The sequence below is a fragment of the Bos grunniens genome, chromosome 15 (genome assembly GCF_055505025.1).
Source record: "Bos grunniens cultivar Pamir isolate PY7600 chromosome 15, Bosgru_T2T1.0, whole genome shotgun sequence".
In the NCBI taxonomy this organism is placed as follows: Eukaryota; Metazoa; Chordata; class Mammalia; order Artiodactyla; family Bovidae; genus Bos; species Bos grunniens.
The window spans coordinates 14,146,322-14,218,410 of NC_141179.1; positions in this window are offsets into that span (position 1 = coordinate 14,146,322).

Sequence of the window (72,089 nt, forward strand, 5' to 3'; positions counted from 1 at the left end):
AGTTACAGACATAAATGAAGCAACTGGTCCTTACAAAGATGAAACTTATTGCTTTAACCTCATCATTGTAATGTTTTAAGCAACCTAACAAACCAGTTTGAATCAAGGATGCAAATCCTTGCAAAATATAAATGAAATACAATCATTTTGATTGCCAACTCTAAGGATCTCTGATCATCTGGGAAAAAATTTAATCATTAGCAGGGTATATAAAAGACCCATCCTGAATTGATGACTTTTTTATTTCTTGCTTCATCCTCAGCTATTTCCTCATTCATTAACAAACATTTATAGAAGGCGTATGCTAAGCAAGCACTGTAGTAGATTAAGTGGACACAAAAATAAGCAAGTAATAATTATGGCCCTCGAGAAGCATTCAGTTTTCTAGGAGGAAAAAAAAAAAAAAAAGCAATAACAAACAGTAAGAGTGCAAGATAATAAAGTGCTTTCTGTTCAAATTGCTAAGGGGACTTAATAAAAGGCATCTTAATCAGATTGGGGGAAAGGTTGGATTCTCAAGAAAGAAATTAAGCTTTGATCGATGCCTAGGAAGTAGCCACATAGGGAAGGTGTGGAAAATGCCAGGCATGCAGCTATCTGTGTAGATTTTCAGCTTCTTCTAATCCTTCAAGCTCAAGTTGTGCTCCCCATGTGTGCTTCCTGGACATTTTTCAGTTCTCATGATAACACTACAATTGTAATTTATTCTTTATTTACTTTCACCTACCATTCTACACTATAACCTCTCTTTATTTGCTTTCAAGTCCCTGTAGTCTGCAACCAACATAAAGGCAAAGACAGCATTTGTCATTTTAATAGGTGTAATAACACCCAGTATCTTGAATTGTCATGGCATAAAAACAAGAGCTAAGTAAATCATTATTGAATTAAAGTTGAGGGAAGGGACAGTTTGTGTAAAAGCACTAATATGAGAAACAACTTGATAGGAAGCTTGTATATCTAAAGGAATATGTAATGGATAACAGGGTAGAGATGTTTCTAATTCTAATTCTTGACAAGAGCTGTGACCATTTTGCGGCATAGAATAATGGGTTCAATTACAGCTTGGAAGCTAAACTGCTTAGAATGTATCCTATCTATTAAAACTTCCTAACTGTTTTATGTTAGGAAAGATAGTTAATCTTTCTATGCCTCATTTTCTTCATCTGTAAAGTACCTACATCAGGATTTTGTGATGTAAAATTGAATTATTTTATATACACTTAGAATAGTATCCTTTAAATGGTATGCACTCAATAAATATTAGCTAACATTTCTAGACAGATAAATTTTTCTAAGAACTATGCAGACAAGAATTTCAAACAGTAATGAGATATGATCATCTTGGATTCTGTATCAGTCAGAATTCACTGCAGAAACCAACACTTTTCACCCTGGTTGGTTGTTGTCTGCAAAAATTGTCTCCAAGTTGTGTTTCTCAAAGGTATAGACACATCTTATTTATTTATGGAAGATTTTTCATCTTCCATGTATTCTGGCACATATTAATTCCTCAACAGCAGTTAATGAATGAATGCCTTTGGAATAAAGAAGAACATTGTATCCAAACCCTTTTATTCTACTAAATTCTTTCTAAAACTGTTACTCTGAGAATTGTATGATCATTGCTGCATTCTCTTGTGACAAACAGTAAATGCCATATAAAAAGCAACGTAGATAGAAAATATAACTCAGACACACATCCATGCAGAGTTGGAAGAGATTAGTGATATAATTCAGAGTAGTACCATGGTTTGTAAGCCACATTCCTTCTGCCAATTAATTCAAAACAAGACAGTAGAAACCATCCATGGACTCATCCAAAACCACTGTATTGATCAGCTTCCATTCCAGTAAGTCACCATCTACATTCCTGCTGTTTGAGTTCCAGGTGTGTAATTATCAACTTGTTCATTTATTCAGGATACACACCTGCCAACAGTTTTCTCCATAATAATCCAAACAGCTTCTTTCAACCACTCTGGTTGTCCAAAATCAATGATAGGTTGCTACATGTGCTAAGTCCCTCAGGACAATAAACACACAGTAGAGGAGCAATGGATAAATATCTTTTTCCCAGCTGAACATTGCAAGCCTGAATTTGTAACCCTGTGGTCAAAATCTTGGCAACTGCCTTTGGCTTTATAACCCATTGGTACTATGGATTCTTGCTGTAGTATATACTTACAGGTGAGATCATTTCAGAAGGCCATCCCTTGAGTTCTTCAACTACCAAACCTTATTATATTGCCTACAGAAAGACCTTACTAGCACTTTAAAGATATTTATGTTTTAAAAAATGTTTGTTGTTGTTCAATCGCTCAGTCATATCCAACTCTTTGAGACACCATGGACTGCAGCATGCCAGGCTTCCCTGTCCTTCACTGACTCCTGGAGTTTGTTCAAACTCATGTCCATTAACTCTGTGATGCCATCCAACTATCTCATCCTCTGTCCCTCCCTTCTCCTCCTGCCCTCAATCTTCCCCAACATCAGAGTCTTTTCCAGTGAGTTGTATCTTTTCTTCAGGTGGCCAAAATATTGGAGGTTCAGCTTCAGCATCAGTCCATCCAATGAATATTTAGGGTTGATTTCCTTTAAGATTGACTGTTTTGATCTCTTTGCAATTCAAGGGACTCTCAAGAGTCTTCTCCATCACCACAGTTCAAAAGCATCAATTCTTCAGTGCTCAGCCTTCTTTATGGTCCAACTCGCATATCCAGACATGACTATTGGAAAACCATAGCTCTGACTGTATGGCTCTTCATTGGCAAAGCAATGTCTCTGCAAAAAAAGTTTACCTATATTAAAATCTTCCTCAAGAATCTGTCTCTAGTACTCATACATAAAGTTCAGAATAAGAATGTGCAATGAGTAGGAGTCAATTAGAGGAACCTGTTTGGGATAGGAGGAGTTAACACAATCATGGTAGAGATCAATCTTCTCAAGCTCCTACTGAGGAAAATTTCAGTTCCTAGTTCAGAGCAGAGAATTCAAAGAAAATTTTGTGCTGAGCCAAGTGCCATGTGCCCACATCATCCATGGAGGTGTCCTACTCAGATCTCCTTCAAGGAGTAATGTTGACCAACAGCTTTCAACTGCTATACCTGTAGATCTATCACACCATTCACACCAGGCCATGCTTCCTCAGGATTGCTCCCAGGGAAAGCCTGAACACAGTGAGGGCTGGAACAGAACACTGATGTCTAATGCAGGATGAAATTCTGACTCAGGAGCTTCTCTTAAGCTTGAATGGACCTTTCTCAGAACTAAGCTTCAGTCTGAGTGTCTTCTTATCCAACCCTTCCTTCCCTCTATTCTTTTACAGGTGTCAGGTCCATATTTCAGTCTGAAGGTTCTCCTTGCTTACTCTTGATATCTTTTCTCGTATCTTTCACCTGCATTTCTTCCAATCAGTCTCTTGCATATCTCACCTCAATGTAGGTGTTTACTTCTCATAATTCTTGAATTGTCAAGGTGTGATGATATTCAAAGCAGAGAATTAGGCTGACTTCCTGCTCAGAGGGCTTGCAGTGGAATGCATGCATTACCTTTTAGCATTGCTGCTGTTATTTAAAGTCTCTCTTCTGTTGTATTATTTGGAGATTCGAACATATTAAAGTTTGCAGCAACAGAAAGTACTCAGTTCTCACTTCATTTTCTTCAATAGGCAAAATGTGTTTAGGTTTATTTTCAAGGTCTTTTATCATACTTTTTCATTTATTCCAAGAGATTTTATGACCCCCAAAACATGATCTGGTCAGTAAGTATTTGAGTACATTCAGGATGTTGGATCTCTCAAGAGAATCAGGGGGATCCAGGCACTGCTAAAGAGAGCAAGTAGCTCACCTTCCCACAGGTCATCGTTTGGGGCTATGGTCAAGGACACACCACACACTTATGATCAGAATGGATAATAGATTTGGCAACTTCCTTAGTCCTGCTCTCTTCAATATTTTATAGAGCTTTGTACTAAACACTGGGTCTAACAATATAAAAAATCATATTTCAATAGGAAATATCATTCTTTTCTCAGTGTGAGCATTCAGACTATTGATTTACAGACCATTAATTTACAATGAGAGCACTTTTTTCTTTTTTTCTTTTGTCTTTATAGTTATTCCCTTTTTTTCCTCCAGATATGTTTGATTTCTATATATACATTACCTTTTTGATACTAACAGATAAGAACAAAATATTTCTCCTCTACCTGAAAGCATGTTTACAGTGCATATATTTGTAGAAATGCTCAGCTTTCTTTCGTATTCTTATTTTATCATAGACTTTTAGTTCTTGATATTTCTCTTAATTCTTTTACTTCTTAAAAAAAAATTCCCTGAATACTATTTATTCACATCTTATCACAATTTACTGGATATTTGTAAATGTCTAATCCTGTGTAAATCACCTTAAAAACAAATTTAAAAGGGCATAAACCCTGTAGATAAGATTAAGTAATATTTAAGATAAGTCTGAGGGTATAAGACATGAGTCTAAGAAGGTTTCGTGGCATTTCCAGATCATCCAAATTTCTCGCTCTTCTGAAATTCAACCATCTTATCACACATTCAGATCAGGTATAGGATTTTTAGAATCTTGAACTACAAAATATCACATTTACAACTTATCTCCATACTAAATTGTAAATCTTTTTTAGAAGGTATTACTTGCGTACTACTGGCTTAAAGCTCAACATTCAGAAAACGAAGGTCATGGCATCTGGTCCCATCACTTCACGGGAAATAGATGGGGAAACAGTGGAAACAGTGTCAGACTTTATTTTGGGGGGCTCCAAAATCACTGCAGATGGTGATTGCAGACATTAAATTAAAAGACGCTTACTTTTTGGAAGAAAAATTATTACCAACCTAGATAGCATATTGAAAAGCAGAGACATTACTTTGCCAACAAAGGTCCATCTAGTCAAGGCTATGGTTTTTCCAGTGGTCATATATGGATTTGAGAGTTGGACTGTGAAGAAAGCTGAGCGCCAAAGAATTGATGCCTTTGAACCGTGGTGTTGGAGAAGACTCTTGAGAGTCCCTTGGACTGCAAGGAGATCCAACCAGACCATTCTGAAGGAGATCAGCCCTGGGATTTCTTTGGAAAGAATGATGCTGAAGCTGAAACTCCAGTACTTTAGCCACCTCATTCGAAGAGTTGACTCATTGGAAAAGACTCTGATGCTGGGAGGAATTGGGAGAAGGAGGAGAAGGGGATGACAGAGGATGAGATGGCTGGATAGCATCACTGACTCGATGGACGTGAGTTTGAGTGAACTCCGGGAGTTGCTGATGCACAGGGAAGCCTGGCATGCTGCAATTCATGGGGTCTCAAAGAGTCGGATACAACTGAGCGACTGAACTGAACTGAACTGACTGTATAACCTCCACTTTATCTTATGTATATTAAGTCCTCAATGAAGTATTCCCTGTAGTACACCTAGGCAGGAATCAGCCTTAAGTCGCCATCTGAAATCCCACCATCTCTCTAAATATAGCGTGACTAAAGTGGCCTGACTTGGAAGGTAATCATGGACTTTGAGACACCATATTGCTTAGGGATAAATTGAGGATTGGGGGCAGGGAAAGCCTGAAAAAGATATTCCCTACTACCAAAAACAAATAGACTTTAATATGCTTTACTGTACAGCATGGTGTGTGTGTGTATGTGTGTGTGTGTGTGTATTAGTCACTCTGCTGTGTCCAACTCTTTGTGACCCCTTGGACTGTAGCCTACCAGACTCCTCTCTCCATGGGATTTCCCAGGCAAGAAGACTGGAGTGGGTAGCCATACCCTTCTCCAGGGGATCTTCCCAACCCAAGAATTAAACCTGGGTCTCCTGAACTGCAGGCAGATTCTTTACCGTCTGAGCCACCAGGGAAGCCTGTATAGCATAGTACATATATAATTAACATAGTATAAAGTATACTTGAAAGTTGCCAAAACATCAAATATCCTCCTTACAAAAAAGAAATAGTAATTTTGCGAGATGGTAACTTTATTGTGGCTATCATTTCATAATATATGCATATATCAAGTCATCACTTTGTATACCTTAAACTAACATTATGTTACATGACTATTACACCTTACTGGAAATAAAAATAAAATTCAGTTCCTCGGTGACAATGTGTGTGCTCTTTGGCTTAGTCATATCTGACTCTTTGCAACCCCATGAACTATATAGCCTGCCAGATTCCTCTGACAATGGGATTTTCCAAGCAAGGATATTGGAGTGGGATGCCATTTCCTCCTACAACTCAGTCACACTAGTCATATTTTAAATTCTCACTAGCCATTTGTGGCTAGTAGCTACCATGTTACAGACTGCAGATACAGGACATTTCTATTGCTGTAGAAAGTTCATTGGAGAGTGTTGATCTGTATTATTTAAGTGACACTTTAATTACCAAGTACACAAATAGTTTTGGTTTCTATACTAAGGTATATTTGGCCTTATACAGTGTTACTGTAAGTATTGCAATCTAATGGAAAAAAAATAACTGAAGCAAATGAATGTGTAAAAAATATATTCATGACAAATGAAGAACAAATGACACTGAGAGGTCTATAAAAATATTGCATGGTTAGTAAACCATGAAGCACTGGAAGATGATAATAACGTGGATTTCAGAAGGACTTTCTTTGAATATTTCACTTTGCTAAATATATTTGAAAATCAACTTAGTCCAATAAATTAAAATTTCTTGATTTTTTTAGTTTAATATTTATATTTTATTTAATTTGCAATAATTTCAGTTTTCAAAGTTAAATATGAGCCCTGGATATAAGTTTATTGATAGTTTGGTTTATACATAATTTAAAAATATCAAAATAAACATTATCTGTCAACATCGAGGGTACTCAAAAATTTACTTCAGTTCAGTCACACAGTCATCTTCGACTCTACAACCCCATGGACTGCAGCACGCCAGGCTTCCCTGTCCGTCACAAACTCCCAGAGCTTGCTCAGACTCATGTCCATTAAGTTGGTGATGCCATCCATCCATCTCATCTTCTGTTGTCCCTTCTTCTCCTGCCTTCAATCTTTCTCAGCATCAGGGTTTTTTCCAGTAAGTCCATCTTCACATCAGGTGGCAAAAGTACTAGAGTTTCAGCTTCAGCATCAGTCCTCCAAATGAATATTCAGGACTGATTTCCTTTAGGATGGATTGGTTGGATCTCCTTGCAGTCCGAGGGACTCTCAAGAGTCTTCTCCAACACCACAGTTTAAAGAATCAATTCTTCAGTGCTCAGCTTTCTTTATAGTTCAACTCTCACATCCACCCATGACTACTGGAAAAACCATAGCTTTGATTAGATGGACCTTTTTCACAAAGCAACGTCCCTGCTTTTTAATATGCTGTCTAGGTTGGTCATAGCTTTTTCTCTAATGAGCAAATATCTTTTAATTTCATGGCTGCAGTCACCATCTGAAGTGATTTTGGAGCCCCCCCAAAATACAGACTCTCACTGTTTCCATTGTTTCCCTATCTATTTGCCATGAAGTGATGGAACCAGATGCCGTGATCTTAGTTTTCTGAATGTTGAGTTTTTTAAGCTAACATTTTCACTCTCCTCTTTGACTTTCATCAAGGAGTTCTTTAGTTCTTCTTCACTTTCTGCCATAAGGGTGGTGTCATCTGCACATCTGAGGTTATTGATATTTCTCCCAGAAATCTTGATTCCAGCTTGTGCTTCATCCAGCCCAGCATTTTGCATGATATATTCTGTGTAGAAGTTAAATAAACAGGGTGACAATATACAGCCTTGATGTGCTCCTTTCCCAATTTGGAACCAGTCTGTTGTTCCATGTCAGTTCTAACTTGCTTCTTGATCTGCACACAGATTTCTCAAGAGGCACATCAGGTGGTCTGGTATTCCCATTGCTTTAAGAATTTTCCACAGTTTGTGGTGATCCACACAGTTAAAGGCTTTGGCATAGTCAATAAAGCAGAAGTAGATGTTTTTCTGGAACAGTCTTGCTTTTTTGATGATCCAATAGATGTTGGCAATTTGATCTCTGTTTCCTCTTTCTTTTCTAAATCCAGCTTGAACATCTGGAAGTTCAGGGTTCATGGACAACCTTATCCTAATCCGTCAGAGGACAGACAGAATGAAAATCACAATCACAGAAACTAATTAAACAGATCACATGGAACACAACCTTGTCTAACTCAATGAAATAATGAGCCTTGCTGTGTAGGGCCACCCAAGATGGATGGGTCATGGTTGAGAGTTCTGACAAAGCATGGTCCACTAGAGAAGGGCGTGGCAAACCACTTCAGTATTCTCACCTTGAGAACCCCATGACAGTATGAAAAGGCAAAAAGATAAGACACTGAAAGATGAACTCCCCAGGTCAGAAGGTGCCCAATATGCTACTGGGGAAGAGTGGAGAAATAACTACGGATAGAATGAAGAGACAGAGCCAAAACAAAAACACTGCCCATTTGTGGATGTACTGGTGATGGAAGTAAAGTTTGATGCTGTAGCAAACAGTATTGCATAGGAACCTGGAATGTTAGGTCCATGAATCAAGGCAAATTGGAAGTGGTCAAACAGGAGATGGCAAGAGTGAACGTTGACATTCTAGGAATCAGTGAACTAAGATGGACTGGAATGGGTGAATTTAACTCAGATGACCATTATATCTACTACTGTGGGCAGGAATCCCTCAGAAGAAATGGAGTAGCCATCATGGTCAACAAAAGAGTCCAAAATGCAGTACTTGGATGCAATCTCAAAAATGACAAAATGATCTCTGTTCGTTTACAAGACAAACCATTAAATATCACAGTAATCCAAGTCTATGCCCCGATCAGTACTGCTGAAGAAGCTGAAGTTGAACAGTTCTATGAAGACTTACAAGACCTTCTAGCACTAACAGCTAAAAAACAGATGTCCTTTTCATCACAGGGGACTGTAATGCAAAAGTAGAAAGTCAAGATATACCTGGAGCAACAGGCAAATTTGGCCTTGGAGTACAAAATGAAGCAGGGCAAAAGCTAACAGAATTTTGCCGAGGGAACACATTGGTCAAAGGACATACCCTCTTCTAACAATATAAGACCAGACGCTATACATGGACCTCACCAAATGGTCAATATAGAAATCAGATTGATTATATTCTTTGCAGCCAAAGATGGAGACGCTCTATACAGTCATCAAAAACAAGACTGGAAGATGACTCAGATCATGAACTCCTTATTGCAAAATTCTGACTAAAATTGAAGGAAGTAGGGAAAACCACTAGACCATTCAGGCATGACCTAAGTCTAATCCCTTACAATTATACAGTGGAAGTGAGAAATAGATTCAAGGGATTAGATCTGATAGACAGAGAGCCTGAAGAACTATGAACAGAGGTTTGTGACATTGTACAGGAGGATCAAGACCATCCCCAAGAAAAAGAAATGCAAAAATGCAAAACTGTCTTTTTGTCTGAGGAGTCCTTAGAAATTACCTGAGAAAAGAAGAGAAGGGAAAGGCAAAGGAGAAAAGAAAAGATATATCCATTTGAATGCAGAATTCCAAAGAAAAGCATGGAGAGATAAGAAAGCCTTCCTCAGTGATCACTGCAAAGAAACAGAGGAATAGAATGGGAAAGTCTAGAGATCTCTTCAGGAAAATTAGAGATACCAAAGGAACATTTCATGCAAAGATGGGTACAATAAAGGACAGAAATTTTATGGACCTAAAAGAAACCGAATATACTACAAAGAGCTTGCAAGAATACACAGAACTATACAAAAAAGAACTTCATGACCCAGATAACCACAATGGTGTGATAACTCACCTAGAGCCAGACATCCTGGAGTCCAAAGTCAAGTGGGCCTTAGGAAGCATCACTACAAACAAAGTTCATGGTGATGATGGAATTCCAGTTGACCTATTTCAAATCCTAGAAGATGAAGCTGTGAAACTGCTGCACACAATATGCCAGCAAATTTGGAAAACACAGCGGTGGCCACAAGACTGGAAAAGGTCAGTTTTCATTCCAGTCCCAAAGAAAGACAATGCCAAAGAATTTTCACACTTTTTGTTTAAGGGAGGTCTGTTCATTATACAAGTGTAGTAAACACTGAGCCGAGCTAACAAATGAAGGATATTAACAGCTGAGAGCAACCTTTGAATGTGCATGATTAGCACTCCAAATGAATTGCTCCCCAGCAGTGGTGCATTACTTTGAATTTTTCTTTAAGGTTTATGTATTTGCATTCTAAGTTCACTCAATTAGATTTCATTGAATCTATACCTTTATTTGTGCTCAAGCTTTTATTTTCAGCATTATATTATAAACAATGAGATAATAAAGGATGAGATCCTTAGTCTATTTAAGGGGCAAAAAGGTCATTTCACATCCCAGTAAAGGGTTTCAAAACACATTCTGAATGTCAGAGACCCTGCAATAACCTCCTCTTGGAGAGGTTGTAGCAGGTGGATGAAAAGGCACCAGGGTCCTTAACAGACATCTCTGGTCTCCAAATCATTCTCCTTGGATCTGATGTAGTTACATGTTCAGTGTGCAGTATTCAGTCTAAGAGCATCCAACCCCTTTGTTTTATTTTGTGCATCTTCTGCACTAATATTTAGTTTTCTTCACTTTCACTATAAAGCATGTGTAGTGGAGGATAGAATGAGGAATCAAGGCAGGGTTCACAATTTTCCACAGAAATAAGGTTATGTTTAAGTTATTTGGACATCTTTGCTCATAAAACAACTCCTACTTTATGGGATTGGTTATTGGGAATATCACTCTGCAATTTTCTAAGTCAACCAAGGAAGCTTAATGGTTTTTTATTATATTCCTATTTTTGGACTCTAAAGTGGAAAATGGAATTCACAGAAGAGCAGGATATGAAATTCTAAAAGCCACATTCAAGGAAGTAGGATGTAATTGTCACCAAAACAAAACAAAACAAAAAAAAACATATTTTTGTAAGAATAAATCTGGCTATGAAAACAACATAACATGTCACACAACTACATATGAGCCCCCCACCCCCCCACACACACAAAGCTATATGTACATATCTTATATGAAAAAACAATAATACAGACATGTATATATTACATATATGTCTGTATATATGTTTAAATCAATTTTCTGAGCAATCAGAGTTTTACATTAATTAGAAGTTACATAGTGAACTTTGCCATTCATTAGCTTCGTTTTTGTCTTGGACTCAATTAAATAAAATCCTAAATATTTGTGGGTTTTAATTATGATTTAAGGTAAAGATCCCAACCCCTCATGCCTTTCTGCTTTCATGGTAATTAAATCTTGATAAAGGTTTTATTGCAGAGTGAAATGCTTTGACTATGAAATCACTGACTTACACAGTATTCATAGGATATTTGCTTAATGATATTTCACAAACAGAAGTGTGGAAATAGCTTGTGGCATTACTAGGCCATCTCTTATATAGATTATCTGCATTGAAAATTCAAGATTAAATTATTCTGATTATGGCAAAATACTCCTAAGCTGCAAAAGACTGTGTTGTTTGTTTGTTGTTGGTTTTTTCTTTTTTGCACAGTGAGTTTGGAAGACCCATTGCTGAGCCCTCCACCCATCTCCCTACCACTGACCCCCAATTCCACCACTCTGTGAGTTTGTATATTTGAGCTCCTAATTGCTTACAAGGAAAAAAGCTCTGGATATTTCCTCCTTTGGTTTCAGTGTTGGTAGCAGGTAAATATAGATGTTTTCATATAAAATGCTTTTATAATATATTTTTTAAAGATAACTACTAATATAAAGTGGTCTGAAGTAATATTTGTCAATTTGGAAGTAAAAAGCTTTCTAGTTACAATGCTAAACAGTCAACAGATCATTTTGGATCAAGTTGTTTACAAATTAATGTGGTCCTCAGTATTTCCTTCATCCTCCCCTAATCAATCTACACATTTTCTTATAATATTCATCTCCCTTTATTTTCTAAGCTAAGAGTATTTACCTCACCCCTTTCATAAACATTAAAAATAGATCCACTACATTCCATATACCCCCTTCCATCTCATGGTTTTACAAAATCACAATGGGTCTATAGAGAGATTGGAAAAAAATAAAAGTTTATTCTTCTTCTTCTCCCTGATCTTTATGGACAACATCCTGAATGTTAGACTACTTTCATGATGACTCAAACAAGTACATGAGGTCGTATGTACTTACCTGTAACAATGAAGAGTCTGGTCTGACAACAAACACATGAACTAGAAGTGTCCAAATCTAATGTCAATTCTGGGAGAAATTAATCTCTCAAATTCTCACATTTTTCACATTTAAACCTTGAAATGGGATAATTGAGAGGCAGGCCTTAAAATCCATAGTAAGTAATTCTGTAAGTATAATACACAAAGGTTAAAAAAAAAAAAAAAAACCCAAACTTATTTGATTTCATTTTCCCTCAAGTCTTAAGATTTCCTTGTTGCAGTTTTCTCTTGAATTCTCAATTTTTTTTCTCTTAAAGACAATTTAAGTTTGATATGCTAAATAACACATGAGGGCTGATGAGCAAAATAGTTGCCCGAGGTGCACACTGCTCAGGACGCAAATCACCTCATTTGGATTTTGAAGCTCATGAAACAGCATCATCTCAGAACCACATCACACACTGAAGCTAAAAAGATATCACATGCTACAGGAAGTCTTCTGAAATGAAACCTGGCGTGTGTACCTAAGGGTTGGCAGCAGAATAAGGGAGGAGATGGAAGAAGCAAAGGAACACCCACATTTGCTGAGTGCCTCTCACCGACCGGGTGCTCCATAATCCTCCCCACAGAGGCCTGTATTCACCCCAGTCTTATCACTGCCCACAGGAGGGGTGATTGTGTGTTTACTTATCTGTCTTCTCCACTGGATTATAAATTCTGTTAAGGATAAGATAAAATATTATTTAATATCTACTTGCTGTCTGCAATGCAGAAGACCCAGATTTGATCCCTGGTTTGGGAAGATACCCTGCAGAAGGAAATGGTTATCCACTCCAGTATTCTTGCCTGGAGAATCCCATGGATAGAGGAGCCTGGTAGGCTACAGTCCATGAGGTTGCAAAGAGTCAGACATCACTGGGTGACTAACACTTTCACTTTCACTTCACTTCCTGTGACAAAACATTGCTTACAGTGATCAGCACAAAACAGACAACATAGATTTGTTGATTGAATGAACATGGCTGTGTGTAACATCTCATATTCCCAGTAGATGAAGAAGACAAAGGCTGAAAGCCATTCAGTAACTTATCCAGGTCAAGGATCAGAGAGGTTAGTGAGTAGCTGAAAAGGATAACCAATCCAAGCCCATCACACTTCAGAGAACCAGGTTTCCTATGACACCAAGCTGCTCCACAGAAGCCAAAGTAGGATCAAGTGTCAGACAAGAGCCTCAGATTTTGATGGAAGGATGGCATTGGGAGAGAAAAGTTTGACACATCTCTGCCTGAAATGGAAAAATCTCAGAGACATTTGACAGTGAATAACTTTTTTCTGCAGATGGTGACTGCAGCCATGAAATCAAAAGACGCCTACTCCTTGGAAGGAAAGTTATGACCAACCTAGATAGCATATTCAAAAGCAGAGACATTACTTTGCCAACAAAGGTCCGTCTAGTCAAGGCTATGGTTTTTCCTGTGGTCATGTATGGATGTGAGAGTTGGACTGTGAAGAAGGCTGAGCACCAAAGAATTGATGCTTTTGAACTGTGGTGTTGGAGAAGACTCTTGAGAGTCCCTTGGACTGCAAGGAGATCCAAGCAGTCCATTCTGAAGGAGATCAGCCCTGGGATTTCTTTGGAAGGAATGATGCTAAAACTGAAACTCCAGTACCTTGGCCACCTCATGCAAAGAGTTGACTCATTGGAAAAGACTCTGATGCTGGGATGGATTGGAGGAAGGAGGAGAAGGGTACGACAGAGGATAAGATGGTTGGATGGCATCACTGACTCGATGGACGTGAGTCTGAGTGAACTCCGGGAGTTGGTGATGGACAGGGAGGCCTGGCGTGTTGCAGTTCGTGGGGTCACAAAGAGTCAGACATGACTGAGCGACTGAACTGAACTGAACTGAACTTTTTCCTGGCTGTAGTACACAGTAGGATAAAAGTAGGAGCAGTGACAGATTTTCTTTTCTTGGGCTCCAAAATCACTGTAGACCATGACTGCAGCCATGAAATCAGAAGACATTTGCTTCTTGGAAGGAAAGCTATGACAAAACTAGAAAGCATATTAGAAAGCAAAGACATCACTTTGCCAACAAAGGCACATATAGTCAAAGCTATGGCTTTTCTAGTAGTCATGTACAAATGTGAGAGTTGAACCATAAAAAAGGATGAGCACTGAAGAATTTGTGCTTTTGAACTACAGTGTTGGAGAAGACTCTTGAGAATTTCTTGGACTGCAAGGAGAGAAAACCAGTCAATTCTAAAGGAAATCAACCCTCTATATTCGTTGGAAGGACTGATGCTGATACTGAAGCTCCAATACTTCAGCTACCTAATGCAAAGAGCTGACTCACTGGAAAAGACCTGATGCTGGGAAAGACTGAAGGCAGAAGAGGGTGGCAGAGGATGAGATGGTTGGGTGGCATCACCAACTGAATGGACATGAACTTGAGCAAATTCTGAGAGGGGAGGACAGGGAAGCCTGTTGTGCTGCAGTCCATGGGGTCAAAAAGAGCTGAACATGACTTAGCGACTAAACAACAACAAGGATAAAATCAGAGTGTCAGAGTGGGGAGAGTCTTGTTTTTATGTCCTGGTAGCTTCTTCAATGTCTGTTCCTCTCCAACAGCTTGTATTTGTTTCCTTTTCTTTTATTTTATTTTCTCCTACCTCTCTCAGCACAGACTCTACTTACGTGGTTCAAACTTCCAGGGAGATGACTCTATACAAGGGTCAGAAGTAGCCAACAGATTATAGATGACAGCACAGATTCTGGAGTCCAGCTGCCATACTTCCATCCCAGCTCAGCCTCACTCTAACCATGTGACATTGAGCAAATTATTCAATCTCTTACTGTCTCAGTTGCTTTATCTTGGAAGTGAAGTTGTTAAATCAACCCTTCTATTGTTATAAGAATTAAAACAGTGAATATAGGTCAATTGCTTAGCACGGTTCTGGCACAAGGTAGGAACTTAATTAGGAGTAGCCATTACCATGCTGTAATGTAACGTACCATGCTATCAGGGAAGCTCTCAGGGCTTCCCTGGTAGCTCAGATGGTAAAGAATCTGCCTGCAATGTGGGAGACCTGGGTTCAATTCCTGGTTAGGAAGATCCCCTGGGGAAGGGAATCCCAACCCACTCCATTATTCCTGCCTGGAGAATCCCATGGACAGAGAAGCCTGGCAGGCTAGAATCCAAGGGGTTGCAAAGAATCAGACATGATTAGCAACTAACATTAACTAATTACCATGCTGTTAGCCCTAAATCAGGACCAGAGTCAGCTTCATGCATGCTACTGCCCATTAATCCCCAAACACAACTGTCATGGTCCAGATTAAGCTTCATATATAGGACCACCATGTGCTCTTCCCTCAAAGGCAGCAGTGAAGTGTCACAGGAAGTAAATGAAAGAAATCTGAATAATTTCTTCTATCTCCAGGGTTATATGGCCAGTGGTTTGGGACATAGGCAGGTGTAGTCAAAAAGGATAGTCTTTTTCTTTATTTTATTTATGACTGTGCTGGGTCTTCATGGTGGCAGATTAGTGCTTTGTTGCTGCATTCAGGCAACTAGAGTTGTGGCAAGCAGGCTTCTCATTGCAGTGGCTTCTTTTATTGAGAAGCAGAGGTTCTCAAGTGCACAGGCCTCAGCAGTTGTGGCACACATAGGCACAGTTGCCTCATAGCATGTGGGATCTTAGTTCCCAGACCAGAGATTGAACTCATGTCCCCTGCATTGGAAGGCAGATTCTTCTTAACCAGTGGGCCACCTGGGAAATCCCAGAACAGTCTTTCTTTATAGTCCTCTGAGCATGAATCTAATAGTATCACAAATTCATCTCAATTCAAGAATGAATCTCCCCACCCCTCAATCTGGAAAACCAAGGACTAGAGATAAGGGAGAGTGCCTGTAGACAGGAAACCAACCAAATTTATTTGGAGCCATTTTCTTAGCTATGAGTCATCATCAGCAAAAGCAATGATGAGGATGAGAGAGGGGCTAAAGTAACTAAACGGAAGCTTATTTTTCTAATATAATAACATCCAGAGATATGCAGTCCAGAGTTGATGTAACTGCAATGCCAGTTATTGAGTTAAAGTCCAAAGAAGAATAAGTGAGGGGAAAAGGCAAAGAACAGAAAGTTGAAAAAACATGCAAGCAAAACATAGCTCCTATAAATTGCTTCACAAAAACTCCACCCAGTGATATGCATTTACATCTTCTTGACCAAAAATATTAGGTTTGGTCACATAATTTTTGCTGATAATCAGTTATGTTTGTACTGCATATGGTGACTGTCACCATGAAATCAGAAGACGATTGCTTCTTGGCAGGAAAGAGATGACAAACCTGGGCAGTGTGTTGAAAAGTTGAGACATTACTCTGCTGACAAAGGTCTGTATAGTCAAGGCTATGGTCTTCCCAGTGGTCACGTAAGGCTGTGAAAGCAGAACTGTAAAGAAAGCAGAACACCAAAGAATTGATGCTTTTGAACTGTGGTGCTGGAGAAGACTCTTGAAAGTCCTTTGGACAGCAAGGAGATCAAACCAGTCAATCTTAAGGGATATCGACCCTGAATATTCACTAAAGGACTGATGCTGAAAGCTGAAGTTCCAGTATTTTGGTCATCTAATGCGAACAGACAACTCACTGGAAAAATTCCTGATTCTGGGAAAGATTGAGGTCAGAAGAACAGGGCATCAGAGGATAAGATGGCGGATGGTATCACTAATGTGATGAACATGAACTTGGGCAAACTCCAGGAGATAGCGAGGGACAGGGAGGCCCGGCATGTTGCAGCCCATGGGATCACAAAGAGTAGTACACAACTGGTTGACTGAACAACAACAACATAAAAATAAATATAGTGTATGATTCAACCTAATGTGGCATATGGAAACCACTGGCTACAAAAGAGGCTGGGAGATAGGATGTTCATGTGAACCGACTGCCACTCTGAATAGAATCAAAGTTCAGCTAATAAGAATAAATGTTAAATAAATACTGAATAAGTAACTAGCAATGTCTCCCATGTTCACAGAGAGAAAGTTTAAATGCTTTGGAATGCATTTCCTAATCAGAATTTATCTAAAATAGCCAAGCCACCATGACTGAGGAGAATAATGATGAAATATATTCTCTTAATGGAATAGAATAATCTCCCCACTTTAGCAGAGCATGTGCCCAGAAGCAGGGTAAAAATAAGTGAATCAATAAATACAAATATAAGCCTGCAAAAACAGAGTTCTATTGCAGCAATGACTCAGATTCCAGCTTCCTATCCTCATCTCTGCTTGACAAAGATGACCAAATGGTTAATATAAACTTACCTTCCTACATAGGTTCCAAAGAAAAGATTCAAAAGATCCCCAAGGAGAGAGTGATGGTACTCAAAGAGATTCAACCTGCAACTGTTTTTCAGCAATTAAAACAGAAAAGAAGATGTGGATTCCGTTGAGAGAGAGAGGGGTGGGGTGGGGGGAGATATAATGAGATGATATACAAGAGTTTGAGGGAAAGACAAATGGGCAATACTACAAAAATAATCTGAAAGAGAGAAAGAAAGGAATCTGAAAACTCACTGTAGAAAGGTAATAAGATAGGTAATGGGATTTAGCAAGAGACACAAAAGGATCATGGGAAAGGGGGAAAAGGCAATCAAACACAAATGATAGACATGAAAGGTACATCATGAGCTACAATATAGAAGTAATTGTGTGTGTGTGTGTGTGTGTGTGTGTGTGTGTGTGTTTAGTCGATAAGCTATGTCTGACTCTTTTGCAACCCCTTGTATTACAGCATGCCAGGCTCTACTGTCCATAGGATTTCCAGACAAGAATACTGAATGGGCTGCCATTTCCTCCTCCAAGGAATCTTTCTGACACAGGGATTGAACCCACATCTCCTGCATTGGCAGGTGGGCTCTTTACCACTGAGCCACCAGGGAAGTCATAGAAATAATAGCTATATATGAAAACAAAAGTCTACAAAAACAAAAATTAATTATTTAAGAAATATTTCTACTTGGGGTAACATTAAAGTCTATATACTCTGAAAAAATCTGTTCAAAAACATAATTTCAAAATAAAATGTGATTTTTTTAAAGTATAAATATACAGCTGAAGTGGTGAAACCATAAAGGAAATTCTCAAACACAAAAATAAATAGACAAAAAGGAGAGGGAGATACAAAGATGACTAAATAATAAAAATGAAATAGAAGTAGGGGTTTAAACTAGAATAAAACTTCAGTTGTCCTGAAGTCATTGACAGTATCTAGGATGGCCAAGTTTGAGTTTTGACAGCCCAGAGGACAAAAACAAGGTATTAGATATGGGAAAATGCATCTATTAGAAAATGGAAATGAAAAATTAGAGAGTCAAACATAAATCTTAAGTTATAAAAAAGAAAACATAAAAACTTGAGAGACAAAAGTAAAAATTAATATTTTGGAGAAATATTGCTTGAAATATGAGACCAATGTTAACACTGAATATTTGAAGACACATAAAATAATCTGGCAAAACTGTTCATGAAAAATAAGTCAGGAGGTAAAATTAAGTAACATTAACTAATACCTAATTTTTAAAAGGGGCATATTATACAGTAGATATTTAAACAAATAAGAATGTTATGCATAATTTTATGCTACCAAATTGAACTTACAACTGAAATTCAACACCTCCTAGAAAATGGCACTTGTAAAACAGAACACAAGAAGAAATAAGAAACGTTAAAATATCTCTACTCATTTTAAAATATAAAATGATAGTCCAAAATCTACACACACACACATAAATCCAGACAGTTTTACAGATGAATTCTACCAAATGTCAAAGAATTCCCATCATAGGGAACATGTTAAAGACAATAAAACACTTTTAAAGATCATTTTATGAAGTTAAAATTTATGACATTAACATAATCTTAGTTCCAAACTTTAACTGGAAATAAAATTAAAATCTAGTATTATTATCATAGAAACACTAAGAGCTTACTTGAAGTTAGTGGACATGAATTTAAAGTAAAATCACCCCTCATGATTTTGTGCCTCCCCAGATACTTTGAGTTTCATGAATGCAGGTGCAAAGCATGTTGAGAGTTAAATTTAGCCAAGCTGGTGGTTTTGCCAAATGCATTGGAAGAGCAAGTGGAGGAAAGGAGTTGAGAGCATACAAAAGGGAGTCGTTATAACCATAGGTCATAGAATCTATTCTGAATAAGGAAAGAAGAAAGGACATCAACAGATGAGGGATGGTTTAAAAGGCCTAGGGGCAATGAACTGTAGTCTCTGTTGGAAATGAAAAATTAATTTTATCAGTAATCCTCAGAGGTGGGAAAGGCAATATAATTGTCACATTCATGCATGATGAATCTGAGACTCAGATATGTTAAAGGACTTCTCTAAAGTAACTAAATACAGAGCGGAATTAGCAGAGCTTTCACTCCAACCTGAATACTCTGGCTTGAAGTCCCTTTCTTAGCCGTGGCTGCGCGGGCGCAGGAGGGCCTAGAGGAGCTATCCCACATTGAAGGTCAGGAAGGGCGGCGGTGAGGAGATACGCCTCGTCCAAGGTAAGGAGCAATGGCTGCACTTTGCTGGAGCAGCCGTGAAGAGATACCCCACACCTAAGATAAGAGAAACCCAAGTAAGACGATAGGTGTTGCAAGAGGGCAAAAGAGGGCAAACACACTAAAACCATACTCACAGAAAACTAGTCAACCTAATCACACTAGGACCACAGCCTTGTCTAACTCAATGAAACTAAGCCACGCCCGTGGGGCAACCCAAGACAGGCAGGTCATGGTGGAGAGATTTGACAGAATGTGGTCCACTGGAGAAGGGAATGGCAAGCCACTTCAGTATTCTTTTTTGTTTGTTTATTTTAACCACAAGTATTTATTGATGGATCGAAGAATACAGTTTTAATGGAACAATAAGGCACAACTGTGGATTAAAGCAGTTTGCTACACAGCCAAAAGGAGGAAAAAGCCATCATCTTAGGAACTTTAAATATGCAGGTCAAGGAGCCTCTGAAGTACCTCACTAATAGACCAGTGTTGGACAGTTCTTCCCTTTTATAAAATTCCTATATCACTTGATCACAAAGTCACACTGATACTTCTCTATGAAATCCTCTCTCATTTATACTTGAGTCATCCAGCCTGGCTACTCTTTCTTAAGCACTCTTCCCAAACCCTTTGCAGTTTTTTTTTTTTTAAGCAATTCCCTTCCTAAAGTAGTGTGTATACATCTTGGATAGCCTTCCAAAGCAAGGAAAGAAGCAAGCAAGCAGTGAGTCAGAATCAGCCAAGGACAGATATATGGATGAAGAGATGCATAAGGACAGATCTTAGGATGACCACAGCCTGCTTCAGTGACATCTATACTAAGCTTCCTTGGGGCAGAGGAGTTGCTCTGGTTCAAGCAAAGGCTTGTAATGCCACTTCAGGTTGTGTCACCAATCCCAGAGCTCTCATTCCTAACGGATTTGCAGTAGTGTACAAGAGGAGCTAGGAAGTCAATGTAACCAGGCAGCTAATGATACGCTACATTCAGTATTTTGGACCTGTATTAAGAGCTGACTATGGCGTCCAGCATTAACTTGTGCCAGGTGTAAAATTCAGAGAGAATTTTGTGCAAAACTTCAAGACACTGAGGACAATTTTTAAATCTTATGGACTGGGATAAGTTAGGCACTTATCTTTCTACTTACAAATGTGAAGTGAAAAGTATTCCAGGGCACATCACACCAAGGCATAAACCATGCTGTAGAGGTGGGAATATTTTTAGGGTGCCCAGCCTCCTTGTTCAAAAAGCCATGAGAAAGACATCAAGCAAATGGTCAGAGCAGCCATTCTGGTGGTGACATTATCCTCAGACGAAGCAAGCTGCAGGCATGCGGCTAATTTCCAGAGAATCAACACTTCAGTATTCTTGCCTTGAGAACCCCATGAACAGTATGAAAAGGCAAAATGATAGGATACTGAAAGAGGAACTCCCCAGGTCAGTAGGGGCCCAATATGCTACTGGAAATCAGTGGAGAAATAACTCCAGAAAGAATGAAGGGATGGAGCCAAAGCAAAAACAATACCAGGCTGTGGACGTGACTGGTGATAGAAGCAAGGTCCGATGCTGTAAAGAGCAATATTGCATAGGAACCTGGAATGTCAGGTCCATGAATCAAGGCAAATTGGAAGTGGTCAAACAAGAGATGGCAAGAGTGAATGTTGACATTCGAGGAATCAGCAAACTCAAATGGACTGGAATGGGTGAATTTAACTCAGATGACCATTATATCTACTACTGTGGGCAGGAATCCCTCAGAAGAAATGGAGTAGCCATCATGGTCAACAAAAGAGTCCGAAATGCAGTACTTGGATGAAATCTCAAAAACAACAGAATGATCTCTGTTCGTTTCCAAGGCAAACCAGTCAATATCACAGTAATCCAAGTCTATGCCCCAGTCAGTAACGCTGAAGAAGCTGAAGCTGAACGGTTCTATGAAGACCTACAAGACCTTTTAGAACTAACACACAAAAAAGATGTCCTTTTCATTATAGGGGACTGGAATGCAAAAGTAGGAAGTCAAGAAACACCTGGAGTAACAGGCAAATTTGGCCTTGGAATACGGAATGAAGCAGGGCAAAGACTAATAGAGTTTTGCCAAGAAACTGCACTGGTCATAACAAACACCCTCTTCCAAGAACACAAGAGAAGACTCTATATATGGACATCACCAGACGGTCAACACTGAAATCAGATTGATTATATTCTTTGCAGCCAAAGATGGAGAAGCTCTATACAGTCAGCAAAAACAAGACCAGGAGCTGACTGTGGCTCAGACCATGAACTCCTTATTGCCAAATTCAGACTGAAATTGAAGAAAGTAGGGAAAACCACTAGACCATTCAGGTATGACCTAAATCAAATCCTTATGATTATACAGTGGAAGTGAGAAATAGATTTAAGGGCCTAGATCTGATAGATAGAGTGCCTGATGAACTACGGAATGAGGTTCGTGACATTGTACAGAACGGGGATCAAGATCATTCCCATAGGAAAGAAATGCAAAAAAGCAACATGGCTGTCTGGGGAGGCCTTACAAATAGCTGTGAAAAGAAGAGAAGCGAAAAGCAAAGGAGAAAAGGAAAGACATAAACATCTGAATGCAGACTTCCAAACAATAGCAAGAAGAGATCAGAAAGCCTTCTTCAGCAACCAATGCAAAGAAATAGAGGAAAACAACAGAATGGGAAAGACTAGGGGTCTCTTCAAGAAAATCAGAGATACCAAAGGAACATTTCATGCAAAGATGAGCTCGATAAAGGACAGAAATGGTATGGACCTAACAGAAGCAGAAGATATTAAGAAGAGATGGCAAGAATACACAGAAGAACTGTACAAAAAAGATCTTCACGACCCAGATAATCACGATGGTGTGATCACTCACCTAGAGCCAGACATCCTGGAATGTGAAGTCAAGTGGGCCTTAGAAAGCATCACTATGAACAAAGCTAGCGGAGGTGATGGAATTCCAGTTGAGCTATTCCAAATCCTGAAAGATGATGCTGTGAAAGTGCTGCACTCAATATGCCAGCAAATTTGGAAAACTCAGCAGTGGCCACAGGACTGGAAAAGGTCAGTTTTCATTCCAATCCCAAAGAAAGGCAATGCCAAAGAATGCTCAAACTACCGCACAATTGCACTCATCTTACACGCTAGTAAAGTAATGCTCAAAATTCTCCAAGCTAGGCCTCAGCAGTATGTGAACCATGAACTTCCTGATGTTCAAGCTTGTTTTAGAAAAGGCAGAGGAACCAGAGACCAAATTGCCAACATCCGCTGGATCATGGAAAAAGCAAGAGAGTTCCAGAAAAATATCTATTTCTGCTTTATTAACTATGCCAAAGACTTTGACTGTGTGGATCGCAATAAACTCTGGAAAATTCTGCAAGAGATGGGAATACCAGACCACCTGATCTGCCTCTTGAGAAATTTGCATGCAGGTCAGGAAGCAACAGTTAGAACTGGACATGGAACAACAGACTGGTTCCAAATAGGAAAAGGAGTTCGTCAAGGCTGTATATTGTCACCCTGTTTATTGAACTTCTGTGCAGAGTACATCATGAGAAACGCTGGACTGGAAGAAACACAAGCTGGAATCAAGATTGTCGGGAGAAATATCAATAACCTCAGATATGCAGATGACACCACCCTTATGGCAGAAAGTGAAGAGGAACTCAAAAGCCTCTTGATGACAGTGAAAGTGGAGAGTGAAAAAGTTGGCTTAAAGCTCAACATTCAGAAAATGAAGATCATGGCATCTGGTCACATCACTTCATGGGAAATAGATGGGGAAACAGTGGAAACAGTGTCAGACTTTATTTTTCTGGGCTCCAAAATCACTACAGATGGTGACTGCAGCCATGAAATTAAAAGACGCTTACTCCTTGGAAGAAAAGTTATGACCAACCTAGATAGCATATTCAAAAGCAGAGACATTACTTTGCCAACAAAGGCTCGTCTAGTCAAGGCTATGGTTTTTCCTGTGGTCATGTATGGATGTGAGAGTTGGACTGTGAAGAAGGCTGAGTGCTGAAGAATTGATCCTTTTGAACTGTGGTGTTGGAGAAGACTCTTGAGAGTCCCTTGGACTGCAAGGAGAACCAAGCAGTCCATTCTGAAGGAGATCAGCCCTGGGATTTCTTTGAAAGGAATGATGCTAAAGCTGAAACTCCAGTACTTTGGCCACCTCATGCAAAGAGTTGATTCATTGGAAAAGACCCTGATGCTGGGATGGATTGTGGGCAGGAGGAGAAGGCGACTACAGAGGATGAGATGGCTGGGTGGCATCACTGACTCGATGGACGTGAGTCTGAGTGAACTCTGGGAGTTAATGATGGACAGGGAGGCCTGGAGTGCTGCGATTCATGGGGTCGCAAAGAGTCAGACATGACTGAGCGACTGATCTGATCTGATCTGATCTTACACTGGCTTGCAGATCCTTCTAGTTACTGCTGTTTCTCAGGGGTCATGATATGAGAGTTGGACCATAAAGAAAGCTGAGCACCAAAGAATTGATGCTTTTGAACTGTGGTGCTGGAGAAGGCTCTTGAGAGTCCTTTGGACTGCAAGGATATCAAACCAGGCATTCCTAAAGGAAATCAACACTGAATATTCATTGGAAGGACTGATGCTGAAGCTGAAGCTCCAGTACTCTGGCCAGCTGATGCAAAGAGCCAACTCATTAAAAAAGACCATAATGTAGTCGGTAGTAACCACAGAGTTTTAATCTATTCCCTGTACAGATGGCTAACAAACACATGAAAAGATGCTCAACATCGCTCATTATCAGAGAAATGCAAATCAAAACCACTATGAGGTACCATTTCACACCAGTCAGAATGGCTGCGATCCAAAAGTCTATAAGCAATAAATGCTGGAGAGGGTGTGGAGAAAAGGGAACCCTCTTACACTGTTGGTGGGAATGCAAACTAGTACATCCACTATGGAGAACAGTGTGGAAATTCCTTAAAAAACTGGAAATAGAACTGCCTTATGATCCAGCAATCCCACTGCTGGGCATACACACTGAGGAAACCAGAAGGGAAAGAGAAACGTGTACCCCAGTGTTCATCGCAGCACTGTTTATAATAGCCAGGACATGGAAGCAACCTAGATACCCATCAGCAGATGAATGGATAAGAAAGCTGTGGTACATATACACAATGGAGTATTACTCAGCCATTAAAAAGAATACATTTGAATCAGTTCTAATGAGGTGGATGAAACTGGAGCGTATTATACAGAGTGAAGTAAGCCAGAAAGAAAAACACCAATACAGTATACTAACGCATATATATGGAATTTAGAAAGATGGTAACAATAACCCTGTATGTGAGACAGCAAAAGAGACACTGATGTATAGAACAGTCTTATGGACTCTGTTGGAGAGGGAGAGGGTGGGAAGATTTGGGAGAAGAGCATTGAAACATGTATAATATCATGTTTGAAACGAGTTGCCAGTCCAGGTTCGATGCACGATACTGGATGCTTGGGGCTAGTGCACTGGATGCTTGGGGCTAGTGCACTGGATGCTTGGGGCTAGTGCACTGGGATGACCCAGAGGGATGGTATGGGGAGGGAGGAGGGCGGAGGGTTCAGGATGGGGAACACATGTATACCTGTGGCGGATTCATTTTGATATTTGGCAAAACTAATACAATTTTGTAAAGTTTAAAAATAAAATAAAGTTTTAAAAAAAAAAAGACCATAAAGCTGTGAAAGATTAATGGCAGGAAGAGAAGAGGGTAACAGAGGATGAAATAGCCGGATGGTATCACTGACTCAATGGACATGAGTTTGAGCAAACTCTGGGAAACAGTAAAGGACAGGGAACCTGGTATACAGCAGTCCATGGATCTCGAAAAGTCAGACATGACTGAACAACAACAACAAATTTTCCTCTAGGGTCAACTTAGATTCCCATATCATCAGATATTGTTAAGGTTCAGATTTTATTGTTATTTTACCAGCGTTTTAAATTCTAATTTTTCAAAATTAATATTACTTTCAGAAGACAGTATACATATTTTTAAAAGATAAAGTTAGTTCTGTTGCCATAAAATGTTAACTTTATAATGGATAAGAATGGAAATTTCAGCCCAACATTCTCAAAAATCCATTTATGTTCTACTGACAATTAAATTTTCCTTCAATTTTTCTCCTCCTTTTGTAACTCATTCACAAGGTCCTTTTGCTCCTTTCTGAAATGTTAAATTTTGAATGCACTATTTACTACCACCAGTTTTGTTGTTTCTTGGTTCTATATAACAGATTGACTAACAAGTGCCAAGAATTTTCTTCGCTAGGTACTTGTAAATCTCCTCATAATGTCTGTGTGTTTGACAAACTTCCTCCCCCTTGATAATCTTACCAAGAATTTCTTCAAGGTCATCAAACTTGAAATATATATTTGTAATCATTATATAGTAAGGTCTTCAAAAGGAGGACTTGTTTGGACATTTTTTGGTACAAAGTGACATTTATTCTTCGGCCAGTATCAATAAATAAGAACAGGGACAATTTATATGTGTGTCATCATTCAGAAAATTGACAAAAATGGCTAGAGAACTGTCTCTTAAGTAAACCAGTTATTTAGTATCTGGGTCAGAAAATGTATAGTGGTTAGGTTGATTTATCTTCCGTGTTGTATGCCAACTTCTTCTTATCATCTGTTTCCTGCTGCTGCTGCTGCTGCTGCTGCTGCTAAGTCACTTCAGTCGTGTCTGACTCTGTGCGACCCCATAGACAGCAGGGATTCTCCAGGCAAGAACACTGGAGTGGGTTGCCATTTCCTTCTCCAATGCATGAAAGTGAAAAGTGAAAGTGAAGTCGCTCAGTCATGTCCGACCCTCAGCGACCCCATGGACTGCAACCTACCAGGCTCCTCCATCCATGGGATTTTCCAGGCAAGAATACTGGAGTGAGGTGCCATTGCCTTCTCCAATCTGTTTCCTAAGTGTAACCTATCAACTTTGAGAGATCACTCTCAGGTTCAACAACAGTGTGTTAACATCTTTGAAGGCATTCATCATATATGTAAAAATCAAGAGTACATTCCTTCTAAGAGTATATTTCTAAGATGTTTTTGGAAAGGGACAAAAAGTGTAACATAAATAAAAACAGAACACTTTAAAATTGGAATGCAGAATTCTGACTGCCCTGTCTAAATTCATGTCATAAGTAGAATCTGTGTTTAGAAATCACAAGTATTACCTTGATATTTTCTCCTTCTTTCATCACTCCTAAAAGGCCATATGTGCTTTTATTTTCATGTCTTCTCCCTATCCCACCATATAAGATTTTCTTACACTTATTTACTTTTGATTTCTCTGTAGTTTACCCTATGTGATCTTCTATACAATACCAAATCCCTACCAGTTCTGCAAAACACATTTCATATTGCTTTAAAGTGTGGTTTTTCTCAAACCCCAGATGCAGTAAATGTGAAACACTATGGCGTGTGTAAATGCAAGTCACTACATTCATTTGGTTAAGACAACTTAATTGCTTGCAGAAGCAACTCCACTTTCATCTAGGAAAACAAGTCCAATGATCATTGGAAAGTGAGAATAAAAAAGAAATAATCCATCATCTGTCTGCCAGTGGCTCTTTTATAACACCTCTCACCACCAAACAGTCAATGCTGGAGGGAGGGGTGTCAAAGAGAGTGAGGATGGTGAACTGACAGCTAATGTTCCAATGAAATTACTGCTGAACCAGAGGTAGAAAAATAATACCAAGCAAATGTTTCAATTAGGAAAGAGCTGCATGCAATGACAGCTCTGAGAGCTTTTGTCACAATAAAATGTATAAAAGGAGAAAATGGTGTTTCTTAGAATTCTGAGCTTCTAAAGGGAGCAAATTAGAGAGATCTGGTAAGCTGTGAATAAAACAGAAGGCAGTTGACATTACCCAAGATTTTCAAAAAATTGTAACATATATATTATTATGAAAATTCACTACACCTCTTCTCTAACTCAGAAATGCATATGGAGTATTTAGAAGACCAAGGTTACAGAAGGAGAAGCAGGTGAGTCTAATCCCAACCAAACTACTTGGATATTTCACAATTGAGGCAGCATGGGATGGATGTTGGTGACAGAATCCTAAAGAATCCTATAAATGACCCTATATTTTAAGACCATCTGCAGATGTACAGGAGTTTGAGGGAGTAAAGGGAACTACAAGAGAAATCTTAAGGAAAGAGGATGCCCACTTGGGGCAAATGATTTATTTTGATGACCTCTGAAGATTTACTTCCACTGAAAGGCATGCTCAGGAGAGACCATAGTGCTTAGGTTGCTAAAACTGGCAAGAACTCTGCTGCCCAGGACAGATGACAGTAGGATATACCTTTGAGCTTCATACTGGTAGTCCCCAAGGATAACTGTTTTATTTCTACCATTTGGTGGGACCTGTGAAAGCCTGGAACATTAGAGTTCCCTTTTGAGTGTGAGGTACATGAAAAATTAATCAAGGAGAATGCAGAAATTCTCTCTCAATTGAGCTGATATTAGATAGCAGTTTGTAGAGCTGTTCACTGGATGTTATCCTTGAAAAGATCAGAATAAAGGTCATCCAGTGACTCATTTTGCAAATGAGTAGAAAAACAAAATACCATGGAGAACTGTCTCCCAACACTGCCTTTCACTAATGGCTGTCCAAGGGATTAACATTTCTTCCAAAAATATTCATAGACCAAAGGAAGTACCACACCCCTACTCATACATTCTACCTTCAGAAAGTAATTGTATAAAAAACATTTATTCAAATACAATTTTCAGCATCTGATGCAATTTTTATCTCCTCATGCTCTTATCTACCATTTTGTAATGAACTTAGTGATTCTATTTCATAGTAAAATGCTCCATAATATTTACTGAGTATTTTTATAAGCCAGGTATCTTGCCAAGCACACAACATGCCTTATATCACTCAAAGCTTGCAATGAACTTATAATGAAATATTATTATCTCTATCTTATAGATAAAGAAACAGGACTTCCAGTCAAGATAGCATGGTAAGTCTCTGTAAGGTACATACACTCACACGTCCACCCACACAAAAAAGCACACACTCATGCACCAAACACACACATGTTCAGCCAACTGACACTGATATTCCAAAAAGAGTTGATAAAACTTAAAATGAAACATTATAGAGATGTAGCCATTTTCAAATATAATATTAATGACTATATATACCTGAAAAGCAACAAAAATAAAAAGCAGAAAGCAGAGGTAAAAAACAGCTTCCAGGGTTTCACATCTGAAAGTAGGCAATGGAATCTGACTCCTGAAAGGGATTGGAACTAAAACTATTCCCACAGAAGGTGAGGATCCAGAGCCAAACTCATTGCTTAAATAGGATAAAGCTTCCCTATTGGTAAAAGAGAACTGTAAAAGGCTGACCATTGTCATTGAACACATCTTAGATAAATGCTACATTTTGATAGAAATAGAAGGAGCAAAAATGCCTTCCTTACAGTATCTGGGCTTAGTCACCCAGAGGTTTCGTGACTGTTCTCTGATACGCATAATACCAACATGGGCCAGGGGCTTGGAACACATAAAACAGTTCTAAAACTGGATGTACCAGAAGGATAACTAGTGAAAATAAGAACCTGAATATGGGGACAGGGAAGGGTAACAAATAGGAGACTAAAACAAGATGATAGACTTAAACCCAGACAGACCCACAAGTATGCTAAATTTTTTTATAATAAGCACTCCAATTAGAAGATAGAGATTTGGGAATGGATTTTTTAAAAACCCAACTACATACTTTTAATAAGAAACATGTTTTAAATAAAGACACAGATGGGTTAAAAGAGAAGAGATGGAAATACACATACTATTAAAACTCTAATCAAAAGAAAGCTGGTATGATTCAATTAATACCAGCCAGAGGAGACTTTAAAACAAAGAATATTTCCCAAGACAAGGAAAGGCATTTCATAATAATAAGATGGTTGATGGTTTATCAAGAAAACAGCAGTTCTTAATGTATAAGAACCTAAAACAGAGCATCAAAGTAAGTGAAACAAAATTAACAAAACTAAAAGAAAAAAAAAAAAAAAGATCATGTTTGGAGATTTCAGTACTCCTCTATCATTGATAGAAGAGCTAGGTGAAATAATCAATGCAAATTTAAAGAAAATTTTGAATAATACTGTCAACTTGTCCTAATCAAATGATAATGCAACACATCCAGAAGCTACAGCATACACAGTCTTTTCAAAAGCACATAGAATATTCACCAAGACAGACCATATGATGACCTCAAAATAAACCTCAAATTTCTCAAAGTATTGAAACAATACAAAGTATTTTTGATCACAAAGAAGTTTAACTAGAACTCAACAATAATGATGTATCTAGAAATTCTCCAAATACTTGGAAATTAAGCATACATTTCTTAATATCCTAGAGGTCAACAAAAAATCAAAAATGAAGTTACAAAATATTTGAACTTAATGATAATAAGAAAACAATATGTCAGATTTTGTGGGATGCCACTTATGGCATTACCATAAGAAGTTATAGAGAAAAAAAAAGATTAAAGTAACCTAAAGGTAAATAGAAGGCTTTCCAGGTGGTGCTAGTGGTAGAGAACCCACCTGCCAATGAAGGAGACTCGAGATGTGGGTTTGATCCCTGGGTCGGGAAGATCCCCTGGAGGAGGGCATGGCAACTCACTTCAGTACTCTATCCTGGAGAATCCCATGAATAGAGGAGTCTGGCAGGCACCAGTTCATTGGGTCACAAAGAGTCAGACATGACTGAAGTGACTTAGCATACACGCACCCAAGATAAATACAAGGAATAAAATATAAAAAATACTTTCTCTAAATTAATAAAGATCAAAAATCAGAAAACAAAAATTAAAAAAAAAACTCAACAATGAAATTTGGCTTTTTGAAAGATAAAAAATTGATGAATCCCTAGCAATTCTGATCAAGTTGAAAAAAAAAAAAAAGAGAGAGAGCAAGAAACACAAAATACCAATATCAATAATGAAAACTGGTACATCAAGACAGATCTTACAAACATTAAAAAAAAAAAAAGGAAATATAATTAACACCTTTAGGCATGCATTCTTCAGTCGATGGGGTCACAAAGAGTCAGACACAATTTAGTGACTGAGCAGCAAAAAGGCCAATACATTTGATAAAGTACATTAAAAGAACAAGTTCCCTCAAATACACCAATTAGCAAAATTAAAGCAAGAAGAAATAGGTAACATATATAGCATTTTCTTTGATAAAAGAAATTAAACCAATCATTTTTAAACTTTCTGAAAAGGAATCTCCTTCCAGGATGGCTTCGGGGATGAATTCTATCTATCATTAAGGTTAAAAAAAAAAAAAGTCACCCAATACCACCCACACACTTTCAGAAAACAGGAAAAGGAAACACTTTCCAACCTATTTTGAAACCAATAGTACCATAAAATCAAAACTTGATAATGATATTACATGGAAAGGACATCTTTCATAAATATAAATGTAAAACATAAAATAATAGCAAATCAATCCAATATTATATTAAAAGGATAGTAAAATAAGAAAGGGGGAATTAATTCCAATAATACAAAGGGAAGAACTAGATAACCTCAATAAATGTAATAAAAGGATTAGTCAAAATCCAGCACTGCTTTAAAAAAAAAAAAAAAAAAAACTCAGAAAACTAGAAATAAAAGGAAATATCCTCAATTTGATAGACGACTTCCACAAAAAGTCTACAGCAAACTTCACAGTACTAAAATATTAAACATTGTTACTCAAGTCACAAAAAAAACCCAGGAAGTATTTCTGCTCTCAGCACTTCTGTTCCCATTGTACTGGGATTCTATCTGATAGAGTAAGGGAACAATTTTAAATAATAGTCATAAAAATTACAAAAGAAAAAGGGAAACGTGATTGTTTCTAAATTGAACAAGTGTGGGTGCATGTGTGCTAAGGCATTTCAGTCGTGTCCAACCCTCCGTGACCCTATGGACTACAGCCTGCCAGGCTCCTCTGTACATGGGATTCTCCAGACAAGGATATTGGAGTGGGTAGCTATGCCCTCCTCCAGGGTACCTTCTCCACCCAGGTATCAAACCCATGTCTCCTACATCTCTTGCATTGGCAGGCAGGTTCTTTACAACTAATGCCACCCGGGAAGTCCTTAAACAAGTGTACACCTAAAAAATTCAAAGGAGTCTAAAAAAAAAGTACTAGATCTCATAAATCAATTTACCAAGTTCAGTTGTGTCCTACTCTTTGCAATCCCAGGGACTGTAGCCCACCAGGTTCCTCTGCCCATGGAATTTTCCAGGCAAGAATACTGGGGTGGGTTCACATTCCCTTCTCCAAGGGATCTTCCTGACCCAGAAAATGAAGCTGGGTCTCCTGTATTGCAGGCAGACTCTTTACTATCTGAGCTGCTAGGGAAGCTCCCACCAAGTCTTAAGTACAAGGTTAATATATGAAATATATTTGTTCATGTCAGCAACAAACAATGGGGATTGAAACATTTTTTAATTACTATATTTTTTAGTAGCAGAAAAAAATCTAAAATAACCAGCAATAAACTACAGGAAGCTTGGGGCTGGTGCACTGGGATGACCCAGAGGGATGGTATGGGGAGGGAGGTGGAAGGGGAGTTCAGGATTGGGAACACGTGTACACCCGTGGCGGATTCATGTTGATGTATGGCAAAACCAATACAATATTGTAAAGTAATTAGCCTCTAATTAAAATAAATAAATTTAAATTTAAAACAATAAAAGACATTTAAGGCCACTATATAGAAAACTATAGAACATTATAGAATATTCTGAGAGAAATTGTATAAATAATACTTACTAAATAAATAAGGAGGTGTATCAGGTAGCATAATGGTAAAGAATCTACTCACCAATGCAGGAGACTCAGAGACGTGAGTTCCATACCTGGGTCAGGAAGATCCCCAGTAGTAGGAAATGGCAAATCCATTCCAGTATTCTTGCCTGGAAAATTCCATAGACATAGGAGCCTGGTGGGCTACAGTCCTTGGGATCACAATGAGTTAGACATGACTGAGTGACTGAGTGCATGTGTGCATGCACACACACACACACACACACCATATCAATAGGTTAGAAGACTCACTATTATAAAGATGCTTTTTGTCCTAATATTGGTTTACTAATTCAGTACAATTCCAGTCAAAATCCCAACACATTTTATGGAGAAATTGGCAAGCCAATACTGAAATTTATATAGATATACAAAGGATCTAGGGTAGGCAAAGTAAACTTCAGAAAGAAGGACAAAGTTGAAGAAAATACACTGCTTGGTTCTAATAGTTACTATAAAACTGCAGTGGTTAAGATGGTATCATGCAGACATAAAGACAGAAAGATAGAATGGAACAGAATAGAATACAGAAGTATGTGAGAGAGGTAGGCAAGAAAATTGTTGCAAACCTAAAGACCACTAAACATAAAAGAAAAATCATAAACTATGCATTGTAAACAGTAAAAACAACAGACATTGTTAAGAAAAAAAGAAAAGGAAAGCCAGATTGGGAGAAAATATCCACAACTGTGGTTGCTGTTCAGTCGCTAAGTCGTGTCCAACTCTTTGGGACCCCATGGACTGCAGTACACCAGGCTCCTCTGTTCACCATGTCCATTGAGTCAGTGATGCTATCTAACCATTGCATCTTCTGTTGCTCCTTTCTCCTTTTGCCTTCAAATTTTCCCAGCATCAGAGTCTTTCCCAATGAGTAAGTTCTTTGCATCAGGTGGCCAAAGTATTGGACCTTCAGCATCAGTCCTTCCAATGAATATTCAGGACTGATTTCTTCTAGGATTGACTGGTTTGATCTCCTTACTGTCTTGTCCAAGGGACTCCCAAGAGTCTTCTCAAGCACCACAATTCAAAAGCAACAGTTCTTCAGCACTCAGCCTTCTTTATGGTCCAACTCTCACATCCGTACATGACTACTGGAAAAATCATAACTTTGACTAAACAGATCTTTGTTAGCAAAGTAATGTATCTGCTTTTTAATATGCTGTCTAGAGTTGTCCTAGCTTTTATTCCAAGGAAAAAGTTTTTAAATTTCATGGCTGCAGTCACCATGAGCAGTGATTTTGGAGCCCAAGAAAATAAAACCCATCACTGTTTCACTTTTTCCTCTTCTATTGGCCATGCATATATTTTTTTTTTCAACAATGTATCTTTTACAAATCAATAACATAAATGACTGAAAAGCCAATTAGAAATGCACAAAAGAATTCTAAGAAGTTCTTTAAAAAGCTAGACATACAAATAAAAAGTGAAAGTGAAGTCACTTAGTCGTGTCCAACTCTTTGCAACCCCATGGACTGTAGCCTACCAGGCTCCTCCATCCATCCATGGGATTTTCCAGGCAAGAGTACAGGAGTGGGTTGCCGTTTTCTTCTCCAGGGGATCTTCCCAACCCAGGGATCGAACCCAGTTCTCCCACATTGTAGGCAGACACTTTTACCATCTGAGCCACCAGGGAAGTCACCATACAATAAGAGATAATATTCAAATAAAAATTTCATATCATATGTCACGAGTGAAATAGAAATTGAAACCATGAGATGCCACTACACATGCAAGAGAATGGTAACCATTAAAATGGTTGACTATAACAAAAGAATATGAAGCACTTAGATAATGGATCTATGGTACAATCAGTTTGAAAAACAATAGTAGATTTTTTAATACATTTATGACCTAACAATTCCACTGTTGTTTATTACCAAAAAATTGAAAACTTGTCCATAAGCATGTCAATTGCTGCTTTATTTACTTAACAAAAAAGAGTATAGTATCCAGAAACAGGAGACTGTGTGGTGTCTTGAAATCCAAGTGAAGAAAATATTTCAAGAAGTGGTAATCAATTGTATCAATTTATAATGTTCTAAGTAATATGAGAACTGAAATGATCACTGGATTTAGGTAGGTCATTAAAACCTAAACAATATTAAGTATCCTAAAATTTAGTACAATTTTTAAAATTATTTTGCTTAATATAAAATGTTTCAATTAAGAGTAGAAATTGCATTACAATCTATTTTCCATTCTTCTGCCTTGCAACTTTGTTTCAATACACTTTTGGGGAACAAAAAAGGTGTAATGTTCTTCTTAAAATTACCTAACCTACTCTTGTAGAGTTTCCATAATAATCAATCCATTTATATCATATTGTTTTAATATACCTAACAGTCAATGTTTGCACAAAATATTAGCAGCTTTCACAATCAATAATTTTTACAACATTCCCTGTTGTAGTAATAAATTTATCCTTATGATCCCAAGTAACTCACAGGAATTTCAAGATATAAAGCATAAGTGAGATTTTGCATTATAGATATATGCTTACTTAAATGTGAAAGTGAAATTCTCAGATAATAGCAATTCAAATGAAAGTTTTGGTTTACTTACCTATATGAGTATGCTGATAAGATGGTAGCTTGCATGAGCACATAAACAGGCCAGATATGTCTTTGAAATGGACATTAGCTCTCTGACCTTCCTACTAGCAAGTATGAACAATATGAGACCAGGATGGTGAGCTGGTTGAGGCTAGTATGTGGAAGACCTGAAATGTTATCACAGAAATTTGACCTAAAAGCATCAAGTGAAAGGTTAAACTGAGTGACCTTTAAATACCTCCATCTTTGAATCTTTATAGCTCTGTAGTTCTAAGATTATTTCTCCCTGGAATCATTATTCACACAGACCTAGTAATTTTCTTTTTTTTTTTAGAAAGATGGTGTATCAGTTCCTGCAAAATTTCATTAAGCAGTAAGGAAACCATCCATTAAGTATTGTGCCCTTTAGAATAGTCTTCAAAGTGCTAGGTAGGTAGAATAGGGGAAAGAAATCCAAAATGGCGGTGGCTAAAAGACAAGAAAGGGGAAAGCCCGCAAAAATAGAACAAAGGAAGGTCCAAGGACCGGAGTGAAGACCTCAGGTAAAACAAACAACACTCCTGGCTGGCCCAATTTACATAAGAAAGGCCCGGGGGGCGGGGAGAAAACAGTTAAAAAGAGGAGCCAAAGCCAGCGCGAGCACGCACACACGGGCTCTCTCTGTCTCTCTCTGTCTCTCTCTCCCCACCCCGCTGCGTGCTGGGGCACTCTTCTCTTCATGTCTTTGGATCGACGTGCCCTCATGCCTCGAAGATGAATTTTCCTGCTATCTTCTAAATAAAACAGAGCTGTAACACTGAGCTGTAACACTGGTTTGTCTAAGAGCTATAACATGGTCCGTTTGAGACCTGAGAGCTATAACATGGTCTGTCCAAGACCCAAGAGCTGTGACACGCCGAGGGGGCTTTAATATCCATCACTCCAAATCTTTGTTGTGATGAGACAAAGAACCGAGGAGCATACACTCGCATGACATCTATGGTGCCGTGACTCGGGTTTAACCTGGCTGAAACAACCTCTGTGCAGAAGAGGCCAAGCACAGCAGAAGCCCACCTCAGCGAAAGCTCCCGTGGTAGAACCGGAACACCAAGAAAATCCAGCGCAAGGGAAGGCCCATCGTCCTGGAAACCGGACAGCGAAAAATGAGCTCAGCAGAAAGCCACTTGGCCCAGTCTCAGATTCCAAAAGACCTCCGGTTAAGCTAGGAGGTCCTCCCTCCTATGGCTGGAGGGACATATCCCTAACGAAATTTTAATTCCTTGACGATCTCTTGTTTCTTGTCTCCTCGAACCTCCTGCAAACATGCGGGCAACAGTGGGCACAACTGAGGGACTCTGGAGAGGCTACTCCTCAGCATGTCCCAAAGGCACTATCTGCTGAGCCCCAGTAGCTGTTACACAAGCCAGTGGGGGTTCTTCTGTCCTTTCTCTTCTCTGTGCCAAGAATCAGACCAATGAAAATTGTGAGCACTGGTCAGATATCTAGCAGATTTTCCGACAGGCTATGAAGGGGATTCCTTGGCACGTTTTTCCCACTGCTTTTTCCTCCTGTCCTTCAGCTCTCTTTCCCGGAACTTGAGCCCGACCAAAACCCAGGATGCCCGACTTCAGGACCTAATGAAGCTCAGGCTCTGATGTCTCGTTGCAAAAATTCAGTGAGAGACAAACCGATAGGTGAGAAGTGGATTTGTTAGGATTCAGAGAAAAAGCGCCGCACTCTACAGGGTACAGGCCAAGGAATGTGGCCTGGCTAGGTTTTGCGAGCCGGGCGAATTCATATGCTATTGAGTGGAAAGATCATCCCAACCATTGGGGAACCACCCACTCCTCTGTCTTTTGGCAGTGGCTTAGAGCTCTCCTGCCACCTCTGGGTGTGTCTTTTGGCTTATAGATTGGGGATTAAGATTTACTTGAATTTGACTTGTCATCTTGGACCCAATTGATTATAATTGGCTTACATTATGCCCTTGTGCTATGTCATTCTTTCAAAGGTTGTGCTCTGTCCCCTTCCCTCCTGTTTCATGCTCTTTTCCTCAGCCCCAACAGGGCCCACGGTGTCACCTCTACAATCTTATGGAGGCACAACCAGAAAATAGTTGGCCCTTGGGATGGAAATACTGTATAATATCCAATCCCTCTAGATATTCAGCCCTTCACCTTCCATGTTTCCTACAACATGTGAAACATCAACATCTCCCAGTGAACCCACTAGGGTGGGCGACAGGCACACAGTGCCTGCTGGAAGTCCATGAGTTGGCATCCCTTCAAAGGCAATTGGGCTTCCAGGGATAATGTTTGCCACTTTGGGAGTTAGCCCTGCATGCTGTTTGGGCCCAAACCCCTACCACCCTTCTCCTAAAGTTACAAACATTCCCCTGGATCAAATCTCCTCTCCACTTTTGTGGAACATTTGGTCTGTTGCCTCTTAACAAATTTGTTCTTAAGCCAATTACTAACTCCTATAATCAGGACTCTGCCCCGTTGTAGGCAACATTGCTCCACCCAGCCTACTATTAAAATACCTTAATGTCTCTAACAGAGCCAGATAAACCACTCCTTTGTCACTACTTCTGTTATTACCTAAAGTGGATCTATGACAACGAAATGCTTACCATTGGAGACACCCTAACCTGCTCTTATGGAGGACTAGGGAAAGAAATCAATGATTTACAACCCCTTAGAGCAGTACTACAATCCCCGACAGAATGTGGTCCACTGGAGAAGGAAATGGCAAACCAGTTCAGTATTCTTACCTTGAGAACCCCATGAACAGTATGAAAAGGCAAAATGATAGGATACTGAAAGAGGAACTCCCCAGGTCAGTAGGGGCCCAATATGCTACTAGAGATCAGTGGAGAAATAACTCCAGAAAGAATGAAGGGATGGAGCCAAAGCAAAAACAATACCAGGCTGTGGATGTGACTGGTGATAGAAGCAAGGTCCGATGCTGTAAAGAGCAATATTGCATAGGAACCTGGAATGTCAGGTCCATGAATCAAGGCAAATTGGAAGTGGTCAAACAAGAGATGACAAGAATGAACATCGACATTCTAGGAATCAGTGAACTCAAATGGACTGGAATGGGTGAATTTAACTCAGATGACCATTATATCTAATACTGCAAGCAGGAATCCCTCAGAAGAACAAGAGTTCTTGTTCTTGGTTCATGGTCAGCACAAGAGTCTGAAATGCAGTACTTGGATGCAATCTCAAAAACAACAAAATGATCTCTGTTCATTTCCAAGGCAAACCAGTCAGTATCACAGTAATCCAAGTCTATGCCACAACCAGTAACGCTGAAGAAACTGAAGTTGAATGGTTCTATGAAGACTTACAAGACCTTTTAGGACTATCACCCAAAAAAGATGTCATTTTCATTATAGGGGACTGGAATGCAAAAGTAGGAAGTCAAGAAACATCTGGTGAAACAGGCAAATTTGGCCCTGAAATACGGAATGAAGCAGGGCAAAGACTAATAGAGTTTTGCCAAGAAAATGCACTGGTCATAACAAACACCGTCTTCCAACAACACAAGAGAAGACTCTACACATGGACATCACCAGATGGTCAACACCGAAATCAGATTGATTATATTCTTTGCAGCCAAAGATGGAGAAGCTCTATACAGTCAGCAAAAACAAGACCAGGAGCTGACTGTGGCTCAGATCATCAACTCCTTATTGGCAAATTCAGACTTAAATTGAAGAAAGTAGGGGAAACCACTAGACCATTCAGTTATGACCTAAATCAAATCCCTTATGATTAAACAGTGGAAGTGAGAAATAGATTTAAGGGCCTAGATCTGATAGATAGAGTGCCTGATGAACTATGGAATGAGGTTCGTGACATTGTACAGGAGACAGGGATCAAGACCATCCCCATAGAAAAGAAATGCAAAAAAGCAAAATGGCTGTCTGGGGAGGCCTTACAAATAGCTGTGAAAAGAAGAGAAGCGAAAAGCAAAGGAGAAAAGGAAAGATATAGGCATCTGAATGCAGAGTTCCAAAGAATAGCAAAAAGAGATAAGAAAGCCTTCCTCGGTGGTCAATGCAAAGAAATAGAAGAAAACAACAGAATGGGAAAGACTAGAGATCTCTTCAAGAAAATTAGAGATACCAATGGAACATTTCATGCAAAGATGGGCTCAATAAAGGACAGAAATGGTATAGACCTAACAGAAGCAGGAGATATTAAGAAGACGTGGCAAAAATACATAGAAGAACTGTACAAAAAAGATCTTCATGACCCAGATAATCAAGATGGTGTGATCACTGACCTAGAGCCAGACATCCTGGAATGTGAAGTCAGGTCGGCCTTAGAAAGCATCACTACAAAAAAAGCTAGTGGAGGTGATAGAATTCCAGTAATCTATTTCAAATCCTGAAAGATGACACTGTGAAAGTGCTGCACTCAATATGCTAGCAAATTTGGAAAACTCAGCAGTGGCCACAGGACTGGAAAAGGTCAGTTTTCATTCCAAGCACAAAGAAAGGCAATGCCAAAGAATGCTCAAACTACCGCACAATTGCACTCATCTCTCACGCTAGTAAAGTAATGCTCAAAATTCTCCAAGACGGGCTTCAGCAATACGTGAACCATGAACTTCCAGATGTTCAAGCTTGTTTTAGAAAAGGCAGAGGAACCAGAGACCAAATTGCCAACATCCGCTGGATCATGGAAAAAGCAAGAGAGTTCCAGAAAAATATCTATTTCTGCTTTATTGACTATGCCAAAGCCTTTGACTGTGTGGATCACAATAAACTGTGGAAAATTCTGAAAGAGATGGGAATACCAGACCACCTGATCTGCCTCTTGAGAAATTTGTATGCAGGTCAGGAAGCAACAGTTAGAACTGGACATGGAACAACAGACTGGTTCCAAATAGGAAAAGGAGTACGTCAAGGTAGTATATTGTCACCCTGCTTATTTAACCTCTATTCAGAGTACATCATGAGAAACACTGGGCTGGAAGAAGCACAAGCTGGAATCAAGATTGCTGGGAGAAATATCAATAACCTCAGATATCCAGATGACACCTGCCTTATGGCAGAAAGTGAAGAGGAACTAAAAAGCCTCTTGATGAAACTGAAAGAGGAGAGTGAAAAAGTTGGCTTAAAGCTCAACATTAAGAAAACGAAGATCATGGCATCCGGTTCCACCACTTCATGGGAAATAGATGGGGAAACAGTGGAAACAGTGTCAGACTTTATTTTTGGGGGCTCCAAAATCACTGCAGATGGTGACTGCAGCCATGAAATTAAAAGACGCTTACTCCTTGGAAGCAAAGTTATGACCAACCTAGATAGCATATTCAAAAGCAGAGACATTACTTTGCCAACAAAGGTTCGTCTAGTCAAGGCTATGGTTTTTCCTGTGGTCATGTATGGATGTGAGAGTTGGACTGTGAAGAAAGCTGAGCACCAAAGAATTGATGCTTTTGAACTGTGGTGTTGGAGAAGACTCTTGAGAGTCCCTTGGACTGCAAGGAGATCTAACCAGTCCATTCTGAAGGAGATCAGCCCTTGGATTTCTTTGGAAGGAATGATGCTAAAGCTGAAACTCCAGTACTTTGGCCACCTCATGCGAAGAGTTGACTCATTGGAAAAGACTCTGATGTTGGGAGGGATTGGGGGCAGGAGGAGAAGGGGACGACAGAGGATGAGATGGCTGGATGGCATCACTGACTCGATGGCTGTGAGTCTGAGTGAACTCCGGGAGTTGGTGATGGACAGGGAGGCCTGGCGTGCTGCAATTCATGGGGTCGCAAAGAGTCGAACACGACTGAGCAACTGAACTGTACTGAGAGCAGTAAGAGGATAAGGCTTATGACTGTTACACTGTTTCCCAGTCTCAAGGCATGGGCTTGGACTGCTTTACATCATGACATCTATTCCCATCCACGTTGGACAAACCAGCAATGAGTTAAGATTACAACCCCTTAATCCTACCCAGCACTGGTCACACTGGAGATCTTGGGGACGCCTAAACTCCAGTCCGGGGGTCCCAGGAGGTCATCACGCCTTGACCTGCCTAGGGATCTGGTCCTCAGAAGGTTGTCACGCCTGAAGCTGCTCGGGGATCTGGCAGTCCCAGGGGTCCCAGGAGGTCATTACGCCTCGACCTGCCCAGGGACCCAATTCTCAGGAGGCCGTCACATGTCGGCCTGACAATTCGATCTCTAGGAGGCTTGACAATTCGATCTCTAGGAGGCTGTCACGCCTCAGCCTGCCTGGGGATCTGCACCCTGACCCAGGGACGCCTGGCTCTCAGGTTGCAACAGTACTGGGTAGGATAAGCTTCAGAAAGACTCGCCCCTAAAAATGGAAATTGAAAGAGGCCTATTAGTTTTTTTCTTTTTCTTTTCTCCCTGTCCTGACTGTCTTTCAGATGGGAAATAACCAATCCACTTCCCAGCAGACGCCTTTGAGATGCATCCTTGATAACTGGAAGCTGTTCGCCCCTCTAGCTCTAAGGAGAAGTCGCTTAAAATTCTTTTGTGCCACTGCGTGGCCACAGTATCCACTGGGGGACGAGGAACACTGGCCTGAGGATGGGACTTTAAATTACAATACCATCCTGCAATTAGAATTATTCTGCAAAAGACAAGGGAAATGAACAGAGATCCCCATGTCCAAATTTTCTTCCAAATAAGATATATGAAGGAACTCTGTCTTAAGTATGGGATTGTCGTATGCCCTAAAAGTGAGCCCACTAGGCAAATGGTGTTAGGCACAGGCAACTAAGAAAAGGAACCCCCCGTAAAGGCTCACCTCCCACAGCTCCCAAGTTGCCTAGTGCTCCTTCCTTGTATCCAAACGTGCCCCCATATCTGGGAGCACCCCCTCCACAAAAGCCAGCTCGAATTTGTCCCTTAGTTGAAACTAGAGGAGAATTTGGACCAACCCGGGTCCATAAGCCCTTCTTCCTCTTAGAACTAAGACAGATCAAACAAGACCTGGGAAGCTATATAGATGACCCAGGCAAATATATAGATACATTCCAACATATTACCTCGGCCTTTGACTCTACGTGGAAAGACATCATGGTCATATTTAGTCAAACTTTATCTGATCCTGAACATACCAGGGTCTTAAAGGAAGCCTGGAGGTATGCAACAGGGCTTCACATGTCCAGTGATAGATACCCAATAGGGGAAACTGCAGTCCTCTCCTCCGATCCTAATTGGAATTATAATGACCCTGAGCACATATGGGAAAGGGATCATTTTCTAATCTGTGTGAAGGCAGGACTGAAAGCAGCCCAACAAAAAGTAATTAGTTATGCCTGTGTCTCAGCAATAACTCAGGAGCCCAATGAGAATCCCATTGCCTTTCTGGAGAGGCTAAAAGAGGCCCTCCAAAAGTTTACCAACCTGGACTTAGACTTTTACAAGGGATGGGTGATTTTAAAGGACGAATTCCTGTCCCAATGTGCATCAGATATCAGAATTAAGTTACAACAGCTACAGCAGCAGGACCCTGCTGCCTCTTTAGATGAGATGGTCCAGACAGCCACCAATACCTTTTATAACAGAAAACAGGAGAGGGAGAGAAGGAAAGAGACAAGGCATGCCCGGATGCTGGCCGCCCTCCAGAGAAGCCCTATGGCAAACCCCGAGTCTTTGAAGGACAAGGCATGATACAAATGCCTAATCTGTAGACAGGCGGGGCTTTGGGTCAACGAGTGTCCAAACCGTTGAAAGTCTCCTAAAACAGCTTGCCACAAATGCCATCAACTGGGACATTGGGCGGCACTATGCCCTCAGGACCCAAGAGCCTCAAGGTCAAGCACCAAGCCTTCCCTCACGATGGTTCAAGAGGACTGAAGTGGCCCGCTCCAGCCAGCCCGGCTGTCACAGATAACCATCACGGGGCTGGAGCCAAGGGTGCAACTGGATGTGGCAGGTAGGTCCAAGAATTTCTTGGTTGACACGGGGGCTACCTACTCTGTCCTGATCTCCTATTCCAGAGCCTTCTCCTCCCAAATCTGTACCATTTTGGGTGCTACAGGAAAAACAATTACTAAAAGATTCACCCGAGCACTTCTTTGTTGCTGGGATGGACAAATATTTTCCCACCAGTTTCTGGTGGTCCCTGAGTGTCCTACTCCCTTAATGGGAAGAGACATACTCACTAAACTGGGGACCACCCTTGTGCTGGGAAGCTTTTCAGCCCCTAGAGCCCTATAGCTCCTGGTTACTACTGAAGAACCCATTACACCTTCTCCAATAGGAAGGGACCAAAAACTATGGGAAGACAAAATTAACTCCCAGGTGTGGGGCCAGGGAATTCCTGGACGAGCCCACCAAGCTGAACTGGTCATCATTGTCCTCTAGGATCCCACTCGATTTCCTAACCGGAAAAAATATCCCCTCAAAAGAGAGGCTTGGGAGGGACTACAGCCTTTAATAAATAAATTCCTTGCTTGTGGGCTATTGGTCCCCACCAGTTCACCATGTAACACCACAATCCTCTCAGTAAAGAAAAAGGACAGAACCTGGCGAATGGTTCAAGATCTCTGGATCATAAATGAAGCTGTAGTCCCTCTCCATCCCATAGTACCCAACCCCTATGTAATCTTGGGAGAAATCCCACCCAGTGCCAAGTGGTTTACAGTCTTGGATCTCAAAGATGCATTGTTTTGCATACCACCAGCTAAAGAATCCCAATATCTTTTTGCCTTTGAGTGGGAAGCCCCAGGAGAAAAACACCAACAGATGACTTGGACAGTATTACCTCAGGGGTTCAGAGATAGCCCCCACCTGTTTGGACAGGCCCTTAGCTGGGATCTCCGAGATCTGGACCTGGGACCTAATGGGAAAATATTACAATATGTAGATGAATGACCCACTAATCTGCTCTCCTGATGAGAAAAGTGCCCAACAACATAGAATTCAGGTTCTAAACTTTTTGGTAGAAAGGGGGATATAAAGTCTCCCGTGCTAAGGCACAGATGGTCGAGACAAAGGTCACTTACCTGGGAGTTCAGATTACACATGGGTCTAGGAGGCTGTCCTCTGATCAGGTACAAGGAATCCTCCAATTGCCCTTACCCCCCACGACTCAAATACAATTGCAAGCTTTCCTAGGGCTAACTGGGTATTGTAGAATCTGGATACCCAACTATGGACTAATTGCCCAGCTCTTATATGAAAGCTTAAAGGGATGAGATGATTCCATCCCACTGATGTGGGAAACTCCTCAAAAGAAGGCAGAGGCTACACTAAAACAGGCCTTAACTCAGGCACCTGCCTTGAGGTTGCCAGACCCAGAAAAAACATTCCAACTTTATGTCCATGAAAGAGAGGGAATAGCCTTGGGAGTGTTAACTCAAAGGTTGGGATCTGAGCCCCAGCGTGTAGCTTACTTATCCAAGAGGCTCCATCCAACCGCCTGAAGCTGGCCCTCCTGCCTTTGAAATCTTGCAGCTATTGCAATCATGATAGAAGATGCTTTAAAACTCTCCTTTGGAGGCAAACTATTTTTACCAGCCACCAAGTAAAACAACTCCTAAATGGGAGAGGCCATTTATGAGTGTCTGATCAACAAATCCTCAGATATCAAGTAATGCTGATGGGAAATCCAGGCTTCACTATATCCCCTAGTGAGGTTCTTAACCCAGCCACCCTCCTGCCTACCCCTGAGGGCTCTCTCCCCTTTCACTCTTGTCTAGAAACCTTGGATCACTGGACAAAACCCTGAGAGGAATTGTTGGAAGATCCTCTGACCAATCCTGGGGGAATCTGGTACACTGATGGAAGCAGCTTTGTCTTGAATGGAAGAAGAAGAGCCGGGTATGCAGTAGTCTCCAATTTTGAGACCACAGAGGCTAAGCCTCTGCCACCAGGTACTTCAGCCCAATTAGCTGAGCTCATGGCCCCGACTCTAGCTTTAGAGTTGGGAAAAGGAAAAAGAATAGCCATTTACACTGACTCCAAGTATGCCTTTCTGGTGCTACATGCACATGCGGCTATTTGTAAAGAAAGGGGCCACTTGACGACCTGAGTGTCCCCAATCAAATATGATGATCAAATTCTTAGACTCTTGGAGGCAGTGCATCTGCCCACTGAGGTTTCAGTCTCCCACTGTAAAGGACACCAAAAAGGGAGCACAGAAGTGGCACAAGGGAACCAAGCAACTGATCAGGCAGCTAAGAGAGCAGCATTACAGAACCATGACCTAATAGAGGTTTCCACCTTAGTTCCACAGACTAATTTGCCAGAAACTCCTTCATATACTAAAGGTGAGACTCTTAAAGCTAAGAGTGAGGGCTTTCAAGAAGATCATATGGGGTGGTTCCAAAAGGAGGGACTCCTTTTTCTGCTTGGGAACCTCCAATAGAAGTTGGTTAACTCCTTACATGCCACCACTCATTTAAGGGAAAAGACCCTCCAAAGATTACTAGAAAGGTCCTTCAGAAGAACAGGCTTCCAAACAACTATAAGACAAGTGGTCTCCTCTTGTCCCACTTGCCGATTAAACAACCCCCAAGGAGCTTGAAGACCCCAGCTGGCCCAGCCCGTCCAACGATGTGGGACCTATCCAGGAGAGGACTGGCAGATGGACTTCACACAGATGCCAGTTTCTCAAGGGTATAAATACTTATTAGTCATGATAGATACATTCACAGGATGGATTGAAGGCTTTCCCACCTGGACTGAGAAGGCTGAGGAGGTTGTAAAAAAAACTATTCCATGAAATCATTCCAAGATTTGGTCTGCCCAGGTCATTACAAAGTGACAATGGGACATCATGTACTTCTAAGGTCACCCAAGGGGTCTCTAAAGCATTGGGCATTACTTATTACCTCCATCGTGCCTGGAAGCCTCAGTCTTCAGGAAAAGTAGAAAGAGCTAATCAATTCTTAAAATCAGCGATAAAAAAGATAACCCAAGAGACCTCCCTGGGTTGGAAGGAGGCTTTACCAATAGCTCTCCTCCACACCCATATTGCCCCAGTTCAACAAAGATATAAAACTACAGCCAACCATGGAAAATATCACACACCCTTAGATGGATATTGCTATAAGGACTCTGAGGCCTGAGACTAGAAAGAGGGGGAGGCCCAATACCCCTTGCCATCCCAGTTCAGCAGGAAGTAGCCAGAAAGACCTCAACGCCCCTATTCACAAAGAATTGGGCCTCCCATCTCTTGAGGGGGGAATGTTAGGTAGGTAAAATAGGGAAAAGGAGTCCAAAATGGCAGTGGCTAAAACACAAGGAAGGGAAAAGCCCATGAGTGAAGACCTCAGGTAAAAAAAACAATACTCCTGGCTGGCCCAATTTACATAGGACAGGCCCCAGGGCGGGTGGGGGAGAGGGCATATAAAAAGAGGAGCCAAAGCTAGCTCTCTCTCTCTCCCACACACTGGGGCCCTCTTCTCTTTGCCTCTTTGGATCGACGTGCCCTCACACCTCGAAGATGGATTTTCCTGCTATCTTCTAAATAAAATAGAGCTATAACACTGATTTGTCTAAGAACCATAACACGTCTGTTCAAGACGTGAGAGCTATAACACGGTCTGTCCAAGACCCAAGAGCTGTGACACGCCGAGGGGGCTTTAATGTCCATCACTCCAAATCTTTGTTGTGACGAGATAAAGAACCAAGGAGCATACACTCGCGTGACAAAAGCATTCCAAACTGAAAAGCTTCAATTCTTGTCCTCAGTATATAAGAAATAGGGCTAGAAGGAAATTGATGGGTTTATAATAATTTGGGGGGTTGGTTTTGTCCCATGCATCTGAGTCACACGTGTTGTAAAGGAATTAATCAGTATAGTACAAAGTTGATTTCTCCCATGCTTCTTAAGTCATCTGCCCTCCAGGGCCTGGCTCCTGACCCCAGATATTGAAGCTCCTATAAGCTCAAGACACACCCAAATACAAAGGGTCTGTGTTGATCAGGGAAGCCCAGAAGCCAGGTTGTACCACATGGAACATAAAATAGCAGTCCTCAGCTGGGAGCCAGAAGAACTGTATCTTAGTCCTGATAAATATTTGTAGCAACAGAAAAGAAATACTCTCTGAATTTCAATTTATTTGAACACTTTTTCACACCTTTTCTTATATATCTCTAGTTCCCACAGACTTTGAGTTCCTTGAGGACAAGAATCATGTTTATCACTTTCCCTTATACAGGAATGTAGGCCTGGTGCTTTGCCCTGGAGATGGAATAGTGAACAAAATTGATATTTACCTCCCAACAAGTAAGTTAACATAGTAATGAGAGGGTAACAGGCAGGAAGGCCAGGGGTCTCCAAATGGAGGAAATAGGCTGCAAGTGCCAGACATTTTTAATCTCTCTTAAGCGCAGGAGGAAACAAACTAGCGATATTTTTTTCCTTCTCTATACAAAGTTAAAAGGAGGTTTCTCTTAAAATACTGTGTTGCCATAATGACACCTGGTTTCACCTGAAGTTAACTATTCTCAAACCTTGAGTTAACCAGTGCATTTTTCTTATGGAAATGTTTGTCTTAAGCTATGTTAATGTACTATGCATTTACCCCAGACTCTGTCTTCAAGTCGGTTCCACCTAATGGCTCAGAACCTACTTGACAAACCAGTATGTTACACTCAGACATTGTTCCCCTAATCTATGTAAACGAAACTATTTGTATGGTAATCTGCCCTTCTACAAGATTCAAGTCAATCGTTTTATGGCCCGGGATGAATCTTCTGGTGCCAAGATTATCCCAAAATGCATCTTATGGATGAGGGGCCTGGTGCTATTCTGAGTTTTAAGACATTCCTTTCTTTCATTAATAGACTGCTAGTGACTATATAACATCCAGCTGAAGACTAGCAGGGGGGTACTCTTTCTGCCCCCTTCTGATGCCTATGTCAGAAGCTTTCTCTATCTCCTTTGTACTTTAATAAAACTTTATTACACAAAAGCTCTGAGCGATCAAGCTCGTCTCTGGCCCCAGATTGAATACTTCTCCAGAGGCCAAGAATCCCGATGTCTTTTCGTTCAGCAACGACCTTTCAGTAACACATAATAAATGTTTGTAAATTAGTAACAATGTATCACCAAAGCAGAGGCTCAGTATAACTTATCCCTGAAAATTAAGGAGCATCTAAAATGGAGTAAGGGACCCTTCTTTAACTCTACATTTCTCTGTGCATAGCAATATTAGTGATTTTGCTAAATTTTATTGGAATTACCTCTTCATGGTTCCTTTCTCATCTGACTATGTATTCTTGTAAGGAAGGGGCTATTTATAGTTTCTGTATCAACCAGCATGTATCACAGGATCTGACACTTTTGTATGTGCTCAAAAATACTTGTTTAACATATGTTTATCCTTTGTAGTTTCCCAAGAAGAGAATTAACTCCTTTTTACCTGTGAAGTACCTATAGGACATCCAAGTGCTGATACTAAGTAGACATTTGGAAACCCAACAAAAAAAACAACAGATAGGGTTCAGTAATCAAGTGAAAATTGAAATGACAAAATTGGAAAAAAGATTATTTAACACTTCTATGGTTCCTTTCAGATCCTGCACTATACAGCACCTATGTAACTCCTGCCTTGATAATTTTAACTTGAATTGTTGGCTGGGTGTTTAGTAGTTCAGTATTCAGTCATCTCTATGTGTTCTACTGAGTTATCAATTTGCTTCAGTCACTCAGTTGTGTCCAGCACTTTGCGACCCCATGGATTACAGAACACCAGGCCTCCCTGTGCATCACCAACTCCCAGTGTTCACTCAAGACTCACGTCCATTGAGTCAGTGATGCCATCCAGCCATCTCATCCTCTGTCGTCCCCTTCTCCTCCTGCCCCCAATCCCTCCCAGCATCAGAGTCTTTTCCAATGAGTCAACTCTTCGCATGAGGTGGCCAAAGTACTGGAGTTTCAGCTTTAGCATCAGTCCTTCCAAAGAAATCCCAGGGCTGATCTCCTTCAGAATGGACTGGTTGGATCTCCAGTCCAAGGGACTCTCAAGAGTCTTCTCTAACACCACAGTTCAAAAGCATCAATTCTTTGGTGCTCAGCTTTCTTCACAGTCCAACTCTCACATCCATACATGACCATTGGAAAAACCATAGCCTTGACTAGACGGACTTTTGCTGGCAAAGCAATGTCTCTGCTTTTTATTATGCTGTCTAGTTTGGTCATAGCTTTTCTTCCAAGGAGCAAGCGTCTTTTAATTTCATGGCTGCGGTCACAATCTGCAGTGATTTTGGAGCCCAAGAAAATAAAGTCTCTCACTGTTTCCATTGTTTCCCCATCTATTCACCATCGAGTGATGGGACCAGATGCTATGGTCTTTGTTTTTTGCATGTTGAGTTTTAAGCCAGCTTTTTCACTCTCCTCTTTCACTTTCATCAAGAGGCTTTTTAGTTCCTCTTCACGTTCTGCCATAAGGGTGGTGTCATCTGCATATCTGAGGTTATTGATATTCCTCCTTGCAATCTTGATTCCTGCTTTTGCTTCATCCAGCCTGGCTTTTGCATGACATACTCTGCATATTAATTAAATAATCAGGGTGACAAAATACAGCCTTGATGTACTCCTTTCCCTATTTGGAACAAGTCTGTTGTTCCATGTGCAGTTCTAACTGTTGCTTCTCGACCTGCACACAGATTTCTCAAGAGGCAGGTCAGGTCATCTCTTTAAGAATTTTCCACAGTTTGTTGTGATCCACACAATCAAAGGCTTTGGTGTAATCAATAAAGCAAAAGTAGATGTTTTCTGGAACACTCTTGTGTATTCAATGATCCAACAGATGTTGGCAATTTGATCTCTGTGTCCTTGGCCTTTTCTAAATCCAGCTTGAACATCATATGCTTCTGCATTTATTTTACAAAAATTGGCTCATATATAAAGTTTCTCCACTGTAATAAAATCCTTCCTACTCAGCTGGTGTAGCTCTAACTCATTCTTACCAATGGTTGCATAATATTTCATGGTATGCTACTCATTAAAGTATATGACTACATTGTGAAAAGGAAGAGATCTAAAAATGCCAATGATCAAAAAAACCAAAGTTTTCCTTTCATCTCATAGTTCCAGACAGTTTTTCCCTCTCCATACACTGGCTACTTTGTTTCATATAGCTGTTTGGGGTCCAGCTTGATGGCAGTTCTCCTGTCCTGGACACCTAGCTTTCAGGGTTTGCTCTAGTCATTTCTAGCCCCACCCTGGGTGGAGAAACAAGCCTGAAGGATGCGTGTGGATTTAGCAATTGAATAAGTCACTTCTAGTCACAACCCATTGACAAGAACTAATTTACAAGGCCACGCCTAGCCCTGGGGTTGGGGGGGGGGGTGGGGGTGAGGGGGCTGCCTTGGAAGACTCTGGCCAGGCAACCACATACATCCCAGATTTGCCCTGACTTCTTTAGAAGGAAAGAATAAACGTTGGTGGTCAACTGGCACTTTCACCACAATATAGACTTACCAAAATATCTTTAACCTTTCCCCTAATGATTTATCTTTATTCTTTTTTATTTACGCTTATCTTACTAGTGTTTTTGTTTACAAAAATTCCATGAAATGGAAGTATGATTTAATAAAGGTGGTCACATTGCTTTCCCAAGTGTGTCGTATTATTCTGCAATTCCACTAGTAATACATGGGACAGAGCGCTCTTTTCCCACCCTATTTGCTCCAACTCAAGATATAATCATTCTGCATTCTTTTGCCATGCTATTGAGTAGCAATAAATAATGTAGAAGCTCACTATTAATTTTAATTGGCATTATCTTGACCACTATAAAACTTTAGCTTCTATTATATATTTGCTGATCATTTGGATTACTTTTCTCTGAATTGGCTTTTTATAGCCTTTGTCTATTTTTCCATTGAGTTATTACTCTTTCTGTTGTCAATTTTATCTTGCTGACTTCATATTTTTAAAAATACAAAGAGATCTGATAGTCATGAAAATACGTATTTGTTGATTGATTTCTTCCCCCAATCCTCTCTGTACTTCATTAAAATCATAGACATTAATATATTCCAAAGGGTAATGTTTCAAATGCACTAGAATGTTTTCATGATCCCTTATAAATCTGAATATACAAGTCTGAGCTTAACCTGTTCTTTAATGAATAATCGATAGTGCAGGCTGATATTTTATTTAACAGTTTTAAAATACCACCACAAAAGGTAGGAATCAAGAAGTCTTCTTTTGTCAAGAAACACACAATCCCAGGCCTGCTAAACTACTCTGCCAATTGTAGAAGAGCTAATTCGTTGAAGAGGAAAGTGATCATCTTGTAAATAGAACACCAGGCCCCTGGTTCAAGTACACTGTGATTTGAGATTGATATGCAAGGCATTTGATGGGCTTAATTTGATCCCCAGTGATATGTAATCAACATTACAAAATTCTCACACATCACCAGGATGAATTTGGATAATCTTCCATTCTGCATTCAGAAAAACCCCTAAGCAGAGCACATCTGTAAGACTGAATAATTACGTCTATCCTCTTTCAGAAAGCTCAAGGAAGTTTGCAAGCAATAATTAAGTCCTGGAACATTTTTAAGTCATGGGACGAATATTTTCTCTTTATACACAAACTGCAGGATGAAAACAGTCAAATGATTAAATGAAAGAGCTAGTCAAAGACAGATCCCCGAAGGCTGATGTCAGAATAATACTCAAGCCACTAGACTCCGCTTCTCTCCTTGTTATTTAAGAGGCAGGTCTCTTTAGGTCCTGGTTTAGCAAATGCAAGCAGCATAAAGGAGCCTACTCTGGAGCCAGTCAGCAGATAAACAAGATAATTTCACTTTGCTGAGAGGCCAGACTTTACTGTTCATAAGCCTAAGTTGTATCACACAAAGGAAGATTAAAAAATAAAAAAATGTTCGAGGACCTACAATGCTTTCTTTTGAACATTTGACAAAATTTGTCTAATTTTAAATAATAATAATTGTGTTTAGAATAATCTGACTAAAAGTATTAAAATCATTTTACTTTCATTTTCTTTTTCAAGGTACTTAAAAAGGGCTATCCTACCTAGGCTGGCAAAATTCAAATAAAATCTATTTTAAAATATATATGGCTAATAGAAGAATAATTTTCTTTAGTTTTGATACATTTGTAATAAAATTATCTTTTGTATATTTAATACATTATTCAGTATGGTAAAAATAAATATCAATTATGTATATGTCTCTGTTTGAATTGCAAATTTTATATAATATATGCACCTTGAATGAATGTTTATTTAGCTTTTGTCTTTTTAGAATTTTCCTTTTTCTTTAGTATACACTTTAGGGACATATGCATGAAGTCATTTTATTAAATCTGTTAAAGGTTTTCAAAATGATATTCACTGGGTAGAAGAAGACAGTTTATTTTTAGATGCACATTGCATTCTTGATATAATAATAATAATATTTAACTTACTGATAACCATTTTCACAACTAAAACTTAGATTGGATTGTATGACTTGCAAACCATTTTCTATATATGCCATTTCACCACAACAATCTCATGAGTTGCATTTTATTATTATTCCCTTTTCATTGAAAGAGAAGTGACAATTCAGACAAATTAAGAAATCTTTTTCAAGGCCACACAGTTTAGTGACATAGCAGGGGCTGGAAAGCAGGTCTGCTGATTCCAAATCTGATTCCTTCCTACTATCTTGTTAGTTGTTATGAACTTATCTCCAAATAGAATTTTTGTTAAGGCTAAAGGGATCTTTAACTTAATCATAAGACTGTGCTGACTGGTTTCACTTTAAATTTATCTCCACAATCATAGATTCTCAGCACAGCCTGGCAGCCCTCCTACTTCTCATTTGTAAATTTGCTCTTCTACTCTCAATTTCATATTTTCCCTTTGTCTTCTTTCCTCAAACTTTCGCCCCCTACATCTTCCTTTTCCCCTTCAAACTTGACTCATATTTCCCTAAAAAATCCTGTGAGGACCTCCCAACCTCCCACCAAATCCACCAGGCTACCACAGTTGTTCCCTGACTCTCAGTCTCTACTTCTATTCCAGCAGAAGACAACCCTCCACTCCTATCAAAGAATAATCCCTCCAGTGGTCCTCTACACCTCAGGTCCTTTCACTTTCTTATAATCTTCCATCTTCATTAACCCAATATCCCAACTTAAAAAACAGACACCAAGAAAACTTCCCAAGACTCCACATCCTATTTTCCTATACACGCCTTCTCACCAACCCAGGTAAAACTTATGAAGTGTTGCTTATACCCACCATCTCCATATTATAATGATCCACTCATCTTTCATTCCTGAGAAGCCTGTATGCAGGTTAAGAAGCAACAGTTAGGACTGGACATGGAACAGACTGGTTCAAAACTGGGAAAGGAGTACGTCAAGGCTGCATATTGTCATGCTGCTTATTTAACTTCTATGTAGAGTACATCATGTGAAATTCTTGCTGGATGGATCACAAGCTGGAATCAAGATTGCTGGGGAAAATATCAACAACCTCAGATATATGAGAGATACCACTTTAATGGCTGAAAGCAAAGAGGAACTAAAGAGCCTCTGGATGAACATGAAAGAGGAGAGTGAAAAGACTGGCTTAAAATTCACCAGTAAACTAATATCATAGCATCCAGTCCCATGACTTCATGGAAAATAGGAAAAAGTTGAAACAGTGACACATTTTATTTTCTTGGGCCTCAAAATTACTGCAGGTGGTGACTGCAGTCATGAAATTAAAAGACAATTGATCCTTGGAAGGAAAGCTATAACAAACCTAGACAGTGTATTAGAAAGGCAGAGACATCACTTTGCCAAAAAAGATCCATATAGTCAGAACTATAGTTTTTCCAGTAGTCATATATGGATGTGAGAGTTGGACTGTGAAAAAAGCTGAGCACCAAAGAATTGATGCTTTTGAACTGTGTTGTTGGAGAAGACTCTTGAGAGTCCCTTGGACTGCAAGGAGATCAAACCAGTCACTCCTAATATTCCATGAATATTCACTGGAAGGACTGATATTGAAGCTGAAACTGCAATACTTTGGCCAACTGATGCGAAAACCCTGGTGGAAAAGAACAAAAGACCCTGATGCTGGGAAAGATTGAAGGGAGAAGAAGGGGATGACAGAGGATGAGATGGCTGGATGGCATCACCAACTCAATGGAGATGAGTTTGAGTAGACTCCAGGAGTTGGTGATGGACAGGGAGGCCTGGTGTGCTGCAGTCCATGGGTTGCAAAGAGTCGGACAAGACTGAGCAATTGAACTGAACTGAACTGATAGCCAAAGCTATGGTTTTTCCAGTATTCACATACAGATGTGAGATTTGGACCATAAAGAAGGCTGCAGTCTAAAAAATGGATGCTTTCAAATTGTGGTGCTGAAGACTTCAGAGTCCCTTGGACCACAATGAGATCAAACCAGTCAATTCTAAAGGACATTAACCTTGAATATTTATTGGAAGGACTGATGCTAAAGTTGAAACTGCAATACTTTGGGCACCTGATGCAAAGAGCTTACTCATTGGAAAAGACCCTGACGCTGGGAAAGATTGAGGGCAGGAGGTGAAGGTGGCAACAGAGGATGAGATGGTTGGATGGCATCACAGACTCAATGGACATGAGTTTGAACAAACTCCAAGAGATAGTGAAAAACAGGAAAGCCTGGCATGCTGCGTCCATGGGGTTGAAAAGAGTCAGATAGGACTTAATGGCCAAACAGTAGCAACAACTCATCTCTCAGGCTCCCAATCCTTCTACTTCACATAAAAATTACTTCTAAAGTCACATCAGTTCAGTTCAGTCCAGTTCAGTCACTCAGTCGTGTCCGACTCTTTGCGACCCCATGAATCACAGCACGCCAGGCCTCCCTGTCCATCACCAACTCCCAGAGTTCACCCAAACTCATGTCCATCAAGTCGGTGATGCCATTCAGCCATCTCATCCTCTGTCGTCCCCTTCTCCTCCTGCCCCCAGTCCCTCCCAGCATCAGGGTCTTTTCCAGTGAGTCGACTCTTCACATGATGTGGCCAAAGTATTGGAGTTTCAGCTTTAGGATCAGTCCTTCCAATGAACAGGACTGATCTCCTTTAGGATGGACTGGTTGGATCTCCTTGCAGTCCAAGGGACTCTCAAGAGTCTTCTCCAACACCACAGTTCAAAAGCATCAATTCTTTGGTGCTAAGCTTTCTTCACAGTCCAACTCTCACATCCATACATGACCACTGGAAAAACCATAGCCTTGACTAGATGGACCTTTGTTGGCAAAGTAATGTCTCTGCTTTTCAATATGCTATCTAGGTTGGTCATAACTTTGCTTCCAAGGAGTAAGCGTCTTTTAATTTCATGGCTGCAAAAACCATCTGCAGTGATTTTGGAGCCCCAAAAAATAAAGTCTGACACTGTTTCCACTGTTTCCCCATCTATTTCCCATGAAGTGATGGGACCAGATGCCATGATCTCAGTTTTCTGAATATTGAGTTTTAAGCCAACTTTTTCACTCTCCTCTTGCTCTTTCATCCAGTCTCCTTATTGCCAATCCAATGGTCACAACTCCACCTTCATCTCCCTCAAATGTCCTTCAGGAAGTGAAGTGCTAACTCTAGGCGCTAACTCCTCCATCTCCTTCCTACATTTCTGGCCATTCCTTTTCAGTTTTACTTGCTTGTTCCTCCTCCACTGTCAATCTCTAATCTTTGGAACTTTCCACTTTTCTATTTCCTTGTCCTAAGTAATCTCATCTTCCTCTCTACACTGACTTTGATTATCATCTATACAGTGAAAATTCAAAATGTCTGTGACTCTGCCCTTACCCCTGCTGTCTAAACTCATCCACAAATATGTTCATTCGCCATTGATCAGCATTCCACAGCTTAAAAGTTGAAAACAAAATTCTCTACTTTTCTTCTGCAAACTCATCTCACTGTCATATTCTCCACCTCAATAACCCAGGTATTCACATCAAAAACCTAATAGGCATTCTGGAGTCTTCTTTTCCCCTCAGATCTCCAATCTAATCAGTCAACAAGTCCTGTAAACTCTGCCACTGAAACATATACCCACACTTGATTTTCTCCATCTCCACTGCTGTTGAGCAGACTGATATCATAGCAGAAACTCTCACTGTTCTCACCTGAACAACTAACTGTGGGACAGCTAGTCTTTCTGTCTTCATTGTTGTCCACTCATATTTTCTTCAACTAGTCAAAGTGATACTTTAACAAGATAAATATGAGCAAGTCACCTCAAACTGAAAACACTTATTTTTTCTCATTGCACTAAAAATGAAATCCAAATCTCTTACCATAAGTAATAAAATCCTCTATAGTATTCAGTTCAGTTCAGACACTCAGTTGTGTCCGACTCTTTGAGACCCCACAGACTGCAGCACTCCAGGCCTCCCTACCCATCACCAACTCCCCCCGAATTTATTCAAACTCATGTCCATTGAGTGGTGATACCATCCAACCATCTCATCCTCTGTCATCCCCTTCTTCTCCTGCCTTCAATCTTTCCGAGCATAAGGGTATTTTCAAATGAGTCAGTTCTTCACATCAGGTGGCCAAAGTATTGGAGTTTCAGCTTCAACATCAGTCCTTCCAATGAATACTCAGGACAGACTGGTTGGATCTCCTTGCTGTCCAAGGGACTCTCAAGTCTTCTCCAACACCACAGTTCAAAAGCATCTATAATTACCACAAAATTCTAGAACTTCATTTCTTACCATTCAGAGAGATGATATTGCTTGTTATTCTCCAACTTCATCAATCTCCTTTCAAACATTCAAACATACCATGCTGATTTCTACCTCAGGATCTTTACAGCTGCTTTTTCCTCTCCTCAGAATTCTATTTCACTGCTTAGTGACACCTCTTCATGATTTCAGATCTCAGTTAATATGCAACTTTCTCAAAGAGGATTTATAAGATCCCTTTATTGAATACTGTCATTTCTTAGCACTGAAATTATTTTATCATTTTTATAGTTTTGAGCTTTCCTAATAACTTCTGTACTTCCCAGACTAATACAATATCTCCAACTACAGAAATACTGTCTTTCTAATCCATATTATCATCTCTGGTGTCTAAAATGCTCTGAAGCATACTAAGTGTACAGTAAATATTTTGTAATGAATAACTTCAAGTTCATGAGTATTTGCTCACATTTAAAAGAGAAAATTCTAGAAACAATCCAGTCTGAATAACGTGTTCAGTAATTTTTAGTCTTCCTTTAAAACTCTTTAGGATATACTAAGTCTTTTGTAAAAAAAAAAAAAAAAAAACTCATCTATCCTACCTACCAGTACCTTAGCCCAAGTTTCTGTGGCATAATTCCTAGGCTACTTCAATAGCCTTATTATGTTCTCCCTACTTCTGCTTTTTTCTCTTTACAATGAATTCCACATATTAACTTTTAAAATATAAGCCTGTATACCATTCAAAATCTTCAGTGTCTCTCCGATGTACAAAATAATGTCTTATCTCTCCATGGTCTAGTTCCTAAACCTCCAAGTTCAGACGGTAAAGAATCTGCTGCAGTGCAGGAGACCCAGGTTCGATCCCTGGGTCAGAAAGATCCCCTGGAGAAAGGAGTGGCTACCCACTCCAGTATTTTGCCTGGAAAATTCCATGGACAGAGAATACTGGAGGACTACAATCCATGGAATCATAAAGAGTTGGACATGCCTGAGTGAGTAACACATCCACTTTCATGCTCATACTGTGTTAATTTCTAAAATTATGCTTCTTTCATGCTCTTATCCAAATCTTAATGACCTTTAAAATCATTCTATTTTACCCTTGATAGACCTCTCTTTGTTCCAACTACCACTGATCTCCCATTGCCTTTAAAGAAACCAGTATCTGTATGATATTGTAGCAATATCTGTTGACCCTTGATATTAACTTAATGCTGTTTTGCATTATTACTCAAGTATTTATGCAACACTTTTTTTCACTCACTAGTTATTTACTGAGCATCAACTGTCGACAGATATATACTGGATGTTACAGCTATATAAATACTAAAGTTCCCAAAGAAATCACTCACAGTCTACTAGAAGGGAATAATGCATGTGCTATGTTATTTTAATCTTTTCTAATACTTGCATTAATGCTATAAATTTCCCTCTAAGCACTGCTTTCACTGCCCACAAAATTTTGACAAATTATGTTTTCATTTAATTCAAAGTTTTAAAAATTTCTAAGATTTCCTCTTTGATACTTGTATTATTTGGAAATGTGTTGCTTAATCTCCACATATTTTGAGATTTTCCCATTATCATTTTGTTCTTATTGAATTCTACTGTGGCCTGAAAGTAGAAATTTTACAATTTCTATTCTTTTAAATTTTATACAGTGTGTTTCATGACCTAAAATGTAATCTATCCCAGTAAATGTTCCATGTGAACTGAAAAAACTGCGTTCTGTGGTTGTTGGATAAAGTAGTCTATAGATGTCCAGTGTCTAAGTGATTGATATTTTTGTTGAATTCAACTATGTCCTAACTGATATTCTGCCTGATGGATGTGTCCATTTCCAATACAGGGGATTTGAAGTCTCTAACTATAATAATGGATCCATCTATTTCTCTGAATTTCTATCAGTTTTTGCTTCATGTGGTTTGGCACTCTGTTGATATGTGCATACAGGTTAAGAATTGTTTTGTCTTTTTGGAGAATTGCCCACTTTATCATTATGTAATGCTCTTTATCCCTGGTAATTCCCTTATTTGAAATCTACTGTCTGAAGTTAATATAGCAATACCTGTTTTCTTTTTATTACTTTTAGCATAGTACAGGCTCCCTCTCTATTTGACAGTATAGCATTCCTACCTACTAGAAACCTTTCCTAACCCAAATGACATATAGTGAAGAGTATCTGCTTTCCAAAAGTTCACCTTACACCACTTCACTTTTACAACACCACCACCAAAAAAAAAAAAAAAAAAGCCCTACATTAGTACCCATTTCTTGTTAACTGAAAGAAATCCAAAGAGGATATTCACTTTTACAAAAAAGTCATCACTATACTAATGTATGTCTTTTGTAAAAGCAAAGTGATATAAGCAAATTTTTGGAAATCAGGGGATACCTGTATGCTTCTCCATGCATTTGCTTTTATGGTATATCTATATCTAAAGTGGGTTTTTTGTACACAAAGTATAGCTGGATCTTGTTTTTTAATCCACTCTGACAACCTCTGTCTTTTAACTGATGCATTTAGACCACTGTCCTTCAAAGTGATTATTGAGGAGTGACATCAGCATCATGGTGACATATGTCATTCCTTTTTTCTCTCCCCTTTAACTTACAACTAATTGTACATTTATAACGAACAAAATGCCTCTCACCAGGACACCCAGCAACCAAACTCAAAGGCAGGGAATATTGTGACCTAACTGATAAAGAACTAAAAATGCCTATTACAAAACAAAAAAAAAAATCAACATGCTACAAGAAAACTCAGAAAGGCAATTCAATAAATTCAGGAATAAACTTAATGAATAGAAAAAGTTCTTCACCAAGAGATTGAAATGACAAAACTGAACCAAAAAGACATTCAATAGCTGAGAAAATACTGAGCATATTGCCTTGGAAAATCATGAAATTACAAGGTCAGACAGAAACAGAGGGAAAAAGAAAAAATGGAGGTACAAAGCCACCAGAAGGCAAATAAGATGGCAGAAGTTAAGTCCTGACAAATCAATAATCACTCTAGATGCAAACTGAGTGAGTTCACCAGTAAAATGGCACAGAGTGTCTGGATAGATTTTTAAAAGGAAAACACTCAACTATATGCTGCCTACAGGAAACTCATTTCAGTTCTAAGGACACACACAGCATCAAAGTGAAAGAATGGAAGGTAATACTCCACACAAGTGGAAACCAAAAGAAAGTGGAGTTAGACATACTTATATCAGACAAACAAACTTCAAGCCAAAAATGGCAACAAGAGACAGGGTTATTAGATAATGATAAAGGGGCCAATACATCAAGAAAATATGCATGAATGCGTGCTGAGTCGCTTCAGTCATGTCCGACTCTTTGCAACGCCACACAGTCTGAAGTCCACAGGCTCCTCTGCCCATGGGATTCTCCAGGCAAGAATTCTAGAGTGGGTTGCCATTTCCTACTCCACAAGAAGACATAACAATTTGTAAATATATATGGACCCAATATCAGAGCACTGAAATATAAGGAAATACTAAGTCTAAAGGGAAAAATAGACAACAATACAACAGTAGTACAGGAATTCAATACCCTACTCTCAGCAATAGACAGATCATCTATAAAGAAAATCAACAAGGAAACGCTGGATCTAAGATATATTTCAGACCAAATGGATTTCACAGCTATATATAGAACATGCTACACAACAACAGCAGAATACACATTTTTCTTAAGTGGCATGGAACATTCTCAAGAACAATAATAGGAAATAAAAGAATTCTTAGCAAATTTAAGAAGATTAAAATCATACCAACTATCTTTCCTGAGCACAATGGTATGGAACTACACATCAACAACAACAGGAAAGCTACAAAATCTATGAATATATGGAAATTACAGAGCACTCTTCTGAACAGCCAATGGATCAAAGAAGAAGTCAAAGGAAAAATAAAACTTTATCTTGAAATAAATGGAAAGGGAAATATAACATATGAAAACTTATGCTGCTGCTGCTGCTAAATCGCTTCAGTCATGTCCAACTCTGTGTGACCCCATAGATGGCAGCCCATGAGGCTCCCCCGTCCCTGGGGTTCTCCAGGCAAGAACACTGGAGTGGGTTGCCATTTCCTTCTCCAGCAAAAACAGTTCTGGGGAGAAAGTTTAGACTGATAAGTGCATATATTAAGAAATTTAAAATATCTCAAATAAACAACCTAACTTGATACCTCAAGGAACTAACAAAAGAACAAATTAAACTCAAATTTACTAAAAGAAGGAAATTATTATAAAGATTACAGCAGAAATAAATGAAATAGAGACCTGAAAAGTAATAGAAAGGATTGATGAAACTAAGAGCTTGTTCTTCCAAAGGATAAACAAAGTCAACTCTTTAGCCAGAGTGCCCAAGAAAGAGACAAGTCTCAAATACATAAAATTAGAAATGAAAGAGGAGTGATATAAGTGTACTACAGAAATACGTGTAAGCATTAAAGGGCACAATGAACAACTGTATGCCAACAAATTAGATGGCCTAGAAAAAGCTTGCTCAAAATATACAACTGAAACAGAAAGAAATAGAAAATCTGAATAAACAATGGGTAAAGACATTGAATCGGTAACGAAAAACCTCCCAACACAGAAAATTCCAAGACCAGACAGATTCACTGGTGAATTCTACCAAACATTTAAAGAATTGACAACAGTCCTCAAACTCTTCCAAAAAATAGAGAAAGGAACACTTACAAGCTCATTCCATGAGGATAGCATTACAGCATTACAGAAAAGAGCATCACAAGAAAAGTTTAGAACACCATCCCTAATGAATAAAATCGCAAAAATTCTCAACAAAATATTATCAAACCAAATTTAAGAAGACATGAAAATTATTATTCATCATGACAAGTGGAATTTATCCCTCAGACACAGGAATAGTTCAACATATGCAAATCAGTATGTTGTAACACATCACGTAAATAAAATGAAAAATAAAATCACATGATTATTGCAATAGATGCAGAAAAAGCATTTCACAAACTATACCAGTCTTTCATGATAAAAACCCTAGGTAGGTTGGGTATAAAAGGAACAACTAAATTACATTCCTGTCTTACATCACTCACAAAAACTAATTCAGAATGAATGAAAGATTTAAGCACAAGACTTGAAACCATAAAACTCTTAGAAAAAAAAAAATGTAAGGAAGAAGTTCATCAATATTGGCAGTGATTTTTTTTTACATGACACCAAAAGTATAAACAACAAATCAACACATGGGACTACATCAAACTTAAAGGCATCTGTACAGCAAAGGGAATCATCAATAAAAAGCCAAACCACAGAAAGGGAGAACATTTTAGAAAATCATCTATCAAATAAGGAAATAATATCCAAAGTATATAAAGAACACAGCTCAATAACAAAAAACAAACAATTCAATTTTAAAATGGGCAAAATAAACAGACACATTTTTTCCAAATAAGATATCCAGATGGTCAATAGATATTTAAAAATATGCTTATTATCAGTAATCATCAGGGAAATACAAATCAAAATTACAGTGTTCTTGTCACCTCACACTTGCTAGAATGGCTGTCATCACATAAATAAGAGATAACCAGTGTTGACAAAGATGTCAAGAAAAGGGAACCCTTGTACACCATTGATGAAAATATAAGTTGGTTCAATCACTATCGAAAACAATATGGAGACGGCTCAAAAAAATCAAAAATATATCTGCTGTATGACCCAGCAATTCCACTTCTGGGTATATACTTCAAGGAAATGAAGACAGACTCTCAAAGAGATAGTCTTCTTTATTCACATTCATGTTTATTACAGCATTATTTATAATGACTAAGGTATGGAAAACAACCTAAGTGCCAATAATGGAGGAATAAATGAAGTTGCACTCAGTGTTCTTCCTTTCTTTATGCAGATCCAAAGTTACTAACCTATATTATTCTTCTCCTCTCTAAAGAATCTCTTTGAACATTTCTTGCAAGGCAACCCTATCAGCAACAAATTCCCTCAATGTTTGTTTGTCTAGGAAAGTCTTTATTTCATCTTCATTTTAAAGGATGACTTCATAATTTACAAAATTCTGGGTCAGTGGTTATTTTCTCCCAGCACTTTACTCTATTCCTTTCTTTTCTTGCTTGCATGGTTTCAGAGGATTAGTCAGATGCAGTTTCTGTTACGGTTCCTCCCTAGATAAGGTTTCTGTGGTTTTTGCTGAGATATCCTAAAGCACAGAAATTTTTTCCTCAGTCATGTCTTGTCTACCAATAACACCATCAAAGTTATTCTTCACTTGCGCTACAGTGTTCCTGATCTGTAGTATTTCTTTTCAGTTTTTACTTAGGATTTCCATCTCTCTGTTACAGTGTTCATCTGTTCTTGCATGTTGTATACTTTATCCATTAGAGCCCTTAGCATAGTAAGCCCAGTTGTTTAAAACTCTTCATCTGATCATTCCAACATCCCTGCTAAGTCAGGTTCTAAGGCTTACTCTGTCTCTTCAAATTGTGTTTTTTGTCTTTTAGTCTCCAGGTAATTTTTTCTCAATAGCAAGATCTGGTGTACTGGATAAAAGGAACTATCATAAATATGCTTTTCATGATATGATGTTGAAGTGTGGGAGGTAAGGCATTCTAGAGCCCAACGATTAGGTATCGGTCCTTTAGTAAGCTTATTCCCATGAACCGTGAACTTCACAGGTTTTCTTATCATCATTCTCCTCCCCGACTTAGGCAGAAGAGGATTGCTGGAGTGGACTGGACTTCAGTATTTCCCTTCTCTCAGATGAGTTGGGCTCTAGTAATACCCCAGCAGGTTAGGCTCTAGGTAACTAATTTCCCCTAAGGGTAGGCTTTGTCAAGAAGAAGATAGTGGTCTGGCACTTTTCATTTCAAAAGGGTTCCTTTTTCCCTCCCTCTGCTAGAAGCATAAGGAGATTTTTCTCTTGTATTCACTGTGAAAACTTGGTTTCTTGCAAAAACATAGGGGCCTCTCTCATACAGGTTCCCCTGGAGTTTTTAACTCTCAGACTTCTCATCACTGAAGCTGTGGCAATTTGTCAGTTGCAGTTCTGATTTTCCTAGTGATTTGTGCCTAATGTCACTCAACTGATAAAAGACAGATTCAACATAAGGAGCTGGGTCTGAATGACCATAAAGTTCAATTTTAACACTGTTCCTGAGTAAATATTTTATAGATATTAATATATTTTTATACTATCTTAATAAGAAACAGTGAAAAGTTTTATATACAAGTACACTAAAACCTCAGAAATGTAAAATATCCTTCTGTAGAATAAAGTCTCATAAAACAGCAACTATGAACTCCATTTGGAAATGAGGGACCTGCTCTCTGAAATCATACTGAAGGAATTTGATATTTTATCTGAATTAACACCTTAGCTTCTGACAAGCAATTCCACAAAGCATAAAGCCTTCCTGAAGTCTTCCTCTTATTGTTCTAAACACTGGAGTCTAAGATTCCAGAATATTGGCAGCTTGAATTGTAAACAGCCTCTCTGGATCTTTAAACTCTTCTGAGTGTCTGGTACCAGTAGGTAAACTAGGCATGGAGAATGCAGTGGGGACTCCAGGCTCTCTGAGTGTTCCTACAGAAAGACTCAGAGCAAAGATACTGAAGAGTGGGTGTACCTTTGATGGAGTGAATGAGAATATGCATTGATGAATGGAATTTTCTAAATCCATAAGGCTATAAAATTTTAAGGAAAGTGCATTGCAGATTTTTATCCTGGTGCCCTTTAGACACAGAAAATTGGCAGCCCACCTGCTGCCATCCCACCAGCCCAGGTCAACACAGACCACTGTATTCCACATCCACTGTAGTGGCTTTAATTAAGTTATTCTGATTTTTCAAAACAGCAATAAAAGCTAGTAGTTAGTGAAAAAAACCTTCAGCGTGCTAAAAGAAAGTGCTAAGAGAAAGTACTAAAAGAATTCCAGCTGGAATTCTATGCCAAATTAAACTATTTTTTAGCATGGATAAATGAAGACATTTTCACACAAACAAAACTAAATGAATTCATCAACAGACCTCATTGAAAGAAGTTCTAAAGGGTGTTATTCAGGCAGAAAGAAAATAATTCTAAATATGAGGTATGGAATACAAGATTGTGCAAAAAAATTGATATGGGGAAATCCAAACTAATGTGACCATGTAAAAATAGTAGTAATGTCTAATTGGTGAGGTGGAAAAGGGAATAGGATCAGCCTAAAGGATTTGACACATATATTGGGCATATTTAAGGAACATCTACTCAGAGGGCAGTAATCTAAGTTAGTGTTCTGTTTCAAAGTTTTGCTTGGGAAGAGGGTAAAGATCTTGGTTTACTTCTGAATTTGCCAAGAGGTAAATAAGTAAATGGGCTTCCCATGTGACACAGTGGTAAAGAATTCGCCTGCCAGTGCAGGAGATATAGAAGACATGGGTTCGATCCCTGGGTCAGGAAATGACAACCCACTCCAGTATTCTTGCCTGGAGAATCTCCATGGACATAGGAGCCTGGTGGGCTACGGTCCATGGGATTACAGAGTTGGACATGACTGCGCAACTGAGCACACACACACAAACACACACATACACACACACATAAACATACACACACACACACACACAAATAAATAAATATGAGAAGAATAACTCCCAAGCAAGTGAGGCAGGGAGTAATAATGAGGGAGAAGAAAGAAAACAAATTGCCTACCCAAAAGGAAGAAGAAAGAGAAAACAAAAAGCTTCTAAAGAGAGAAAGAAGAAATAAGACCAAAAAAAAAAAACACAATTCTATCAATACTTTTAATCACTTCAATTAAAAGACAAAGATTATCTATTGGACTTAAAGAATTGTTAAGCATATTCTATTTCAAGAGACACAAAAAACTTTAAAAACATAAAATTTTCAAGTGAAAAGATGGAAAAATATGTGCAAATTAAATTTTTATCAAAATAAGTGTGTGTTTCAGATATAATAGACTTTGAAGCAAAAACAGTTAAACAAAAAGGTTGATACATAAAGGGTTTTATTCTCAAAGAAAATATAAAATTAGAAGATATCTCTAACTTAATAAAAATATTATATCCGTTATTGAATTCTCAATAATTCTCTAACATTTATCTGAATAACTATTACTTTTTCCAATAATTTCAGATTTTTCTCCATGACAAAATAATGACAACATAAAATTCTTTTAATTTTTATTAACATGTCTAGCCTGTGTGACAAAATCACTAAAGAGATTTTGCATAAAAATATAAAGTTAAGAGAAATAAGAAAAATGTATGAAAGACAAAGTTATCAAGGCTTACATATGTGTAACAGGAGAATGTTCAAAGCTATGGCATAGGTGTATACTGCCAAGCTGCAGACACTCAGCTGGGCTACGTGGATGTTCCTTTGTTTAACTGCTCCAGCTCTTCTGTCCAAGGCAGTCAACCAAAACAGAATGTATACGGTGCAGGACTCAAGAGTAAATGAGCAAGGACACTCACAAACAACTCACATTATGATGCAGAAATTGTTAAACTTAGGCTATTCAAAAATCCTGTATACATGGGCTCAAAATGTTCAATTTTTTTTCTTAGAAGATGCATACACTTAGAAGATACATACCACCAGTTCCAAAGCCTTACAGATCTAAGATACAACTCTAATACTGTCTCTCCCCAAGGTCCCTTTGGTGTTCTCTTCTGAGCTGTGGGTATGTACATGCTTCCGTTATATAAGGAGGTTTTTTCTCACAGATATCATCTCTTAATCATGTATTTGAAGTATCCAGCACAATGCACAGCATATGGTTGGTGTCTGATAACTTTTGTTTAATAGTTGATAATGAATTAATTGATTTAAATTTATATAGGAGCTCCTTTAAAGGAAGTAAACCTTTTTTAGCCTGTAAAATTGAGTTCAACATTGAAGTAATAATAAAAAGTGCTTAGCATGATATCAGGCCTTCAGTAAGTGCTCAATAAATGCTAACTATTAAAACCTCTGGTGCTGTTTATAGAATGATAGGTAGGTCAAGCCAGAAATTTTTAAACCTGCCTGTCAACCATATTTAATTAAACAAGGAATTTATGTATCACATTCAGAACTCAAAAAAATGAAGTTAATCTGTAGGAAAGACACTATGAATGATTTACTACTGCATAGTTAGAAGTCAGGATGCATTATTCACTTAAATCCTGTTTGCCCAAACTCAGAGATGAGATACTTTTTATGTCAAGCTACCTGTGCTGAATATATTTCAAGTAGATTTAATTACATTTGAGGAGAAATTCAGGATAAGATCTATGTAAATGTGTATATTCACCATTAGCTAAATTTTATCAACTTGCTTATACAAAATTAGAATTTTTCCATCCTCTGTCATATCTCCTTATTTATATGTATCAGATATTCCTCAAGCCTTTCCCATTAAAAAGCAGTCTATTTCTCTGCAAAGATGTATTTAATGCCATTGACTCAACAGATAAAGTAATGGTTTTTGAAGATAGTTTTCTTCAATAATGTTGAGCATTGTAAACTCACAAAATCACAAATGGATTGCCCAAAATTAGACCTATAAACAAACAAAAATGTAGAACTTTCCTGGAACATGAATTTTTCATTAGAAAATTACCTATAGCACCATGTAGTAGAAAGCAGGCTTTAGGATCAAGCCAAGTATCTTAATCAATAAAATGGGGAAATAATACTCTACCTCTTATTATCGATTTTAAAAATGGAATAAAGTATGTAAAACACCTAAGACACTGCTTGTTATATAAAATACTAAGGCAATTTGTTAGCTTTCCTTCTTCCAAAAAACAGTAAGAAACTTTTTCCATGTAGAATTATGAATTTTCTTTTCTTTCCCTGTTATAACAAAGTATCTGGGCTTTGAGATTTGTGTTCACTTTAGCATCACAGCTTCCTGAACCATAGAGTTAGATCCTCATCTTAGAAGAGATTTTGTGTGATTGGTACAGAGCAAAGTTCTCTCTCCTTAGTTTTACTTTTGGTTCTTTGCAAAAATAAACTTTCTCTTAACAAAGGGTTTCTTTCTCAGGTCCTGATATGCTTGACTCTCATTCAAGGATTTTGCTTTGACCTGATGTAATTTAATTTACTAGGATTCTCCTATCAGCATTATTAGACAGGAACATTTCATTTTTTAACATTTACTTAGCCATTTTTAAATGTTTAAATGCTTTAACAATCTTCCTTTAAGTAATGATTTTCCAGAATAGCCCTTTGTAATAGTTAAGCTATATTTGAAAGAATGTGGAGGAACTGGAAATAGTCCAAAGAAGAGCAGGGAAAATGATTAAAGGAATGGAAAATAAATTCTCTTAGAGTAAGCTACAGAGTTGGAGCTAAAAAGAGAAAGCAAAGGTGTAATGTCACTGGTCTAGTTCTCCAAACCCTCAGACAAATCAGTTGGTGGCATTAGACAAACTAGAGTGGAAAGCCAGCACGCATTCTTCTGAACCACAAGAGTAGAGAAAGTCTTCAAAGTCTCTCTAGTTCCAACTTCTGATTACTCTAGTCCTTTGCTGATTGCTCACTTCAATTGTAAATCAGAAGCAGAAAATGAACTGCCTTATATGAACTAACTCTGGTGATGGTTTGGTAATTTGAAGATTATGAGTGCGTTTTTACAATGAATAGGGTCTCCTTAGAAATTTGGGGGATTAACTTCACATCCAGTTATGACTCACCAGGAGACTAGGATCTTATGAGAATCCTGTGATAATTAGTACCTGAGTCATCCAAGGAAAAACTATCTATATTCCTACTCAAACACCAGTTCTTATTCCGGGAACAAGGGGAAAATGTATAGGTAATGACACTCTTCCAGTTTATAGTCCTCAAAAGCGTGCCTACACTAGTTATCTCATATTTTCCTCTGCTCTTTGTCACAAAATTCCTGAATTACCTGGGAATCTACATAAAATGGACTTCATGCCATGTGGCTCCCAGTGAGAGGTGCCGGCAGATCAGAGGACAAAAGGAGAAGGTGGTCAAGACATCCCCTGCCTGACTCACTGCCTGCTACCAAGTTAGCTGAGGCTCTCCCAAAGCCCGGTGTTCCTTTCAGCAGGTGTTTCCCACATAGCTCTCTTTCCACGTTTGGTAACCACTTCATCTCCTTGGTGAGCGGGCTTCCCTTGTGGCTCAGCAGGTAAAGAATCCGCCTGCGATGTGGGAAGCCTGGGTGGGGAAGATCCCCTGGAGAAGGGAAAGGTTACCAATCCAGTATTCCAGCCTTGAGAATTTCATGGACTGTATAGTCCATGAGGTCACAAACAGTCAGACACGACTAAGCAAATTTTGCTTTCACTTTTCACTTTTTTCATCTCCTGGGTAACAGCTCCCTCAGTTGCTAGGTATAGGGCCCTGAACTCTTCTTTGCTGATTTGTTTAACCCCACTTACTTTATAAGCACTTCCCTTGTTAAACTCTGCTTATATTGCCCAGTTTGAATGTACAGTTTTTTTCAAGAATCTCAACTGATACAGTACCCCATAAGAATAAAGTGGTATACATGCACAGTCAAGGAATATGGATGCTTCTGAATGCTTTTCTCTGAGCTCCATAATTGAGAATTACGTTATATATGCATGTCTAAATGTTGCTGGGCTTCCCTGGTGTCTCAGACGGTAAAAAAAAAAATCTGCCAGCAATGCAGGAGACCCAGGTTTGATCCCTGGGTTGGGAAGATTCCCAGGAGAAGGGAATGGCTACCCACTCCAATATTCTTGCTTGGAGAATTCCATGGACAGAGGAGCCTGGTGGAGTACAGTCCATGGAGTTGCAAAGAGTAGGACACAACTGAGTGACTAACACACTTTAGACAAGACAAACACTAAGTGATGCTAAAAGATTAATAAAAGTAAATATCTCAATGTTATCTAGTCTTAAGCTCACAGAAATATCACCCCTCATTTTATGTATCTCCAGATTATTCTGCTTATAAAGGGGAAACTATCATTGGTCAGTACAGTACTGTGACTTACAGACTTTCTGAACATCTATTCAAAAACAGTTTAGATTTCCAAGGGCTGAATAATGTTTTGGGTGTCTTGGGGAAACACTATTGTGTTTTCCTTGATAGTCACACTCAAAATACTTCTGACACTAAATGTGTGGGGTTTTTCCCTACATTAACCAATGTTCCAACAATAGTTGTGTGTCCTACAACTCAATTCAGTGCTGACACTGTCTACCTGGATTTAGTGTCAGATTCCACAACTGAAAGGCTCGATCAGTCACACCAGGCTCCTCCCATTTCAGATGCCAAGGGCAAGTTCCAGGTTGTCACCTGCACTTCTGACTGGTCAGCTCTAAATCAAGTTCCCATGATCCCCTCCTCAAGTTTGATCATTTCCTAGAATAGCTTAGAGAACTCGGGGAAATAATTCATACCTACTAGCTTATTATATAATAAAGGATACTGGAAGGATATGGATGAACAACCAGGTAAAGAAATATATAGACCAAGGTCCAGAATTGTCCTGAACACAGGAGAGTCTGTCTCCATGGAATTGGGACACATCACACGAATCCCAGCACACACATCCCAGCACATGAATGCCTTCACCAACCTGTAAGCTCCCCCAAATCACACACTTTGGGGATTTTATGGAGGTTTCATCATGTAGGCATGATCAGTCATTAACTGTTTTCAGCTATTCTCCCCTTCCTTGAAAAAAGGGCTGAGTAAGGGCTGAAACCTCCAAGTTTCCAATCATGGCTTGATCTTTTTGATGACCAGCCCCTATCCAGCAGCCTGCTAACCATCACCTCATTAGAACAAAACACGATCCTATCATTCAGAAAATTCCAAGGAATTAAGGAACTCTGTGTCAGGAATAAGAGTCAAAGATCAAAATACACTCCTAGTAACCTTATCTGGAGAAGGCAATAGCACCCCACTCCAGTACTCTTGCCTGGAAAATCCCAAGGACTGAGGAGCCTGGTAGGCTGCAGTCCATGGGGTCGCTAAGAGTCGGACACGACTGAGCGACTTCACTTTCACTTTTCATTTTCATGCATTGGAGAAGGAAATGGCAACCCACTCTAGTGTTCTTGCCTGGAGAATCCCAGGGACAGAGGAGCCTGGTGGGCTGTCATCTCTGGGGTCGCACAGAGTCGGACATGACTGAAACGACTTAGCAGCAGCAGTAACCTTATCAACTAGGAAATTACAAGGATTTTTAGGAGTTCTGTGCCAGGAACTGGAGGCAGAAACCTATATATAAATGTTTTCTATTATTTCTCACTGGACTATTTTCTTAACTTTCTTCTGTGATTAAGCTCCCCAGGTTTTCTAAATTCAATCAAAGTTTACTGAACTCTTAATATTGCCAAGTAATATATTACCAATGAGTGTAGTGCATATCCCAAATCCAGAACAGAATTAAGTGGAAGTGTTACTTTTCCTGGTTACCTCCCCCCTCCACCCCCTGCCAAGGAGCTCTGCTGCTGCTGCTGCTGCTGCTAAGTCACTTCAACTCTGTTCGACCCCATAGACTGCAGCCCATCAGGCTCCACCATCCCTAGGATTCTCCAGGCAAGAACACTGGAGTGGGTTGCCATTTCCTTCTCCAATGCATGAAAGTGAAAAGTCAAAGTGAAGTCGCTCAGTTGTGTCTGACTCTTAGTGACCCCATGGACTGCAGCCCACCAGGCTCCTCCGTCCATGGGATTTTCCAGGCAAGAGTACTGGAGCGGGGTGCCATTGCCTTCTCCGGCGAAGGAGCTCACAATCTAGTAAATGAGGTAGAAATATAAATGATCAAATATAAGACAAAACAGAATGAACTAGTAGCTCAATATTCATTTATTGAATATTTACCAGGCAAAGTGCTTGGTATTAAAGATAAAAAGATTAGTAAAATTGGCCCATACTCTCAAGATGCTCACAAGTCTAGAGCGTCGCACATTGCAATTCAGTGTGAAGAGTTCTTTGAAAGATACAAATTAAAAAGCAACTAATTCTTGTGATGGAGCATTTGAGACAGATCACAAAGGAGATGGCATTTGAGGAAGATGAGGGACCTGCCTAGACAAAATCAAAGAAAAATGAAATTACATGGAGTGTTTAAAGACTGAAAAAAGGAAACTGGTGTGAATAGAGCATAAGACAGGCTTCACTGGTAAAGACTCCACCTGCAATGCAGGAAACACAGAAGACTTGGGTTTCATTCCTGGGTCCAGAAGATCCCCTGTGGGAGGAAATGGCAACCCGCTCCACTCTTGCCTGGAGAATTCCATGAATAGACAGCCTGGTGGGCTACAGTCCATGGAATCATG